The sequence below is a fragment of the Numenius arquata genome, chromosome Z (genome assembly GCF_964106895.1).
Source record: "Numenius arquata chromosome Z, bNumArq3.hap1.1, whole genome shotgun sequence".
In the NCBI taxonomy this organism is placed as follows: Eukaryota; Metazoa; Chordata; class Aves; order Charadriiformes; family Scolopacidae; genus Numenius; species Numenius arquata.
In genome coordinates, this window is record NC_133616.1 from 19,984,545 (window position 1) to 20,056,633 (window position 72,089).

Here is a 72,089-nt window from a genome sequence, read left to right on the forward strand (position 1 = left end):
GTTTCCCTAATTCTGACTTTTAAATCATGCAGAAAATTTTACTCTTTGTTCCCGTTTTCTGTGAAAGGCTTAACAGCACATTGCTGTAGCAAGATTGCATGTTAGGCGGATTCCATTCACAAAATAGATTTACAGCACATTAAATATCGATTTAGTAATTTCATCATAAATGAAAACTATAATGAAAATGCCTATATAAATACACAGTGCCACTTTTGTGATGTGCTACCCTTTCTTGTTTTTTGTTGATTTACACTCCAGTTCACAAGAGCATCATTAGTGCAAATTAATGAGATTTTACTGTACACTTATCCTGTAACGAGCTCTTAGATATATTTCAGCTGATCGAGGCCAGTGTAATGAGTTAGTTTTCGGCATCTGGTTTGGTGAGGGATTCCTCAAGCTCTTCTGCAGGGTTAGATTTCTTCTGGCTTGGGATAGCAGGTAGGACACGGCTTGGTTTCAGAGGCTCTCCTGATAGTCCAGGCAAGAGAGAGCAGAGCAAATGACTCTGAGAATGTCCCCTTTTTTGGGACCTGGAGGTTGGGGCTGGTGGGAGAATAACTGCACCAGTCCTTAGGGAATTTAAAGGCAGGGACTTAAACTTCTTACCACCCTGAGATGGGAGCTGAACTAGAGGAAAAAGAGAAAGAGAGAAAGAGTGCACAGAAAGTGAAAAGTATGACATTTTTACAAATGAGTTTGCTACTTTCTTTGAACTGTTGTTTGTTTGGTTTGTGTTGTGTGTTCATAAACCTGCATTTGAAAAATGTCATCAAAATATGAGTGAAAAATCACTGAAGCCTGGCAGGGCTAAGCTTCAACTGAAGAAAACAACTCCAGTGTTAATTGTGTTTAGTGATCAATAGACTTGGGAAGTTCAAAGGTGTACTTTTGATAATCAGAGAATCTATAGTTTGTCTGAAGGATACTTGGTCTCTTTGGGGAGATTTCCACAAGACATTTTTTCATCAAAAACCACAGGCTGACTGAAACAGAAATATTCCATGGGAATATATTATTTTTCATAAAACTTTTGTGGTAGGATGCGCTATTACCTAGGGTAAATTCTGATCACAATCTTAGGAATATGAAATGGAAGAACCTGGGACATTCCGTCTGGATTGCTCTAGACACAGTCAATCATGAAGATAGGACCATAGGTGCTCTGCATGTCACAGGCCACAAAAGTAGCCCATTACTCTGTAGCACACTAAGACCTGCACTGAAACAGAAGAGCCACAGCTGTTTTATGTCTTGTGTGTGTCAGCAGTCTTGTAAGAAACTGTGGATTTAGATCATCCTTAATCTCCACCTCACACTCAGCAGTGTAACATTGTTTGTGTTTTAAAGCTGACATAGTTCTATATCTTGTCTAAATTGAAATCCTTAAGCTCATTCATTCAGACAACTCACTATCTAATTCCCTGATTTTTTAAAAGGAGAATTCAAAAGCTTAATTGTAGACCTATTTTTCTCTGCCTTGAGATTTATTGTGAATTGCATTAACTTATTTTCATTTAATTCTCTGTTTTATTCACAAGCTCTTTGTATACAAATAGTTTGGGTTTTCAGTTTAACCATTTGAAGAGTTCCCTACTGGAGTTATCACCATCTCTGTTTTGGCTATGAAATGTTCCCTGCAGTTTTTCACATTGATTTTTACTTGGTTACATTCTCATTCCATCTGTGATGTCCTTCCGTCTGCATCTGTTGGGATGAAATCATGTTGGGGTGAAATCTTGTTGGCGGATGGTCACCAGTGGTGTCCCTCAGGGCTCAGTTTTGGGGCCAGTCTTGTTTAATATCTTTATTGATGATCTAGATAAGGGGATTGAGTGCACCCTCAGTAGGTTTGCAGATGACACCAAACTAGGTGGGAGTGTTGATCTGCTTGAGGGTCGGAAGGCTCTACAGAGGGATCTGGACAGGTTGGATCAATGGGCCAAGGCCAATGGGATGAGGTTTAATAAGGCCAAGTGCTGGGTCCTGCATTTTGGTCACAACAACCCCACACAATGCTACAGGCTTGGGGGAAAGTGGCTGGAAAGCTGCCCAGCAGAAAAGGACCCGAGAGTATTGGTGGACAGCCGGCTTAGCATGAGCCAGCAGTGTGCCCAGGGGGCCAAGAAGGCCAACGGCATCCTGGCCTGTATCAGGAACAGCGTGGCCAGCAGGGTAGGGAAGAGATCGTGCCTCTGTACTTGGCTCTGGTGAGGCCTCACCTCAAGTACTGTGTTCAGTTCTGGGCCCCTCACTACAGAAAGGACATTGAGCTGCTGGAGGAGCTCAATGGTGGCTCTCCAGAGGAGAGCCACCAAGCTGGTGAGGGGTCTAGAGAACAAGTCATATGAGGAGAGGCTGAGGAAACTGGGCATGTTTAGTTTGGAGAAGAGGAGGGTGAGGGGAGACCTCATTGCCCTCTACAACTACCTGAAAGGAGGGTGTAGAGAGGTGGGTGTTGGCCTCTTCTCCCAAGCAAATAATGACAGGACCAGAGGAAATGGTGTAAAATTGCAGCAGGGGAGGATTAGATTAGATATTAGGAAGAGTTACTTACTCTCTCAAGAGTGGTCAGGCACTGGAACAGCCTGCCCAGGGAGGTGGTGGAGTCGCCATCCCTGGAGGTATTTAAGAAGCGTGTAGACATGGCACTTCAGGCACTCTAGTGCCCGAGATTGTTGGTTTGTGTCTGTTTGTGGGCGTTTGTTGTTTTTTTTTTTTGTGTAGTTGGACTTGATGATCTCAAAGGTCCCGTCCAACCATGAAGATTCTGTGATTAATATATGAGAGGCTATAAACATTTTCCTCTAAGACGTTTTAGTTTGAGTTTCATCTTACTAGTCATGGCAGCCACCAGAATGTTATTTGTATTCTCTGTCTATTTTGCTGGCTTCAACCTTTGAAACTAACCACAAACACTTCCTAGTGGTCAGGTATCAAAAACCATTCTCCAAGCCAACCGCTTGCCCTTAGATTTGTATCATGCTTGTGTCCTGTTCTTTACATGCAGGAAGAATCCTGATTAAGCACTCTGCTTGAGAGGTGACTGTCTCAGCCTGTCATTATCATGAGTGAAACCTGAGTGAAAACCTGAGTGTCCATGTTTGCATTTTTCCTGGCAGCCCCTTTGATTATTCCCTTTTCATAATCTCTGACAGAAATCTTCCTGGTGCAGGGAATTTTGGGGAAATTCTACAGAAATGAGGTATGGAGAAGAGTATTCTCTCTTAACCCAACAAAAATCTTGTGTAATTCCAGAGGAACATCTGAAGTTGATCTAGATTTGGACTGTTTTAATAGAGGATAAACTGATAAATGAACTAATTTTTATTAGAAATAATAGACCACATAATCAACTGGTATGAACTGAGTAACTACTGCAGTCAATGCACCTGTGATAAGCTGGACATTACAAGTTAATTTTGCTCTTAAAAAAAATCCCCAAACCAAACTAAACATTCAGCACACTTGAAGAACTCATAGGTAGAATACTGGGTGGAGTTTCTTGAGGGATGTAGAGTAAAAAGACAAGAAAAGATGACTTAAGAAATTTCAAGTCAGTTAACCTAACAAAAAAAAATCCTAAATACCGAATATCCTGCCCACAGTTGGTGTTTCTTGGAAATGAATCTTTGAACCTATGAAGTCTGCCTTCTCACTGCTCACCAAGAAACACTCATGAAAAAAAAAATAACTGGGGCATTGGAGGAGTGGATACAGAAGTGAGAAATTATGTAGTTTAATAAGGAAGGATTATTAACTTTATGACAGATTTTCATAAAAAATAAGGTAGATCCATTACTATAACATGGACATACACCTGATGAAGAAAAGGCACTCAAGGTGTGATTTCCCAGAGAACAGGTTTACAATGCAAATTGATCTTGATAAATTGGAGGAATGGTAAGAAATTCAGATAATGAAACTCAGCAAAGGCAAATGCAAACCACTACGCTTAGGGAAAAGAAACAAACAAAGAAATCCCAAATCACCAAAAGTCCAAATGTCAGATGGGGAATAAGTGGCTTGGGGAGTAACAGTCCTGCAGGTAACTGGGGTCACAGACTGTGCCCGAGTCAGAAATATAATGAAGAAGTTCAAGCAGAAATCCTGCAGCTTCCATGCCTCGGCAAAGCAGAAGCACACCAGTCCTGTCATGCAAGCCCTGCTGTGTCTGTAGATTTATGTGGTATATAATTAATAAGTCAGAAATTTGCCCTGTTGAAAGCAAATGTTACCTCTCCAGAGTCTGCAGTGGGCACTGCAAGAGCTCTGCATCTATCTATTTTTTTACTCTATGCATTGTGCAAAGAGGCTGAAATTCTCCTTGCCATATTCCCCTGAACCATATATCATATACTCATTTCATCATTCACTATTTATTTATCAGGAGCAGTAATTCTCTAAGATTCATCAAGTTTCTATTTGGGGCAAAGAATCTTTATAGAGAGGATTTAAAAAATTGGTGGATATTTTTTTATCTTTTCATGCTAATTTCAGTATAATTCAAGTTGTGATGGCCTGAGCAGGCAGCGTTTACTAGAGCTGTCTGGGCTTTGGCAATGTAGTGTAGTTCATGGGTCATATGCAAGATTCATTCTTGTCCAGAGGATCAAGAAATCTCTTAGTTCTCCTTTCCATGAAAAAAATACCCCAAACCATTAATACTTTGCTTTAGTTCATATAGAATTTGTGTGAATCAGGCAGGAGGGCTAAATACAATGAATGAGCCTATTTGTTTTCTGGCACATGATAGAATGCTTTGAGTTCATTGAAATTTTGTTGCGTAAACCAAATGCATATTGAGAGGCTCACTTGTTTCCCTCTTTGGAACATAGGCATATATATGTTCATGCATTCAAAGCTTACACCTCTGTGAAGTATCTCCAGAACACTTTTACGTAGTAGATAAGCCCTTAATGATGGGTTTAAGTAGTGCAAAAGCAGTGTAATTTAACTTCACCCTCATGACTGGATGGCCGTCATAAACCCACGCTCATTCAAAGAAGTAAAAAACAGCACCCAACCAAACATTGATGCTTTCCATCTAGTCCTATGTACTGAAGTCAATTTAGGATATTCTTTAAGGATTCCAGGACTGGTACATAGATGCCTTTGAAATAATACCTATAATGACTGGTATATGTAGTGAAACTCGTGAACCTGGACGCAGCACTGGGCCCTGTGAAAGACACAACCCTTAAGGCTGGTTGGCAGAAGCTATACACAGTGAAAGCAATAGTAATTATTCATGTTCAGAGGGCAGAGTCAGAGGTACAATGGGAGCTACTAATTCAGGGACCCTTTTCCGCTCAGTAGTGACTCTCCAGTGGCTGCTATTACAAACTGCAGAGGCAAGAATAAGGCTGTCAGGGAGGCATTACCCCAGGAGTACGTACTCCAGCAGATGGGATGGCTCTCAGACTCTCTTCCTTTTGGAAGCAGTGAACCATGGTGTCCCTCTGCAGAAGGGATGGTGCTTTGTGGAATCCTTTGCTGTTAACTTGGGAGAAAAGAAACTTCAGCTCATGATGAGTAACAGCAAAACCAACTACTGATCCCCAGAAAATATTATTAAATGACCTACAGAAATAGATGTTTTTTTTTTCAACAAGTAATAACATCACTTTGGCTTCAGACCTTCTAAGCCACATGAAGAAGTGAGAGCAGCAGCGAGTTCTCTAGAAGTTCTGTGTTTGGAAAATTATTCTGGCATTGTGTGAGCTGTATGTGATGGTTTTAAGCCTATTTTCCAGGGGTCTTTGGGAGAGACGTGTGATGAGATAGAAAGGCTGTGCTGGGGATGGAGCAGCAGCATGGGGAGTAAGAGAGATGCCAGGCTGTGTTGAGGCTACTCAAGAAGCCACGTGAGGGACCTCGTTGGCCCTAGGAACCCCTGGAGAGTGCGAGTCTATAAACTGTGGTTTAAAGTCACTCAAGTACTCTTTTCCTAGGCTGCTATTTCATTCCTATTATCCTCTTTCTAACTTGTATTTTTAAATGTTTTTGCTTAGAGATTAAAGCATCTCTTCCTTTTTTTTTCATTGCCCTTCCTTTTTTTGGAAGATGTTTCTTCTTTCTGTTAATCTCTGAGTAGTTTCAGTTCTCTTTCTAATTTATGCTTATTTTATTGTTTTAGCTCCCTGGTTGCTTTTTTTTTCTCCCCACTGGCTTTGTTGCATGTTTTTAGCACACATCTTGTGTAACAAAAATACTAGAGAAACACAAGTGTTTATCTTCAAACTTCATTGCTGGAGCCATTTGCCTGGGTAAAGGCTGTGTCCAGAACAGTAATATTTTTAGGACTGGATGGAGAATGACTGAAATCTTGGCTCTGAAATATTTATTTGCAAAGCTCCAGGATGAAATGTGTCATTTGTGTTAACAAAGAAGAAACATAGTCTATTTTGCAAATAACTTTGCTTTTCTGTTATTGGCTTGAACTGATGTTCAAGCAGTAATGGCACCTGGATAAGTGTGCTGTGTTAGTTAATTAAACCATTATTATTAACTATGATAATTGTATCTTATTTGTAAAACAGGTTTTGGCATGAGACTAGAACTAAAATCCTGGCTGTTTGTATGAATTACTGCAAGAACACCAGTGATTATGAAATATTTTTTTTTAGGATTTTGCTTACAACTATGTTTTAACTAGAAAACACGGAGAACATCAGTAGAAAGCTTAAAAACAGAAGACTTGGAGCTGGAGTTTTGAAAGCAGTTAGATTATTTTCTTTCCTCTGAGCAGATAGAGAATACCATCTCAATATTCCACATATCTCTACTTTTCTTCTTCCTCTCTCATATAATGTGCAGCAGCAGTGCAGAATTTTGTATTTCCCCTACCCAGTCTGATGTTCCCTATAAAGCTACCTCTACTGTTTCGTTTTTAGTAATATCGTTATAGCTGCAGAATTGCTTCTGTAACTTAGATCATAAGAGGCAATGAATTTAAAATTTAGCTCTGAAATGTGAATGCTTTGGGACCTGGCTGATCTGCAGGATGACAAATAGTAAACTGCAAAACTTCATCCAAATTACACTGGGGGGTTTGCGCTTAGTGGAGCACCAGAAGGCGAGGGCAGTGCACTGCTGGGAGTAGGACTAGCGTTTTTATGTGAAGAACACCCCCGTTGCTGGCTGGATCCAGCCTGTGACACTCACTAAGTCTTGACACTCTGCTGGGGCTGTGGGAATGGGGTGAGGCTTTCCCTGCTCTTTGGGACCTTGATTTTTACTGCCTTGGGAACGAAGAGCTGGCTGAAAGTGCTGAGCAAAAAAAAAGGCTGCTGCTCTCTCAATCCCTTCATTTTAGCTCCTGTGTTACAGAAGCTACCCAAACCAGTTGCTGCTAGAATGAGAGAAGTGAATTATTCCCACCCTCATGCTTAAGACAGAGAGAGATAGAACATCTTTTCACCTATGCAATGCTCAGAAAATGACAAAGTTTTTGGAAACCTGATGATCTTGTTCTGATCCTCTTCCTTCTACTTTTTGCTAGCAAAAGGACACAAAAATCAGTGTCGTGATATTTTTCATGCTGTCTGCAGAAGAATCATTCCTTATTTTGGCTTTCATCTCACATATCCAAACCGTTGTCTGCCATGCAGTCATTAGGGTGTTGTCATCCATCTCTTTGCATCCTGTAAGTCATCATGTCCTGTTCCCTATGAAAAGCTACCAGTGTCATACAGGCATACGCAATCAAGAATGATATCGAGAGTGAAAAATCCCATGTCTGTGAGACTTCCAGTCACCTCTGCTCTTGATAACAAATTAGAACCAAATTCTCCTCTATGTTGATGTACATCACTTCTACCAGGCCAACTCTATGTAACTCATTGGAGAAAAGGGTTGTGATCAGTAGCACAAAGTCCAGCTGGAGGTGGGCCAGCCACTAGTGGAATACCCCAGAAGTTGATACTGGGGCTAATACTATTTAATGTTTTCATTAGTGACTTGTATGATGGGGCAGAGTGCACCTTCTACAAGTTTGCAAATGATGTAAAACTGGGAGGATTGGCTGATACAGCAGATGGGTGTGCTACCATTCAGACAGACCTTGACAGGCTGGAGAAATGGACAGACAGGACTCTTACAAAGGGAAATGTATAGTCCTGTGCCTGGGGAGGAATAAATCCCTGCACCAATACATGCTGAGGATCAAACAGCTGAAATGGAGCTTGTCGGAAAGGAACCTGGGGTCCCTGATAGACAACATGCTAAACATGAGCCAGCATGGCAGAGGCCAGCATGAGCCTTGTGGCGAAGACAGCCAACAGTATCTGGGGCTGCATTAAGAGGAGTGTTGCCAGCAGATCATGGGAGATGATCCTTCCCCTCTACTCACCGCTGGCGAGACACATCTGGAGTGCTGTGTCCAGTCCTGGGGGCCTCAGTACAAGAGAGACCTGGACATACTGGAGCAAGTCCAACAAAGGGCAATGATTAAGGGATTGGAGTGTCCAGCCTCAAAGGAGAGGCTAAAAGACCTGGGGTGGTTCAGCTTTGAGAAGAAAAGGCAGCTTAGGGGATCTTGTCAAAATGTATAAATGCCTGATTCGGGGGACTAATGAAGAAGGAGACAGAATCTTCTCAGTGGTGTCCTATGAAGGGAAAAGAGTCAACGAGCACAAATAAGTAAGAAGAGGGTGGTCAAACACTAGAACAGCTTGCCCAGGGAAGTTGTGTAGTCCGCATCCTTAGATGTATTTAAAACCTAAGTGGATGTGATCATGAGCAACCTGCTGTTGGTGACCTCTCTATGGGCAGGTGGGTTGGACTAGGCACTCTCCAATGGTGCCTTCCAACCTCAGCCATCCTACGATGCTGTGAAAAAGGAACGTGAAACCTTGCTTGGAAAAGAATCTATGTTGTCTAAAAGTTCTGGCATCAATGGAAATATTCTTCTGCTCTTCCTTTCTACCTGCTCCACCTAACATCAGAGAAAAAAGTTTTTCTTTCTTTAAGACATCATCGTTGCCTTCAGATGCCAGTGACAGAGGCACACAGTATGAGACTGTAACTGAGACTTGACTGTACTTACTTTTGTGAGCACAGTGGTTGGGTATAGGAGCTAGGCAGTTCCGTACAGGAGTAAGATTTTTTATTTTGGGTTGATCTATGGACATCTGTTGAAAATTTTTACCTGTGAAAGAAAAATATGTTACCATATGAAAATAATTGTAAATAATATGGTGCACTGTAGACCTCTGGCTTCTAGAAAAAAAGAAAACTTAGTCATTCTCAGAAATATATAACAACAAGAAACCACTGACTGAAAAAAGCTGTTACTTTGTTCTCTTTACATTCATGAAAAAGAGTGACTGATTTAATATAGCCTTCATGTACACCATTATCATATATCCTCTCATATAATATAGTAATTGGTTTTAAAACAAGCACAGTCCAGTAGCTAGGTCTATGTGAGAATATTTGGGCACTAAATTTGTGGAAATATTCAGCTAGATGGACTTGATTTCTGCATCAAAGTTTTAGTTTGCAAACTTTTCTAATAGGGTCTCAGCCTTTCTTATTACTAGAACACAAATGGAGTTCAACTGCTGGCTGGAAAATAAGTCTAGTGGAAGTCTATCAGCAGTGAAGATGAGCTTTGAGAGGGTTTTGCTGCAGATGAAAACCTAGCAGAATTGATATAAACTGATACTGAATCTTATTAAACTGTGTTTATGGAAATGTCATTTTTACCAAGAAGAATACATACTGGAAAATGAAAGGTTAATTGGCTAACTGTGGCATTTCACTCGCTAAGATTAAAGTTAACTTTGGTCTAGTACTATTAAAAAGGACGTGTTAGATGTTGTAATGCATTTCACTAAGCAAAGGACACGTCAAATATTATTAAAACAGTAGAAAAACTCAAGAACCAAATCAACACTTTCCCCAGATCCTTTTCCTGAGTTGATCTTATTCTGTGATGTTTGAGTCCCTCAAATTTTTCTTTTCTTTTTTTTTTTTTTTTTTTTTTTTTTATCCCCAGATCTGAGATGAGCTTTGTAAGGAGCCTTGAGTTGTCTTGCCAAACAGCTGCTCATTCAGCATGGCATTGCAACACAGCTCATTGCGAGCAAGCATACGCTCCATCGGCACGCAGAGATGAGGGGAGACACGGGCTGGATGTAGTAGAACATGTTAGGCAATAGGAAGAAATGGAATGATATAAATTGCCCTTTGTGGCTTTGTAGTTGGTACTTGAAAATACTGCGTGTTGCTGAGTTGTGCAAGATAAAGCTATAGGAAAATAGTGTAGAATGGTTTCCCAGGGGTGCACTGGAGTAGTTGTCAAGACTTCTGTAACTATGTTACTGACTAAATGGATTCTGTGTGAAAGGAGCTGAAATGGTGCTTATCAGACAAACCCCTATGTTACACGGCAGCTTTCAGCTCAGCATGGAGCTGATTCTGGTCCAAAGGCCACAGCAGTTGATAGAGATTGGCTCAATCTACTGGATCCCGTGTGTAAAGCTGACGCGTAGTGGGCTAAAGCATAAACTATCTCTTATGGATGAGCTGTGTCTAATAGACTTTGTTTTCCTTTTCCCATGTTTTACTCTTTATTTAGTCTTTCACACTTCCTCAGGGTGATCAAAAAGTGGGTGTAAAAGTTGGTAAATTTCTTCTATAGACTTTGGACCCACTGTGCACAAATAAATAAATAAATATATTGATTCCGAAATAGCAGAGAATCAAGCCTGCTGCTCCCATTAGCGCAAGTCAAGTTATACTGGCTTCAGTGATGCTTATGCTGAGAACTAATGGGTTATTATGGCTCTGATGATGGGAGGTTGTTTTTTTCTATCAAGAAATATGTTTATTTCCTAAATGGGGATATCTGGCAGCAATACAACAGTACAAAGCATAATCCTGTTTGCAAGGCTGATATGAATGCTTGGAAAAGAATCCATGTTGTCTAAAAGTTCTGGCATCAATGGAAATATTCTTCTGCTCTTCCTTTCTACCTGCTCCACCTAACATCAGAGAAAAAAGTTTTTCTTTTTTTAAGACATCATCGTTGCCATTCCCAAGAGTGTATTTAATGATGGCATTTATTTTTGAATGTAATGGAAAGGAGGTAATTTCATTACTGAAAAAAATGCAGGACTGTTGTGCATTTCATTTTATTTACTGACATTTGTTACAGGTTGTTCTTTTATTTTCCTTTGCATTTAGGTAGGTGAACCACATTGTGGTGTGTTTTGTGGAAAAGTTGTAAATGTTATGATGAATGTCCCAGTGTAAATCAGTCCTTCAGTTTGAGAAACAAACAGCCACACTGATCAGCTTTGCTCTTTCCTGGCTGAGAAGTACTTCCTTCCTATTGGGCTATCCCACATTGCTTATGCCAACACAAGCTCAATAATAGCCTGTTTTTTACATTACTTGTCTAAGCAAATACAAGGTACCAGGCTGCTGTAATAAAGTGTCGCCTTAGGCCTGGGAGGTCAGTCATCTCAAAGATGAGTGGGTGAGAGAAGGAGGCTAAAGCTGGTTAGAAGGTACTAAGACCAGCCTTACATTTGAGACAGGCTTCCTTTTACCCATATCACTTGGAATTTCTCTACTTACGCTATTTTCTCCGTGGAAAGTAGATGGCAGTACATTTTGCAAAATGAGATGATTGCAAAGCTCATAAATGCAAAATGCTTCATATTGTGAATGCCAATTCAGCACTGTAACTGGCAAGCACTCTTGCAATATTGACAGTATTTTTTGGTACAGTCTATCTTTGCTTTCCCCAGTGGAGGGCAAGGCAAAGTAGTTATTCTGAGAGAAACCAGTACATGATAGTAAGGTAAGTCTCATTGCTACTCACAGCAACCTCTCTGCTTTGTGTAAGTGCTAAGACTCAGCTAGAAAATTGACTCATCTTTCATTTCCAGGAGCACAGAAAACAGAACAAAAAAACCTCAAAAAATCCCCATTTATGTGCCAGCTGCTTTAGTAGCAGTAAGCACAAAAATTTAGCTCTGATTTTAATAAAGGCATGGTCATGCGAGACAATCAACACTGTGTGTCAACTGAGAAAATAATTTTCAGATTGACTTCCCCTAGATTATTGATAACATAATCCTGCCCTGGATATTCAGTGATTAGGAAATAACGCGTAGCCGGCCCAGCCATGACTTGAGAAATGGAGTATTAACACTTCAGTGTCCTTCAAAGACCAGATGGTTGGGTTTTTTTCCTCTCAGCAAGGCCTTCTGCAGAAAAACAAAACCAACAAGGAAATATCTTTCCTCCAAGAGAGCTGCCCGTACCGTGCTGCTGGGGGGGTTGGAGCCAGGCTTACTCTGCTTCTCATCCCCCTAAGTCCTGCAGGCACGATGCACTGGAGACCTGGAGGCCCTGGAGCTCATACAGTAAATGCAGTTCTAATTCACAGCACGTCAGGTGGCTTTAATTACAGGGGCAGATATTTAAACCACACACATGGGCTTGAAGAGGGATAAGCAGATCTTTTTCGTCGTGAAAAAATGTTAGAGAGTATCAGGGTTGTACAATTTACTCCTGTTAGACACTCTCTACATCCTTATAAGCTTTTAATTCACATGCTTCAGTGGAAGTCCCTTTCTGCCAGCTGCATGACTCTTTTTATTGTTGGAAAGTTTTGTTAAAGGGAGCTGGTACACAGAGAACTGGGCTTAAAGCAGATTCAGTCTGTTTTTTTTTTTTTTTTTTCTCTGAGGAAAATAGTAAATGGTCCTAAAATGCCTTATTCTTCCTTTGTACATTCAAAGACAGCTCCCATTGTAACAATTAGAAGATTTCCCATAATTGGTACGATTTTGCTCTCATTCATGTATGTAGACTAGTCTTGTACTGAGTCCCTGTGCAGATCATGGAGCACTGAGTGGATGCACAGGGTCCGTTCTGATTCAGCTGGTTGCAGCTTTTTGCTATAGGATGTTCCTAGAAAACCACCTGTCTTTCTGTCCAAAGCAAACAAGGATTTAGCCATACAGCATACTACAGTCTTAAGAAAATCTATAATCATATTTTAAATAACATGGTAGTTAGTTCAACATCAAATGTATTCATAGTCTAGCTAATTCCACCAAGAAATGTTTCCTCATAGTTGTCCTCAGGTTTGGATTATCCAGTTTGAGTTCACTCATCCTTCTACTGTCAACATGAATGATGTCAAAAAGCTCAGTCTCACTGTACCCTATTATATGTAGGTTGTAAAGAAGCCCTACAGGTTTTCTTGTCTTCCGCATGTCAGCTGAACTTTGCAGAGTTCAGTGTAGAAAGAGCTGTGCTGGAGCAATCCTTGCTAGCCACGTGGAGTTTGGGGTTTATACGGTTGAGTGAATATCTGAAGAGTGCACAGTAAAAGAGTAGTGACACCTATAGAACAGATCTATCAAGCATTCAGGAAGGTGTCCTGATGTTCAGGAAGTGGAACTTTTTTAATATCTCCTTTGTCCCCTGCAAAACTATTTCCAGACTTTATTTGGGCAACATAGAATGACCTGTCATTCTGAAATTGCTGTCTCTACTCTCATTATTAGAGATGTGAACAAAGATTTTCTATTTTATAGATCCCTTCGCTTAGGAGTCAGTACAGTTTGCACTATCATGCAAGCTCAGGAAGTGACCTGACCTAACTGAGGGGTCTTCTCAGACAGGGTTTCTGTTCACTCCTCTGTTTACTGGAGGATAACTGCTCATGTGTATTGGGGTGAGGGTAGATTAATTTATTGTGTAATGTTTATTCCTTGTAATGGTGTACTAGTAAGTTTGGGGATTGCTTTTTCTTGCTTCATTTTTAGTTGGATATTACAGTGGTTGGAAGGCATGTTAGATGTGTTTAATTTTGGTGTGGGAGTAATCCCAAAGGAGATGAAGTTGGAGACACTGATATGTGAAGTAAACTCCAGCTCACAGGCTGGCCAGCCAGCCAGATTCATTTAAATGTGGAAGTGAGTCAAACAAAGTACTAGATCCCAAATCAAACAAAGTACTAGATCCCAAATCCTGCCAAGCCCTGTTTCAAGTTTACTTCAGAATTCTGATGCTCTGCTTCATTACTGTCACATTACACTTTCCAAACCACAACATAAAAGCATTTGCTCCATCTCTGTAAATTTAGCAACCTGAATTCAGCTTTGGAGAGACCATAAGAAGAGCACATTAGACCAAAGAGCTAGCACTCGGAGTGGAAAGGGGTGGCACTACAGCCTGGAGTCAGAACGTGTCTCTAAGGGGAAAGTGTCATGGTGCAGAGCCGTCCAGCGTGGCACACAAGGACTTACCTGCCTGGGTCCAGAAGCAGCTCTCAGCACAGTTGGAGATTTGAGTGCAGTACTGTTCCCTTGCACATCTAGTTCCAGGACTAAACGTGGACACAAGACAGCAGGCATGGCAGTGGGTGTTAATGTGCAATTCACAAAGCACATACATAATCTGGAGCCACTTACCTTGATCAGGTACCTTATATGCTTCCTAACTACCTGCAGTTTTGCTTGCTTGTCAGACCTACTTAAATCTGTTATTTCCCACACCTAATCATCTTGCTTCAGCTGTCAGCTGATTTTCTGTCCATACGCTATCTGTGATTGCTACTACATACAGGGAGAAGAAACAAAAAAAGATATTAAAGAAATAAAAATGTCATGGCTCAGACTTACTTTTTCTGACTCATCTTGCTGCATCAGTAGAGATTATTGGATTTGTGAGACAGAGAAGAAACAAATTACCTGATGGAGAACTGGGAAGTGAGGGAAGGCGGGGAGGGCACAAAAGCACATGGTGCGATCTGTCAGAGTTTAAGCCATTTATCAGTTTGTCTGAAGGAGCCCTAGTACAGACTTTGTAGGGGAGTAGCTGGGTAGAGTCTGTGTTCCAGGGATCATCCAACAAAGCGTGGCAGGTGCTTCTGTGGTCCAGCAAGTTGTGTTCACTCCTACTCTTTTGAGATTTGTGTGTAAAATAGTGGGTGTTGGTGCTGGAGAAGCTTGATGTTGTGCTCTGGGAAGCAGTTAGGAGGGACTTGCCCACAGTGATTGGGGGGAGGCTCTGGGTTCTGATGGGCAGAAGTCCCTGACACTCTGGTTGCTTCTTTTCAGGCATGAGGTACTTTGTGTCCGTGCTCCTTCTTTTAAAGTCAGCAGTGGTCACACACTCGTCTGGAATGTCTTTGCTGTTTGTGTCCATAATGCAATCAAAAGTGGTGATGATGTCATCTACTTCTGAGGTCTCTTCTCTAGAATACCGGTCTCTGCTTCTCTCCTTTTGACTGGTTTTCTGATCATCTTTCTTCTTTTTGCAAGAGAAGATGTGGTTCAGCATGCTGAATCGTCCTTCTTTCTTTAGGAGTCTGTTGTTGTGGGAGGGAAACTGATGAACCGGCTCAGACCTACTGGAAGTACAAATTAAAATGTGATGTCATTATTGCCAATTGGTGAAAAATATACTGCCTGTGTGAGCCCATGAAATGGGGTACATACACTTTGGATACATTTGCAGGGGTGGTTCAGAGAGGGAGAAAATTAGGACTGAAAATGATCATTTCACTTTTTCTTGTGGGGTTCATTGCCTCGCACTTGTCACGATGTAGGCTCAGTGCAGCTATCAGGCAAAAAAACAAACAAACTTTTCTGGCCTCAGCGTCTAGCAGCTGCAGAATCATTATTTGTAATGGTGAGGCAAGATCCAATAATAACAAGAAGAATATACTGGGATCTTTATAACCAAGAGGTCTTTGTATTATGTCATATTTGGAAAATGGTATTTCTAGCAGCACAGTCATTGCTAACAGTACACTAGTTCAGCATTCCTTCCTGCCCTTACCCTTACCCTTCTCCTTCTCCTTCCCCACACCTTTCCTCTTCCTCTTCCTCTTCCTCTTCCTCTTCCTCTTCCTCTTCCTCTTCCTCTTCCTCTTCCTCTTCCTCTTCCTCTTCCTCTTCCCTTCCCTTTACTAAAGAGGCCTGGCACAGTTGCAGAAGATCTATCAAGATAATTACCTACAGTGGTGTTGCTGTAGTGGTTTTGATGAGATTTTGACTAATCAACATTTCAGACCTACTGTGACAGGCAGAGCACAGGAGGAGGTGGAGGAGGAGGAGGAGAAGGAAAAGGAGGAGGAGGAAGAGGAGAGGTAATCTTACTCATGTCTTACAGTTTCAAGCACAGGAGATAATACTAACTGCTGACTGGAAAGGAGGGGAAAGCACAAAGAAATGTGATGATAAGTGTCTTTGTAAGTGCATGCTCTTTTACCAAAGTTGAAGAATTGAAATGAATTAAATGACAGCTGCTGAAACATGAGAAATACAAAGAAAGAGGAAGGTCATAAACAATGGTAAAAGAATTACACTTTTAAATGGAAAAAAACTCAGAAGAGGCAATCAAGGTAAAGAACTAAAGAAGGCTAGGAAAACACTCCTAAACCCTCACTCTGAGAATGAAAACTCAAAATTTGTTTTATTACCTATCTGGCAAATCTGCTTTTGTGTTCAATCTGTCCCTCTGTCTGGTTACATGAACACACAGCTAGTGCTTAGAGATTTCAAAAAAGTGGAAGCCATATATCTGAGGGCTCAAATCATTCTCTAAGATAAATTTTCTATGTGAAGGTGACCAAGCAAGAGCTATACTCACATCTTCTTGGTTCAGAACCCTCTGCTGATTGGCAGACTAGCACTGTAACCGCAATGATGAGTCTTCAGTAGATGACTAATTCTAATGTTGCTATTTTGGTGGAAAACTTGAACTGAGTATTGCATATGAATTGAAGAGACATTGCCCAGGGCTTAAACCCTTCAGTAGCATACAAAAAGCAATACATTTGTTTTCTAGTCATTGTCAAAATGTAAGCAAGATGTTAACTTCTGCTTTACCTGCTCTCTTGAGACAGCAGCTTGATGCATGCTGTGTGCCCACAGTACATTGCATATGTCAGAGGAGTATTTTCATTGATGTCTCGAGGGCTGCTGTCTATCCCCAGCTCTAGCAGTGTCTGCACACAGTCAGCTTTCCCTGCTGCTGCAGCCCAGTGCAAAGGTGTCCTGCAGAAAAGGGGGAGTATCATTAAAATAGATGTACAAATTTACTATCAAAACTATTAATGACATAATGCGATGTGCTTCTATGCTACTTGTCCAGATTCACTCGTCCATTTTAAGGAATTCTCCAGGAACTTATCCCAAACTGACGTAGCGGCCAGTGGTGGTAATAAGGCCACAGACTGGCATCTGTCTATGTGCATCTATTTAGATTTAGATAAAGTAGATATGGGGCTGCAGAATGCCTATAAATGCTTTGTAATAGCATCCCTTCTGCTGATGAAGTTGCAGAGTGGCAGTTTTCAGAGCAGAATTTGAAAAAAATCTTTGTAGTGTCCACTGCATAGAGTCATAAAATTGTTTGGGCTGCATGGGACCTTAAAGATCATCTAGTTCCTCCAACTAGACCAGGTTGCTCAAAGTGCCATCCAGCCTGGCCTTGAACACTTCCAGGGGTGGGGCATCCAGACTTCTCTGGGCAACCTGTTCCAGGTTCTGGAACGGTTCTCACCACCCTCACAGTAAAGAATTTCTTCCTAATATCTCATCTAAATCTACTCTCTTTCAGTTCAAAATCATTACCCCTCATCCTGTCACTATAGTCCCTGATAAAGAGTTCCTCCCCATCTTTTCTGTAGGACCCTTTTAGGTACTGGAAGGGGCTATAAGGTCTCCCTGGAACCTTCTCTTTTCCAGGCTGAATAACCCCAACTCTCTCAGCCTGTCTTCATAGGAGAGATGCTCCAGCCCTCTGATCATCTTTGTGGCCCTCCTCTGGACTCGCTGCAACAGGTCCATGTCCTTCTTATGCTGGGGGCCCCCAGAGCTGGATACAGTACTCCAGGTGGGTTCTCACCAGTGTGGAGCAGAGCCGGAGAAAAAGGTACAAGGCAGAAAAAAGGAGAAGGAAGAAAAAGGGAGAAAAAGGAAAAAGAGAAATAGGGACAAGCTCTTCTCATATTTGCACCAAACACAATTAGCAATGGTTGTCTCAGGGCTCTGCATGAAGGCAATAGGAGAAGAAGCCTCCCCTAGATGAATGAGATGGACCGGACACATCTGCCAGACTGTCATTGCCCCTTTGCCAGTTTCTGTGTTCTTTGATGGGCACAGACTGGAGCTGATATAATTGTCTTGAATCTCTAGGAGAATCAAACTGATTCTGCTTGGCAGAAGATTTGTGTCTTGCTTTTGGAAACTTTTTTCCAGTTTCCAAATCGTAATATTTTGTTCTTGTGAAAATCTGAAAGCACAGAAAACACCATAAGAAAACTGTGCAAGAATAAAAAATAAAATTTACTTGTCTCTGCCTGTTTCTTTCCAAAGCCAGTGGTTTCAGATGGGTGCATTCGGAAACACAACAGAATGGAATTCTACTGTGTATTTATAGTGAACAGCTTATCTTTTCCTCTCTTCAAGTCTAATACCTTCTATGGAAATATCTGAGAACATGTAATAGGAGGTTGTGTCTTACTGAGCTCTTAAGTGTAGTTAAACTCCTCCCTTTGCCCTTCTTTCCGTAGAAACACTGCCTTCTCAACTACATTTTACTGATATTTAGAAACTCCTCCAGAACCCTGATGTTTTATTTCTGTTCCATTTTATTGCACTTTTCCATGAAGAATGCTATTATTTTAAGTACCTGAAGGCCTAAGCCAAAAAAACCTTGGCTTTTGCTCCACTGAGCAGGATAATCAATGTGAACAGTCAGTTGGTTCTGTTTGCATTAAATAAATTTACAAGCAAAGTTCCAAGGGAAGTAGTTGTGGGGTGAAAAGAGGAAAGAAGATGACTCTTCTGCACTTATTATATAGGGATTTAATCCTGGAAGGAATCAAATGCCTTGTCAGAATGGAAGGTGAATGTCCCCTGGTCCTATAGGAATACTGTGTTAGCACCTTAAATGCAAAAAGGGAACATTGCCATTTCTTAAATACAAACCAGCAGAATTCCATCTTCAAGTTGGAGGATCCTGTTCTATTGTTTTGACAAGAATGTTCACCTTTTGAACATCCTTGATTGAAAGAAGTTAAGTCAAGTGCTGACAAAGTCCTTTCACACATAATCTTATCATTTCCTACCAGAAACACAAAGTTAAATAACACTCCCGCTAGTCAGTTATTATACTAGATATTATACGTGTGAGCTGGACTGCTTTGCATTGTTTCTGAGCAAGCGTGTTTCTCTGTAAGTGCAGTTCATTAACTAGGCCATGGCCTGTGAAACAGGAAACATGATTATAGAATAAGCAGAGCTAGTCTCAGGTTAATAGAAAGGAAGCAGCAATTTCAGTTTCAGAGTTTCCATGGTTACCTGTCATCCACATCAAGGGCCTGCAGGTTGCACTCTGGGACCTTAGCCAGCTCACTGATAATATCACTGTAGCCTGCAGCAGCAGCAATGTGCATACATGTTTTGCCATTCTCATCATCGTAGTTTATTATTGATGGCCCCTGGTAGTGGTCCAGAATGATGGAACACAGAATCCTGTTGCCACTCTGGGAGGAAGTTCAGAGAAGAAAAGCATTTTACAATGGAGCCCACACCAAACTGCATTTTCTCTGCTAGAGAAGACTAAATACAATAACGGTATTTTGTTTTGTGTATACCAGACTCCCCAGGTATGAAAGCCAAAAATTTCCCATCTCCTGCTGGGAATTGGGTTTGCTTTATGAATTTCCTAGAACACTTTGAACACTGGAAAAAATAATAAATAATGTACCACTGCAAATATCTTCAGAAGTTACAGAGTGTAAATTACTCAACTGCTTTCTCAGAAATTACTTGGGGTCTTTGCTGTTTTGCTAAGCTAGAGTCCAGAAAGATATGAGCCTATATTTTCTTATAGAAATTTAAGGTTGGAAAGGACCTCAAAAGACCAACCCACTTCTGTAAGCCTGTCCAAGTCCACCTAGAAAAGCCATGTCAAATATTTACTCAAGTGGTTCTTGAAAGCTTTCTTAGCTAGTTTGCTCCAGTGCTTCAGTGTCTTAATAGAAAGTTGACATTGTTCTCTAACCTGCAAATGAAACTGAACTTTTTATATCCTAACTTAGTGGAAATAGAGAAAAAGAATTATTGGTATTTTATAACAACATAGAAACACAAGGCTGGAAAGGTCTTTCTAGACCATCAAATTAAATCCTTGCAATCACTTGCAGCTATGTTACCTCATCCCTTTTATAAACTTACTGTGTCCATTAAAAGCAATTAGATTTTTTTTGGTCCCCACTACTCCCAAAGGAATGCAATTCAAGAACTTGTTTACTTTATGATTAGTATCTCTAATTTCTATTCATATTGTGTCCCCTTGTTTCTGTGCCAACATTATTTAGATTAAGTACTTCTTTCCTCTAGCTGGCATTTGTTCTTCAGATGTGTTCATAGACAATCATCGTATTCCTTCTGTGCTGTTCACTGTCTGCTCTAATCAATCAAGGTCGTTTAAGTTTTCCTTATAAAATATGCTTTCTGTTTATCTCATCAACCCACTAACCCTTCTCCTTTCGTGTTTTAGTTGTGTATCCTTGGAGAGGGTTGATTGTATGGAGTCATACACAAACAATTTTGCCAGGTTCTTGTACAGTAACACTAGCTCTTTCCTATTTGTGTTAGAAATACCTCTTTTGGTATGTCAGAGAACAGCATTTGCCTTATTCACAGCTGTGTCCCATTAGAAGCTCCTAGTAATTTCAGAATAACCCTTTAGAACTCTGTACTTCTCTTCCATAGTTGCTTCCAAACATAGAGTTTCTGGTTTCTGGGAGGACCTTCTGTTACTAGCACTCAAGTGAATGGCTTAAACATTTTATCCTATTCAGTTTTGTTCCATTTGTATTACTCTGGACTTGAAGGCAATCCAGCTTCCCCTGTATGATATCCCCATTCTTCTCTGTTAATGTCTTCCATTTTTTTGTTATTGGCAGATTTCGTCAGAAAGCCCCTGTATTTTGTGCCAAGTTATCATGAAAGTATTAAAGAAGATTGTTTTCAAGCCTTATCCCTGAAAGTAATTTCCTTCCAGCCTCTATTCAACATTTACTCTTTACTTCTTGATTTTAAGATAGAACTTCTTTTGCTTCTCCATACTTTTGCCTGTTATGTTGTAAGATGTCTACTTATTCTAAATATATCTTTTAAAGATCATAGAATCATAGGATGCTTAGAGATGGAAGGGACCTTGAAGACTATCTAGGTCCAACCCCCCTGCATGATAATCATCCATTATATCTCAAGCCTCTTCTACATGCTTTTGTTATCTGCTCATAGGATACAGATTCCTGTACAGTTTGCACCATTGACAGGATACATTCAGGTCCCTGGAACCTGATGGTCCCAAAGCTCCTCAGTCCAGCTGAGAATTCCCTTACTTTACTAATATGCGTCCCTCTGAAATCAAGAATTTTTTTTTGTATGTATTTTGTTTACTCACCCGTTTAATTCAGAGTCTACTCATCATCATGCCATCCAAGTTTATTTTCTATGACCAGGTATTTTATATCATCATCATTAACCATGTTAAAATTGTTATTAATTTATAATTGTCTGAAAGTCTAATGAAAAAAGAGTGGTGATCTTCATATTCAGGAATACCGAGGTCCTGTGAATAATTGTTGTTTTTATTCTCTGATCCCTATGCCAAATGTCAGCGTCCTCCATACCAGCATAATTCTCAGTCACATTTTTGGTTACTAGCGTCGGAGAAATCTCTAGTCACATTCAGGGCTAACTGAATCTAGAAGTCTGTTATATACGTCTAGTACTACCACAATAAATATAAATCCATTACCATCATTCTCTAAGTCAGTTTTGATACAAAAACATTAACATGCAGTATCTTACTGTTCCTGTATTCAAGTTCTAGTGACACTACTATTCCTCTGATTTTATATTGTCTTGCTAAGTCCAAAAATCACATCCTGCACCTACAGTTTCACTCCCTCAGTGTTCTTGCACAACTCTAAGCATTTGCAAAAGAAGTTTCCCACTGTTCTTATTGGCATTTTATACATTTACAGACTGTTCTGTCTCCCACCAATCTTCCATTTTCTAGACTAAACAAACCATTTCAACCTCTTTTCATGGGTCAAATTTTTCAACCCACTTAGCATACTTGGTGCTTGCTTTTGGCCTCTTTCCAGTTTGTCTACAGCTTTCTTCAACCATGGCACACCAAATGACATAATTACCCAGTTAAGGCTTCTCTCCTGACATTGAAAATGACATTGCTCCTTCCTGTAGCCCACATGTATCACACTTGTGTTAATATGTCCCAGAATGGTGTTTGTTTGTTTTATATCAACACCATAATTTAAACTCCTACTCACTTTGTAATCCACTAATCTAGTAGTCTACTACTCTTCATTTTGTGCAAACAGCTTTAATTTTTTGCAGTTCTGTACACAGTGCTATTCTATTAATTTCAGTTCATTCCTACAATTTATCAAAATAATTTTGAATTTAATCCTGACACATGAACTGCTTGGTGTCCGTCTAATTTCGTTCTGGCTGTGCGCTCTCTACATGTTCTGTATTTCATCACCTCATTATGGAACAAATAAAAACATTCTTTTGATAAAACCCTGGCTGGACTGTCTGTGAGATGTTCACCTCCAAATATTATTAGAATTGTCCTCAGTGTAGCTGATAGAGAATAAATGATGTGTGATATAAGTCCCTGGATTGGCTTTGATTGCATTACTCCTTATTCTTTCCCACTGGGACATCCTATCTTTGGACTGAATTCTGGGTCCATTATAGCAGGTTGTGCTTATACAAATTGTGCCATTGATGTCACTCAGTGTGATTAAAATTGCATGTACTGCTCAAACGAGAAAGGGATAAAGAACTGGACTTTTTATGATCTGTCTACTCATTGCCTGCTTAACAGGCTTTCTGTGCCATGTGATAAACTTTATCTTGTTGGCACTTTTCCAGTATTTGTGTGTTTTACTACCTGGTATTAAACTGATTTACTGACATCCAAACATACTATATCCAGTAGCTTCTTATCTGAGGAAGCAATAATTGCTTTGAAGATGGCTATGAAATTTGTGTCCTGTTTAAACAATTCAGTCATGTTGTTAATTACATTTTCTAAATAATCAAAGTATATTTCCTAGTATTTTGAACTTTCTGCTGAAAGAGATCTTTGGCCAGCTGCCCTGTGGTTTTCCAGCTCTCTCTTCTTAGGAATGCCTTCTTATCTTTACATTCATCTTGGCTTTTTTAGGTTGCACACAAAATTCCCCTAAAACGCTTACACTGCCCTTGTGCTTAGATTGATAGCTTTGAGCTGAGGTCACCAAAAATGTAGTCTTCCTGTGGTAAATTTACCATGAACCACAGTACTATTGTTAGACCAGGATGTTCAGTGGTAAATTTACCATAGGAAAATTACATGTTTTTGTAACCTTACTGTATGTATCCCTGCATTTCATCTTCCCTTTTAGGATTCAAATTCTTTTCAGCAACATTTTCAGAGATTATTAATTATTTTTGCTATGTGTTTCTGTATAATTCTGCAGGGCTCCCCCCAAGTTTTCTTTACATTTTTGTGCCATCTCACACCTTTATCTGCTTCCACCCATTATTCATCCCCCTCAGTGAACTTTTATTTCTTACATCACTCATCTAAATTAAACTTACTTCAAGAATAAATGTCTTCAAGAATAAAGTCTCGATCCAGGAGCCCTTGCAAGGCAAACTCTCATTGTGCTTTATACAATTTTTTTGCTGAGATTTATGTCATCTCCAGAGAGCGGCAGATAACAACTCACGAGCAGGCTCATTAGTTCTCACTTTCACTTGAGTACAACTCTATTTACTTTAGGTTCGTTAATAAAAGGCCCAACTTCTGATAGTTGCATCTCTCAGTGCTTTCAAAGTAAGAAAATAATTCTTCAGGAAGTATCTACTGAATCAAGTACCATGAGCAGAATCCTGGAAGTTTGCAATGCTTTTCTGGTTTTGACACATTTTCCACCTATGTCTACTCAGTTTATTCTCATTGTTACTACAGCCATTGTTCTTATACTTCAGCCCTTTATACGTCCAAGTGCTATGTAGAACAATAATTTTACTTGGAAAGTTTATTGTCACTTATGTAATATTCTACCATAAGACTGCATTTTATTCTGCCAGGTCTTCAATCATACACAGTACAATGTTTTCCGTGTGCACTGCACTGTATATAGGGTTAATTTTTTCTCCTCATCAGAATATTCTAGTGAGCTAGGTATTTCAATACCAAAGAGAAGAATCATGTGCAGGCAGTCTGCTAAGGTGGCTTGTGGCTACCAGTAATGTAGAGGTGGAAGGGGAAGAGGGACAAGCTATGGACCACTTAACTGTTTTCAGGAAACCCTTACAAAGTATTTTTCTTCCAAGTGACTGCCTCTGGAGATTATGTGGTTAGGTTGTATTAATTCTCCTACATTTTCTGTCTCTTTGTATTAGTGTGCATTTAAAGCCTTCCTATATCTACAGCCAGATTTGCTGGATGGAAATTCCCCACTACCAGCTCTTGATGTTGCTTCTTGTCATCAGCATTGCACTTTAGGGCTGGCTGTGTTTCTGTTTCTTCTACATTCCTTCAGTTCTACACCTGTGAATCCAAAGCTTTGACTTTCTCTTTGATGTTCTTCTGCTCTGACCCTGAATGGTTTGACATTTTTATCATTATTTCACTCCTTTCTGCACCAACAAACAAATACTATTCCCATTGCACTACTCCGGGAGGTAACTTACTTTTATAAAGAAGCACCATTAATTACGATAGATTAAATAAAATTTGCATCAGTACTTCTGGCTTCCTCCTGGAAACTATCTTTGCGCATCATTGGGTGCTGGTTGAGTTATATGTTACAGAATGCTGGCTGGTCTCCTTCCTCTTATCCTTCACAAACTGGCTCACATATGATATTTTAATATGAAATTGACTGCAACACCAACAGGGCCATGTAACAAAAAAAAAACAAACAAAAAACCAAACAGTAAAGATCTTTTTTTCCTTTGCTAAAATAAAGAAACATGAGCTATTTCAAGAATTTGTTGAGCGGCCCATAGCAAAATTTGAACAAATAACTTGTCTGTGGACTTTTTTCCTTTATAACTCCAGTTGAAGTTGCTACTTTGGTAAATACATCTTTCATTCAAGGTAATCTTTTTCTCTTTTTTGATTCTGAAATTCAGTATTTACTGACAGCAAAAGCCATTTCACAGACTTTTCCCGCATAGATTTCTTGGATGGGGCTCGAGAAGTCTTGATCTTTGACCCAGGGCTTTGCTGGCAGAAGCCCTGTGCTCAGTTACTGATATACTGGCAAAACCTAAGTGTTCCTTCAGTACATTTTTTTCCCTTATGGGATTTGTTTCACTGAAGTGCAGTTTTCCTCATGTTCATATTCAGAGCACCATGGTAGTGTATTATGCCATTACCTTTACTGTAACATGAGTTCAGAATTTCATCCTAGAATCAGAACAAGAAAAATATGATATTGTTCAGAAACTGTTCACTCTCACAGTGATAAGACCTGATCATGCCAAGCAATGGTATGCAGAGAGGCCCCTGCTTATACTTATAACAACCAAGGTCAGCCAATTTCATTATTTGCCCCATTAGAAGATTGGAAACCAAAAAACGTAGAGGGGTCACATCAGTGGGGAGGAGTGGACAGGACGGGTGACCCAAACCTGACCAACTGGGGTATTCCATCCCATCTGCCTCATGCTCAGTATAAAAGCTGAGGGATCAAAGGGTCAACTCTTTCTTCAATGGCCGACGTCCGAAGAGGACTCTGTCTGTTCATCTGCCTTTGATCCTGATCCGTGTGTTCCTGACTCCAGAGTTGGAACCCCGTTCCCATCCATCGCTGAGTCCAATCTGGGACTTCCCCAGTGCCTATCGGTGACATGACTGTCATCCTGGGAGCTTGATAACGGTTTTGTATATATTGTATCTATTTCATTATTTTCTTTTTTATTTTAATATTAATTCTTCGTTAAAGTCACTTAGTTCATTCTAAACTTTTAAATCTCCTTATCTCTTCCTCTCCTCTCTTTTGTGGGGGGGAAGGGCCATCTGTCAGTCTGATTTTGGTAAATTCGGCCAAAAACACAACAAGATATTAAATCAGTATCAGAACCACACATCCCTATCTTGTTATAGGTGCAGTGTCTGCCATTTTAAACATGGAGAATGCCTAACTCAAGAGCAGAGACATAATGCTGCTCCTTCTAATCTGCAGCAAACATAGTGCAGTGAGAAATGTCCTTAAAGATGGCAACTTGGGTTGCTGAAGAGTTTTGCACACACAGGAGCTTTCTTCCATTGTTAAGGACTTCCAGTGTCCCCCCTCTGTACTCCAGACTAGGGAAAGCTGAGGAATGGAAGCATGTTCAGTCTACCTCCACTGCTGCCATGCCCTGGCTGCCAGATGGCCATGTTGGCAGTGTAGAACCAGTGCAAAAAGTCAGAGCACCCTGTGATTTCTCTGCCCTCTGGGGACAGAGGCAACTGGGCCCTGTGCTGAGGAAAGGAACAATCTGTAATACCATCTTCAGCTTCTCTCCTGCCAGGGAAACTTTGCCAGAAGTTGCCTGGATGCAGACCAGGCACTTCCCAGGGCGTGTTTCTGATGGCAAACCAATGTAAATTAAGAGCAACTCAACTGACGCCGCTGTAGTTACATTGGTGAGACTCAGCCAGCTCAGAGGGAAGCTCATTTGTCTTCTCCTAACCCCAGTGCTTCAGCCTCAGACACCCACTGAGACAGTGTCTCTTGCAGACACAGAGAGACCCAGCTTGACTTGACTTTGTGGTACTCTTGGAAGGAGAATGTGTTGTTGTTGTACAGGATACTTTGTACTGTGGTCCTCAGAGCACTGCTGCCTCTGGTACAACTAGGCGACATGGTGTTTTTAAAATATTTATCCTCTCAGCAGCCCTAGTGGGTGTTGTTGGAAAAAGCTACCAAATGACAAAGGCAGTCATGGAGGCGTAACTGTATGGCTATCATATGTCGCTACCTCTCCTACCCTCTCTTTGCTCAAACAAAAAACTGCATGAAATCTTGGCCAAGTCTCTCTGAGAATTTCTTTTCACTTGGAGCCTTCTATAATAAGTGTGTATGATTTACCGTGTAAATGACTATGGCTATGACTAAAATTTCTTGGCAACTTTCCCCTGCTAATACATTGTTGTGAGGACTGATTTCTCTGGATGGGCTGTTTACGTGCTTTGAAAAAGAGGTCATCTTCTATTCTGCAGTAGAATAAAGATTTATTTCTTACTACTATCAGAGAAATGGAAACATTTGTCTTCCAGTGCCTTTTTGTCAGGCATAGGAGACCAGGACATTTATAGATATGCAAAAAGTGTCGTGCATGTACATTACTCACATTCCGGCATCTGCTTGCGGAGTTACACATAGACTGTGTGCTGGGAAAAGGTCTGGCAATTATCCTGAACTTACCTACAGTTTTTGCCTGAGACAAATTCCTACTAAGCTCAGTGGGAGTTCTACAATTCATTTCCTTGGAAATTTGATTGGCGTGAATAATTACAATGTCAACGGCATGTTCATACTTGAATGACTTACTGTTTAACAGTCAATTATTTCAGGTAAGGGCAGTTTTTCTGGTGATCTGGTTGTGCTGTTGAGTTTATATATCAATACTGCTGTACCATGTACAAGTCACAAAAGGTGCTTTGGCCTATGAACTGACATAAATGAAAGTGGAGAAATAGATTACAGCTGTATAAAAAAACTAAGTAGCACTAGGGAACATCCCTGAGTATTGGAACTCAGTTGTCTGTACTTTAAAACCCTCCCTGACATGTTTTTGGCTTGGGTCAATTAACACTTTCCCCAACAGTTCCTGGACGTAGTTCAGGAGCTAGCATGGGCCACAAACCATAAGTGGTCTGCATACGACCATCCAGCTTTAGAGAATAAGAGAGTTTAGCAGTAGGAACACAGGCTCTCCTGTGATAGTTGGCCTCAGTGCCAGAGCCAAGACTCAAGCACATTTAATTTGCTATTGCAGACATTGTCACAAAAGTTTAGGGCACTTTTTGGAAAAACCTTCTGATGGTATTGGAGCAAATTTATTCCTCACTCAAAACTATTTGCAAACTCTCTTCCTCCTTGTTTTGCAACTTGACAGCTCTCTCTGAAGAGCCCTGCTGCTATGCAATGTTCCAGCCTCCATCAGCAACAGCTGTACCTTTGCTGGAATGACAATATTTACACAAGAAAGGGATTTTTTAAGGATATGCTTAAAATATGCAAATTGGATCTGTTTTTCATTTGTTTGGTAACAGTCAAAATTGTCTTTAAAGCTTAGTGACATAAAAAAAGAAATCAGTACTCTCCTTTTCTTGCTATCTCTAGAAAACTGCATGAAATAAGAAGAAAAGAAATACAATTTTTCAGTGAAAGAAATCTCCCTCAAACCAATGAGACTGAATTGTGCCTAGTGAATGCACCTTTTCTGGCTTAATCCAACAACACACACATCTGCCATGGAGAAACACCCACTACGTTTTAAGAAGTCTTTGGAAGTCTCTCTGAATCCTTCCACCCTAGGCAGCCCTCAGGAAAAACCCGGGATGCTGGGAGGAGAGAAGGAGCACGGTGATCGCTTGGGAGAGACCCTGGCCCTGAGCCACCGCTGCCTTCCCTGGCCCCTTCCTCTTCCACCACTCCCTGGGTGGCCAGCTGTGTCCCCAAGGTGCCCTGCAGCAGCCAAGACGTTCGTTCCTAGAGATCATGAAACCTAAGTGTGCTCTCACCTTCCAAATAATTATGGAGAGGCTGCCACGCTTGCTCAGCCAGATGCAAATGAGTAAGTGCCTATGCTTTGCTTTTACAATGTGTCTAAGTTATACAAGCATTTCGCTCTGCTTTCAGGAAACAAAGGAATGAAATAATTGCATTGTTGCTATGGAGCAAATATGCAGGCTCGTAATTTTTTAAAACTGCACTCTGAATCAACCTGTAAAAAAATCATAAGCGCAGCTCCACATGGCAGAGTATTATTTTTAATGGCTACTTTTTAGTTGACTTCTTTTTATCCCTAGAGGTTTGCATTTCTTCACTTTAGAAAAAAAATCTTTGATTGATTGTTTATTCTTTAAATAAAAGCTGGTATTTTTACATAATCATATGACTTCTGGAGCCAAAGTTTTAAGAAAGACGCAAAGAAACTTCTGGTAAAAATCATGACAACTGGCAAAGCAATGCAGAAAGGCTCCAGATCTTCCCAGGCTACTTCCAAGATACTGCTAATACTATTATGATACAGTGGTATGCAGTATGATAGTATATACTGTAAAGTATATGCTATATTTTACTAGTCAATGACACCATTATCTAGAACTGTTAGAATGACTTTACATTTTGCTCAAGTACCTGTTAACAGTTTTTTGTTACAGAGGTGTGTTTCCTTTTCATTACGGCAATTATTGCTGGCTGCAGTGAAAGGAGAGAAATACCTCCTGGGATGCTTCTAATATAGCCCTGTCTGTACCAGCTCTTAAAAATGTTGCATGCGTTAAAAAATGTGACATGGAATATTCTCACTTCAAACCAGAATGATCTGTGCTTTTGACACCAGCGTAACACATTTGCAGGGAAGCCGTGAACTCGAGCGGCAGGAGGTTTGAGCTTTGCAGTAGAGCAGACCTCGGTGTGGGCAAGGTCTGTCTAGTTACACAGCTGGCACTCCACAGCCACTGCTTGTCTGACGGGAGACCAAGTGCCAAACATGTGGTCTTTGAAATAGCCAGCGCGGAACAATTATTTCATATAAAACATGCCTGAGAATCTGGTTTCGAATGGCCGGCAATGGTTTTTACGTGGCCCCACTCTGTGTTTCAGCCCAGTGTGCACAAGCTGCCTCTTTCCTGCAACTTCTGAAACAAGTTTCTGTGCAGTGCCTGGTCTTCCCCTTGCTGGGTTTTTTAAAGATGAAATTAAACACAGGGCCCTATTCAGTCAAAACCAGCCCCTGCAGCTGGTAGTGCCTGAGCTCTGTGAGTCTCTTGTGCTCTGAAGATATTAATACAATTCTTAAAGGAAAAATAATCCCCTTTCCAGCAGCCACAGAACAGGTTATTAGACGTAATGATAATTCCCCCCAACAGAGCTGTTGTTCTGCTCTCTGTCATAGCAGAGAAAGTCATGCCTGTCCACAGTATCTATTTCTCCTGGGCTTAATAGGGCAGCAGAGAGCACTGGCTGGAAGTATTTTTTCTTGGCCAAGCTTGAGTAAGAGAAATATTAACAGATCTATTCCATGATCTGGTATTTCAGCTACCCCTTCTGGACCCAGAATATGAAGAAGCATGGAAGAAACAATTTATAAGGCTTCATAGTGGGAATCTCTCAAGAAGAAAAAAATGGGATATCGTCCTGCACGTCTCCTCTGATTTCTGTGAGACGGTTCTGTGATTTGCCTCCACCTGAGAGCAAGTGGGTTTTGTGCAGTTTTAATTTCCCCTTTTCTCAAAAGTTATTCTGCACATTTGTGAGAGAAAGGTAGAGGTAGGAGTTAATGGTGGAATCAAAAAATAAAATTTACAAAACACAGAAACAGGGAAAGATTAAGGTATGGGGGGAGCTCTGAGGGTCCTGATATGAAGGGATTCCCTTTTGCTTTTCTGTTTGAGGGACAGCTTTTTCCCAGAGCTATGATCCAGACCACTGCCTAGCCTACAGGAGCTTGCATGAGTTTCAGAGATTTCCCACTGGAAGCAGCCCACATTGGAGTAAACCTAGGAAAAATGCACGACGGGTTGGTTTAGAGTAGATACCTTTAGTCTCATAAGGCAAAATAGCAAGGAACGTAGCACAATTTCAGACCGGTGAGGATTAAAGAAGAGCAAAACTAATTTTGAAATCATACTAGTTGCAGAGGCCAAAATATACCTCTACTTCAGAAAAACAAAAGTTGACCCTATTGTACATGAACCACCTGTGGCAGGCTGTGGTTGAGGGAAGCATTATTCATTCTAGATGTCCTTATTCATTTACAAATATAGTATGTGGCTGTTCAGAGCTTTTAAATTTCTTTGTTGACACATTTTTCAAAACGAGTGAACTTAGACCAAAAGGTGAGGATGCAAATATTTAGTCGTAGGAAAATGTTACTGGATTTTTGTGCAAGTTCTATTTCTGCTTATCTGGTTTGCAGGTGTTTTGAACATTGATACCGGAACTTGCTATGGCAAGTGAGCAAGTGAAAACATATTTATAGAATTTCATCTGGGAAGTTTTCTGCAGCAAAGTTTAGGCATAACTTAGTAAATTGCACTGTATTTTAGACCACTTACTACCAATTGCATAATACAGAGTTAAATGCCACATTAAAACTGTGTGTTTTTCTTCTCTAATGATGGCCTGAGTAATTTTTAGCGATTTGATGGTTTTTTTTGTATAGGAGATAGGAGCACACATCTCAACAGGAAATGTGTTTGGCTCCTTGTCTTCCTTAATCTCCAGAGAAGTCGGGCCTCAACCCTTCAGCTAATTACTCCACAACTATAGCTGTTTAAATGTTTTAGCTAGTGTTTACATTATTTTATTCCCAAAGGCCTTTGCCAAGACTATTTAAGCTGCTCATTTCTGCGACCCTGATTTAGTGAAAAAGACTAAGCATACATGAAGTTCAACATGAAGCATACACATAGCCCCAGTGAGATAAATGATAACTTCGTTTAGGGCAACAGTGCTGAGCCTTTATTAAGTATGCCTTACTCTCCAAGGAAGACTTCTGATCCTTGAGCTAATGCTGGGCTGTTAGTGGGCATTCCCAGCACGCATTTTCCTCATTTCACAGCTGAAATAATTGCTTTTGGAGCATTCAGGACTCCACAGTAACCAGCTCAGCTCAAGCAACTGCCTGGTGAAAGGGCGGCGGTGGCTCACCTGAACTGCCCAGTGCAGAGCTGTTTTGAAGTCCTTGTCCACCAGGGTCAGGTCTGCTCCCTTGTGCAGCAGAGTCTGGGTGTGCTGGGGCCTGTTGTGGAAAGCAGCCCAGTGGAGTGAAGTCATTCCCTGAAAGCCACAAACCCAGAGAGCAATTAATCGTCACTCACAGGAGCACCCTTCAAGTCTCTGTAGATAAGCTAGACAGTTCTGAAACCATTTGGGACCTACAGACTCTTCCCTCTCCCTCTTGATTTGGAATAATTAGGAACAGCTTCTGAATTAGTGGACCCATAAAGGGGAGCCAAACAATTAGCTTTTTGAGGATATTACAGAAAATAGGTGCGAATACGAATGTTTTGTTCGTGCGTAACTATAGCCTGTTATAAATAATGCATGGTCTGGACCACGACAGCTGGGGGATGGATCCTCACTGCTCAGTTTGCATCCTGTGAGAAAAGCCTGTTTTAGCCTGGTGCTTTGACATGACACAGTGTGATGTTTATTTTAGGTCGTATCTTTGATCCAAAATAAATACTATAAGCTAGTATTCTGGCTGGCACTAATGAGCAAGCTAAGGAACTGGCCCAGTGATGTCAACAAAAAAGTCACAATATAAACATTTCATGTTTACTGTTTAGGGAGAAAACAAAACAAATGGTAACCTATTGACCTGCATTTTTATTCCATCTTAGCTGTGTTCAGTCAATCTTGGTAGATCAGAGAATTCATGGCCTGTATTTTCACTTTCATCAGCATTGTCCCACACACCTATATTTTACTCTACATTCATAATATTAAAGATTTTCTGTATAAAGTGTTCAATGTGTTTCTTAAAAATTGCTAGTGTTGTTCAGGTGTAGTAACATTTTACTTGGGGCAGCTATTGTTTACTGCCTCTCATCAGGGAAAATGCATTTCAAGGGTCTTGCTTAGTTTCCAAAATGACAAAAAGCAAAAAATGTAGAGGGGAAAAGAAATTAAAACTTGACATAGAACCCCATAAAGCCAATCAGCAACAACTCGGGTAAAGTAGAAGCTATAAAGCATTGATGCAGACAGTTTATCAGTACATTAAGTGGAAGTTGTTAGCAGGGATTTTCTAACTAAAAGCTTCAATGCCCTAACATTAATTTCTCTTACTCATCAGGTATCTTATAAGGCTTTTCAAGTCCCCAGATAGCTTAAGTATAGGTGATGACAAAACAGAGCAGTTGAACAAGAGCAGTTTTGTTTTTAGTTGGGGTTTGCAAAGCTTAATCATGGCGGTTTTGGTTTTGTAAAACCAAAAATGAGGGTAAAATCCTACTCTAACTGAAATTAATGGCAGCTCTACCATTGACGTCAGTGGACCAACATTTTGACACAAGGGACTTAGTACTGTTGAGGGACACTCATTATCTGTTAGTGCTGTGAAGTGAGGCTTCTGTGAAGTGATTTCCAACCTGGGAATTGGGTCTTCACCCCTAGTCCTGGAAAACAGGAAAAATCACTGAAAGAGGAGAAGCTACAGTGCACCAGGCCAGCTTTCTGTCATCCACTCTCAGTCTGTTGATATGGACAAAAAAAATCCTTGAAAAATCAACTTTTTCGCTGTTTCTACTGTGGTAACCAGCAGAGTCCCCTGTAACATAAGAGTGTAAGAGCTGTGGGCAGAGATCAAACGTCTCTCTAGTGCATGGACACAGCTCAGAGAGGTCAGTAGCAGATGCTTACGGAGAAATTATAAGAAACAAGGCTTGATAATATACAGTCACCTAACATTTGGTAATCAGGCTAAAGAGTTACTATGACATCGAGACCTCCACAGGGTAATGATGCATCTTCTGAAAAAGTAATTATTTTCATTTTTTTAAAATGTGAATCAGTTAATTTCTGTAGGTGTCCTCATAATTTTAGATTTCAAACCCAGTTACTAATAATTATCTTTTCATCTTCTCCATGCAATTTATGGTGCCATGACCTCATATTATAACATCCCTCTGACATAGTTGCTGAGCTCAAAGTCCTGTTGTAGTTAGTTTGTTCTAGTTGTTAGCCTGCCCAAGAAAGGAAGCCAGTCTGTAACTATTACCATCTTTGCAGTCCTTTTCTGTTCCTTTTCTTATATGTCCTTTTTCAGATTACTCTTGCAGCCAGCATTCAAGATGCGGGCGTACCAAGGGTTCAGAAAGAGCACCTTCCTGTTTTGTTCTCTATTTCTCTTCTAACAATTTGTACATTCCACGTGTCCTTTCGGAGCACCCAACTGAGCAAAGAGCACTGGGCTGGTGGTAGCAGCAGCTCACACGTGTGGGCCTGCAGCAGCCGGCAGTGGTTGCCTAGCCTGCACCCATCTGATTTGCGCATGGTGATACCACCCTTGAGTAGCTACCCGTTGGGTAGACTACAGTTTGTGAGAGCAAGCATAAGAGTGGTATCAGAACTGTCAGAGCTGAAGATCCAGCAGAATATAATATTAAAGGTGAGAGAGCCAAACAACTGCACATCTATGAAAAATTAGGAGCAATAGGGGACATAAAAGGAGAAAAAAAACCCAAGAAATGACTGTGGCAAATAGTGTATGACACTTGTTTTTGCCCAGATTCGAGGCTTTTTCAGGGAATGTTTCTTCACATTGTCATCTCACAGGCTTCATAAGTAAACCCACAGAAAGAAGCAGTTGTGGAAACTGTGAAACCTCCAGATGTATTTCTTACTGTTTCATCATTCATGCATTTATTGAGGTGTTTTTTTCAAGTGTTAGATGGGAAAACTGAAGTGTTTTACTTATGCTGAGAGAACAGCTCTATTAGCTGCAGTCATTTGTGAGGATCCACATTTTTCAGAAAACATGAATATTCAATATTCATGTACTGACTCATGTACAGTACTGACACTTGAACAAATATCTTCTGAATGCCAAAAAACATTGAGCTGGACTAAAAGTTCCAAATTGCATGTAGTGATGCATTATGGCAAAACATTATGGCTTGAAATTATGATCCATAGTTCCATCCAATTCATTAGCAACGTAATTCTACACCAAGACAAAGAATAGTCTGGTTGTGCAAACTGTCCAGCGAATAAGGAAGGCTCATGGGAAGAAGGAAAATTAACAGCCCTGTGGTGGTTCTGACACCATGGAGAAGAGACACATCCTTGAGCAACTGTTAGAGTGAAGAGAAACGTATGGAAAGGCATCGACAGTCTCTCTCGTGTCTTGGCTTCTCTATTTGGAGAATAACACATTTGGGAAGTTGACACTCTCCTGTGTACACTATACATGTATGTATATATATATGTGTGTAAGGCACAATTCTTTGAGGATCAGAGGATAGGATAAATTTTTGTAGCTCCATGTCTGTTCTGCGTAATACCAGCTTTCCAATATTTTTCCTGAGAACAGTTCTTATATTATGGCATGATTAACAAAGGTGAAGATTTAGTTCAATGTCTAACTTCAGAAGAATCAAAAGCAATGTCTTGATAAGTGAGTGGAGAGACTGATTCAAGGTACCTCACAGTTGGCAGTATACAGAGAAGGTTTATTAGCCTAAAGGTGTATCCCGTATGGTAGGAAAAATGAGATAATGCTTTGCAGAGTTCAGCAGAAGTGTTATAGAAATTTTTGACTAGTGCATAGTCTCATCACAAAATGGAGTATGGTGGACTCTTTCTGAACAGCATGTCTTGTATGCCCCCAGAGCCTGGGACTGTGATTTGTAGCACAAGCTCACTCACCTCATTGTCCTGATGATTAATTTCACTAAGATTTGACTGCTGCAGAAGCACATTCAGAAGCCTGCAGAAGCAATGACATAATCAATGTTCTGTACTCCTGACTAAACCTGAAAAAATGACATATCTTGAGAAACAAAACGTGCAATTTCAAGAAAAATCAGTATTGGTGATGGGCACAGGTCAGAATCTTAGATCTGAGCTTTGTCATACTTGAGAAGGAAATAGGACTTTATGGCTTTTTGGGACAAAAGAAGTTTAGTGCTGGGAATTAAAAGCAGACCTACTAGGAGGAAGTCTTGTGCTGATGGCCAGGCTAGAATTAAAGTGTGTGATACTATACATGCATGCAGCTTTTGGTAGCTTAGCAGTTCACTGTCACCCTGTTTTATAACATTTTAAACAAACAGAAATGCTCATCACTAGTTTCTAAAAGGATTTCTCACTCTTTTTAACTCTTGGAGTAATGTGTCGTTGTGCATGTGTTCGTATGTATGTGTGTACACACACAAACCAATAGTATTTTACAAGGCCTTTACAAGGCCTTTGCAGTGTAAGGATAGGGCCGTTCTTATGGTATAAAATATAGCAATGCTTTGGTTCACATTTTACAGAATATCAGACTACAAACACTCCCCTCTGGTGGAGGACATGGTTACATTAAAATACGTTACGTGAAACATTATTCAAATGCAATAATATTTTTAACACTGCATGGATTTTGCTTTTCTTTTCCTTTTGGTGAAGATGAAGATGTCTGAAATCTCTAGAGGTTTGGTGAAGATGGTTGCGTTTTATAGTAGGATGCTAAGTGTTTGGATCACGTAGATGGGTGGACCATGGAAATGAAAAGGACCATCCTGCCACAGGTTGTAACAAAACCCAATAGCGTAGATCCTAACATGGATGGTTCCTATGATTCTAGCAAAAAGAAAGAGATACCCTTAGTGGATCCCTAGATAAGATCATAATGCAAATCTGGAGGTGTGGATTTGCTAGAAACCTTCAAAAAATGGACATTTAAAAGACATGCTGTTTTGCACAGATAATGTACAGATAAACATATACGAGTGTGCATTTATTCCCATGCATAGGAGACTGAATGAAAATCATAGAATCATAGAATGGTTAGAGTTGGAAGGGACCTTAAAGATCATCTAGTTCCAATCCCCTGCCATGGGCAGGGACACCTCCACTAGAGCAGGTTGCTCAAAGCCCCATCCAGCCTGGCCTTGAACACTTTCAGGGATGGGGCATCCACTTCTTCCCTGGGCAACCTGTGCCAGTGCCTCACCACCCTCACAGTAAAGAATTTCTTTCTGGTATCTAATCTAAATCTCCCCTCTTCCAATTTAAAACCGTTACCCCTTGTCCTGTCACTACACTTCCTGACAAAGAGTCCCTCTCCAGCTCTCCTGTAGGCTCCCCTCAGATATTGGAAGGCTGCTGTGAGGTCTCCCCAGAGCCTTCTCTTCTCCAGGCTGAACAACCCCAGCTCTCTCAGTCTGTCAAAAATCTTTTGCTGCTTTTCATCAGGACAAACTTCATCAAGTTCAAGTATGTTTTCTGGTTTGAATTGTGTTCAGGTGTGTGGATCAGATCAAGTTGGGAATGTTGCATGACAAATTTGTTCTTCCCCCCCCCCCCCCTCCTCCACCCCCCCAAGTAATAAATAACTAAATACTGTAAATTATTTAAGAAAAAAAAAAGACATTTACACTTGCTTAGGGATGATTTATGCATTTCTGCAGGTGAAAAGCTTATCCGTTGGTAATGCCATCTTCAGGTGCCAGTCATCCAGACTTTTTTTTTTTTTCTAACTAGAATATCCCTCAAGGGTGAAGACTGTGCAGATCCCAGTGCTTTGCCAGGACTTCAAATCCATGGGATAAAAGTACTTGTAGAAAAGGGATTTTACACCTCCTTTTCTGAATCATACAACCAATGGCATAACGGAGTCATACTATAGGAATTCTGAAAAGGATGACATTTTAGGATTGCTGTGATTAGTTTGATAAAAATTTGTAAAAGGGAAGAGAAATTTTGTGGTCATCTGGCATAATGACTCAGAATCTCAGAAATTTTGGATCTGAAAACAGATCTGGGTAAAAATGGACGAGTGAGCAGAAAGAAAGTGAGATAACCGCAATATGTTTGTAAACCCCATTTATCACATACTTTTATAATTCGATACATGGCTCTGTAGTTTAACTGCAGATATAATCAAAGAAACCAGTGTATGTGAAGGAAATCTCATTCTTTGAGTGTAAATCTGTCAACAAAAAACTTTGGCTCACCTATATCCTTAGGCAATTTCGGCAACATAAGTGGTACCACTGAAATATGTAGATATTCAACCATGCAGCTTAGATTTCTCTGATATCTACTTTTAAAGGCATAGACCAGGAAGTTCATGGATTCTCTTTCCACTTTTCCTCTTAAGCTCTATGGAACACACTGAAGCATATAAATCAATTATGAAATCAATACATAAATTGGCTGATCGCTGTCTCTGTCTTTCCGTGCACATGGGGTTGTAGCAGTGGGCTGTCAGCTTTCAGACTTGGCTGAAAAAGTATTTCATTGCTGACCACTGCATCTAACCTTTAAGCAATGACATGGGATTCAAGACAGTGCCAATGACTGTGATGGAAAAGCCTCCCCCTCAGTGCTCCAGTCATGTCTTCTGGACATGGGGCAAACCCAGTAAGAAGACAGAGGAAAAGGAATTGAGCAACTGGTAAAGTCCTGTGCAGAGCAAAGGTCTGCCCGTATCCATAGAGAATGTGAAAAATGTTCAGGGAACACTTCTGTTGTGCCAGTAAAGTAGATTAGTGCTCCCTTTCAAGTAGCAGCATGTGCAGTGTTGTACAAACATTGTCTTCTTTCTGTGGAGGCTTTGTTTAATGATAGTGACCTGTACTTTCGTAGAAACCTCAAACTATTCTCTCCAAGTGATGCATGAAAAGCAATGATAACATGGAAAATGAATAAAGCTGTTAAAACAGGCTGGAAGGCAAGATCAGCAGAAACATGCAGAGGGCTGGTCTGGTCTGATATGGCAACAGCAGCAGAACCATAGACTCAGTGACTAAGTCACATGAACATTTTGCATCTACTGAATGTTTTACCCACCTTTAATGTCTTCCTATCCCTCCAGACATGATTTACTTAGGAGTGTTTTTTGAGTTAATTTATTCAGACGTACAATCAAAATTTGTCAATCCTCCTTGTTATCACAGGCAGGAATGAGACAAAAAGGATCTTAAGATTTCCTGTGAAGACACTCTGTAGTTGTTACTCCACCTTCAGCAAAAGCAGTTAAAAATGAGCCAGGCCACCAAACCCCAGCTTCCCCTTTATAGTAGGGGCTCTCAGAGAGGTTGTCGTGTGGAAAACTTTTCTCACATTTGCCTTGCTACTCAGAGGAGAAGCCCAGAGAAGGAACTGCTTGTAATATTTCTTGTGGGGAGGTGGCAGAAAAGTAACTGGTCAGGGGAAACCCAGGATTTCAACCTCAGTTTTTTTTCGCCTCCAGCTGTTGTGATCTTAAACCTGGCTTCTCACCTTACTTGGGGATATATCTCTGTCGCACAAGTGTTGCACAATGCTTTTCCTCCTCTCTGCCTCCTTTATAATAACCATTAAACAAAGGAGCAAGTCACAAGTGTATCTGTCACAGGGAACATTCCTGACTTGGAAGGGGTTGGATAGCTTGTGCTGGTGACTGCCTGTTGAGATTCACCCAGCAAACGCTGTAGGAGCCTGGGACATACCTCACATCAGGCTCTGCGGTGGCAGCGTGTAGCGGCAGCCTCCCATTTTTGTCAGGTATGTTCTGCTTAGCACCATTTCTGAGCAGGCTGACACAGCCTTCCAGCCAGCCCTAGAAAAGAAATTAGAGCGTGTCAAAGAGGAAAGTGAAATGCATCAGGCCAGACCTTTGCTTGGTGGTTCTGGCGTCTGTGTGTGAGTGTAGCTGTTTCTGCCAGCCGGGGAACTGGTCTTTTGCTTCCCAAAAATATAGGTCTCTCAGCATGGAGAGCAGTTCCCCTTCGGAGTTCAAGCCTCAGACTAGCTCGGTCATTCCTTTCTGTGATAAAGTGTTTTCTTTACACTGCGTTTTGGTTTTTCTGCAGCTGTGTCAAGTACTGACTGAGTAAACAGTCATTAAAAACCTGCTAATTCCTGTATCACTAGCAAGTGCTACACATATTCCTCCATGTGGATTTAATTATGCTAGGTTAAACCGAGAACATGAGCAGTTAATCTCATTTCCTTTATAAGATTTTAGCGGGGGTGGCAAATCAATAGTAAAAAGCCTTAGAGTGTGGTTTTATAAACATTGTTGCAGAAGTTTGAATTAGTGGCAATGTTAGACTGAAACCAGCACCAGAACAGCTGTGATGAATCAGTTCTTGGACTAAAACTTTCTATTGATCACCTCAACAAAAAAGCAAGCAAACAATCAGGTTGTGACTGTATAAATCTTTCAGCATATACTTAAGTCCCAGGGAAATCAAGCATGTGTTTAAGTGTTGCTCAAACACTTAAGTGTTGCTCTGCAGGCAATCGATAAAGACCATTCCCTCCTGTATGAGCTCTGTCAGATTGGCATTACCAGCATTTATTGGAAAAAGGTATGGAGCGATGGCATCAAAACATCCCTGTTGCAGCTCCTGGTGGAGTTACAAGACCACCAAATTCTGCATGTGATTGTGACTGTGGAGCTCTGCTGAATTCAGTTCTTTGGACAGACATCACAGCCAAATGCACTCTAGACCTCTGATAATATCCATCACAGAAACAGAAATGGAAACTTCTGGGTGGTTTAAATCTTTTCCAGTCAATTTTTTTTTTTCCAAAGAATATTTTTTCCCCTCTGGGAAAAGAGGAAGGAAAAAAGGAGCATAACACCAATTATGGGATTTTTAAAAAATATCTGGCAGAGGAAATGTTTATTCTCAAGTAAGCAGGGCATGCTCCTTGCACTGAATGAGACTGCCAGTTTTTCTATTTTCTACACTTATTTTCTGCATAGCTGAGCAGAAGCATTGTTTTTGTCCTGAATTTGCAGGATGAAACTAGATGCAAGGGATGTGATTTAATTAGGTTGCCACTGTATCTGTTTAAGTGAACTGGCGGTCATCCAGCCATAACTCATACTAAGCAGCATGGGTGAACATTCCTTCCTCCTTTCTGTCCAACTGAGAACAGAAGCCCTTGGTCAACCTGTCTGCCCAACTAGCTTGGTTCCCATCCTCTCTCTGAATCCTGAATTCCTGCCAGTGAGGAGTAGAAGATGAAGGAGAAGAGGACCATCCTTGTGTGCTTCAGACAGAGCACCGCATCTCCTTTGCCAAACTTCTGCTGGGGATGAAGATGGGATGCCCCTACTATCGCTTGCACCTGGGTAGATTGCTTATGATTGGATTGGATTCCTGCAGCACCTTGAACTTAAGTTGTTAACATGGCCATCCACGGTCCAGCACTATTGTGAAAAAAACCAATGCCCTGGCTCATGTGGTGTGCAGGAAAACATGCTTGCTGACCGTCAGAATTTGAGATAGAATTGTCCTCTTTGGAGCATAGAAATCTGATACCAACAGTGGGAGGGGAGATAAGAGCAAGAGGGGACTTTCCAGTGGACAGAAACAAGTGGCTTTCCACATGGAGGACCTGGGTCTAGTGAGATCCCCATACCATGCACTGATTTTACAACCCAAAAGAGAAAGGACACTCTAACAGGACTCCTGATCCTTTTCTAATTATCATCACTTCCAGCTTTGCATTATAGCAAAGTTAACAAATTCACTGTTGACTAGAACAAAATGTTTTGTATTTTTTTTCTTTCTATATTATGAACAGAAATCTTATTTGGTCTGCACATTTACTTCCTTCACTTCATCTATCTTTCCATCCTTCTCCCCCAAGTCTTGGTACCAGATAAGTTGCCAGAGATAAACTGGTACGTCCACAAGCATCTTGAGTGTTAATATTGGCTCCCATCTTCAACAGAAGCTTCACTGTATCAACCTGGCGTCCTGACACAGCATGCATCAAAGGTGTGCAACCTGGAGAAGAAAGCCAAATGTTCTTTTACAATTTTTATTTTGTCAAAGGCATAAGATAGAGAAATTTTCTTATTTGCTAATGTTAGCACTGGCAAATTAACAAATCCTTTCTCTGGTATCTGTCCAACAGTTGTACTCGGCTTTTTGCAGACAGGAAGGAACTGTTATACCAGTTACCGACCACTGATTTTAAAAAGAGCATGACTTCATTAGCAAAAGCTTTGCCTCATTAACTCTACTTCTGGACATAAATGTGTTTTTCTGTTGACCAGCTCCCAGTATGAACTGTTGGCTTTGTACACCATTTTGGAGGCTGATATTCTTCAGAGTGACTAGTAGCCAGATGGTGCTTGGCTAATTTTCTCAAACCCCAGCTTCATTCTGTCTCTGTGTATTCATCAAATGATTTATGAAATCAAGCCTTGTCCCATTCAAGGGTGTATGAGTGTGATTTGGTGTTTTATGTAGCCAACAACTTATTTTAAACACTGGATTTGTTCTGGAATATTTTCTTTTCTGTTGTCATGAGAACTTATTTTATATTCTGAAAACAATTTCTCTGCTGGAAAAACCCTGAAATCTACATTGAAACCTAATACTCAAACTTAATCATGAAATATTATAATTGCTTCCTCTTCCTTCCACTCTGTTAACTGCTGAATAACAGCAAGAGATTTTTTCCTGCAGAATATGACAAAGCAATTTAAAATGACTAAGCTGGGAATAAACATGAATGTTAGAAGGTGTTACACTACTAGAAACTACAGAGAAAACTAAAGAATAATTATTCCTACTGGATTCGATGAGATTGCCAAGCAAATGCGCGCTAATCAATCTGAGGTTATACAGAGTCTGCCATATGTGCAGGACATGAGCCATATGTTTTGTCTTGCAAGACTGGTCTCTAGTTACATTTCTATGTACAACCTAGTAAACAATCTTATTCTGGAGACGAAATACTTCGGTTTGCTGATCAGTCTATCTCCACCCACTGCCCATTAAAGATCGGGACTAAGAGTATTTTAGCTCGATCGAGCATTTTCCCTCTGACCAATAGATGTTTTAAAGATAACAGTTAGGATGTCTCGTTTAAAGTGTGGGAACAATTGGTAACTTGGTAAAAGCTGGTAAAGATTAGAATAGACAGTGTTCATATGGACACTTTAAAAGAAACTGCAATAAAAAAATAGTTTTGAATAAGCAAAGTCTTCCTGGAGAGAAGCTTCCAGAGATCTCTTGCTCTAGATGGGAAATAGACATGTACAAAACCCAGCCAATGGACTGGATTACGATTATTTTGTAATAACATTAAATAGTAACCTGAGCACAAAATGAGAAGGAGCGGAGTCTCACCAATGAAACAGATTATTTAGATCATTGGACATTGTACAACCAACCCTTTGGCAAACAATTACATGACAAAATCATTCAAACTGTGTCCCTACACATACTTTTTAAGTGCAAAAGACTGGAACCCTCTACTCTAGACATGTGCAGAATATAAGCATTTGGCTACGAGAAAAAATATTCTTTTTCCTTCCCTGAAGTGACAACAATTTCTCAGCATCTCCCTAAATAAGATAAAATAGATTCAAGATAATAGCAAAACAACTTATTTGTGTCCATATAAAAATCTTACAATTGCAGGGGGGAAGAAATATCTAAACATGAGCATTTCCAGTGGATGTTCCAAAGAATAACTCAAATTTCCCATATTCTGCTACTAAATATAATTTGCTGAACACAAAAATCAGGATAAAAAATGGAAAATTTAATTACAAGCTGAAGCAACTAATCCCCTGAAAACAAGCTCAGCCTTCATTTACCTTCGCTGTCACAGCACTCCAGGATGGAAGGATCTTCTCGAATCACTGCAGTTAGTGTGTTCACATCACCATTAGCTGCTGCTTGGTAAACCACAGTCAAGTCAATCTCTTCTGCTGCATCACCTGCAGGGGAGGAGTATGTCCGTGAGTAAGCAGAGAGCAAGTACAAATGATTAATGGTGAAAATAATGACAGTTATTTCACTGAGTTTTTATGCCTATATAACTTGAGGTGGAATATAGTGTATCTAACAGCACTGTGGTTTCTGTTAGTCATCTGAAACTTGCTTTTCATAATAACTTCTTCCAAAAAACTATCAGACATAGACACTGAGAAGACATAAGAAAACTTCTGGAGAGTTTTCGCCTCCTGTAAGAAGTCATACTAACATTAATGTAACATGACTTGAGAAACAACGAAGTAATAACTGAACTAGCTCATCATACTGCTGGCTACACTTTTATGAGACAGGATGAAATCAGGACACGGGTATTTGCAGTTTCAGTGTTATCCTTGCACCATCCAGAAGACTGAGGCTTTTCACTTCCTTTCCCTGCGGGTCCAGGGTAATTCTCTTCTCAGAAGAATGAACTTCTGGCAACAATGGTTTGTGTTAGTAATTCCTGCAAAAAGGAAAGGCAGACTATTGCTTGGAACCCAGGAGAGGTTTATTTTGTTTGGCAATTACAGTATGAAGTATTATTTAAAGCACATGCCTTGCAGACCTGTTCCTGAACACGCCTCAGATTTTTGTTTCTACAGAAATTAATCCAATGATTTTCTCTTTGCTTCTTTGCTTGTAGCTTCCTTCCAGACTGGTCATTCCATGTTCCACATGCCCACACCTCCTTTGGCTTCAAGTGGACTATTAACCTATCAACTCCAGGACTCAAAAGAGTTGATTTTTTTTTGGTGCAGGGTCAAATCTGATGTAATGGTAAAATCCTCTCTATATATATTGTTGGTCAGCCACTGCCTCATGTTTAATTTTGCAAATGGTTTCTGATCTCTATTAACTCAAGAAGTTCAGCTGTAGTGAGCTGTGCAGTTCGCTGTGGCTGAGGGTCAGAGCATAACTTTTGTTCAGCTACTGCACTACCTTGTTAGCAGGAGAAAGTAAAACTGACACCTAAATCACACTAGTGAGTTGATCAAAGAAAAGACAGATTAAGTGACTAGTGACTTATCCTTACTGTTGTGTATTCTGGAGATAGGATAATTATATCAGCTGTGCAGAAAAAGAGGACATGGTTTCAAGACAATTTGAAAAATTAGTAAAAAGTCTTTTTGATAATCAAATAATACATTATTATTATTAACACTTTGTCATAAACTAAATTTCAAGTGTTGTTATATGTATTTTTGAGTCATAAAAGATCTTTAAAGATAATTTTAAAGTCTTAGCCACACTATTCATATTGTGATCAGATATTGTAGCAGCTGAACCCACATGAGCTCCATGCTGGGGTTTACAGCCCAGCGCAATTCCCCACATGTGAGCCTCTCTCCCAGGGATGCAATCATCACTCTTGACTTCAAAACTTGGCTGCCATGGAAACACAATCAGCTCTTGCCCTGGGAAAGGTTAGTCTGTCAAAACTGGAGCTCTGGTTGTGTGCTTGGGAAAACTAGAAAGCTGAAGTTAAATCTGCCTTCACCAGTGCACAGCTTCTCTTTCCATCACTACTCAACTGAAGAGAATAACAATTTCTTTTCTTTCTTCTAGCTGGTCTTTTAAATTAGACATGTGATAAAATTTCTAAATTAAAAATGTTGATTTTTATTCTGTTGTGGAGTCTAATGCTGATGGAACTGTTCATTTGGCTCAGAAGCTTTGACCTGCGTGCTCGGGAGATCAGGAGAGGCTAAGAGCCATTGCCTCTGGAGAGTCATCATCAGTGACTAGTATATGAGAAAAGAAGTGGCTTTACCACAGAGCCCATTAATCAGATTTTCTTATCATGCCAGATCTGCCGACTGCTCTTGCAGTTGGTAAACTCAGCAAGGACATGTTAATAGCAAGCTCAGGTCTGGGCCAGTCCCTTACTCAAAGAGGGGTGTAGCATGGGCTGGTCGGAAGGCGAGGAGACAAGGCAGAGCTTCATTGCGTGTGTTACTCCTTTTTTGCCAGTCTCTGGAGATAGACAGGATGTACCAGCCATGAGCACTGACACAGCTCCTCTCACAGCTGCGTGTGGTGGTTATTGTATGGGAATGGTACAGCAGAGATGCTGTTGGCATTGGGAAAGAAACCATTAGAGGTACTGAGCAGACAGTGGATCAAAGGGGCCCTCACCTCCTTTTATGCATTACACATGTAAATTTTGTACTTTTTGCTGCTTAGCCTTGTAAGTACTGTTAAATTTTCCTGCTATGAGTCAGCAGCAGAGCAGTCCAGCCACAAAAGGAAACGCTCCGTCTCCAGAGCAGGGCAGCTGCTTACCGGAGTGCAGGGTGGCAGGAAGATGAGGACATGGATGCACACCTGCATGTGGGTCCCTGACTCCCTCTGCCCTTTTCCATCTAACTAAAACTAAAACATTTTCTCTCCTGTGCTTTCGCTTGTGTTGGGCTGAATCTGTTTTTTCCAGAGAAATTATCCTCCTGTATGAGGAGAGGAAGCAAAACTCTGAATGAATGGATGAATGGATGAATGAACAAAGAAGTTTTCCTGATGTGTGCTCTTGCAGAACACAGGCTCCAGTCCTGTTAAGGGATGGTGGCATGAAGCCACATCCAAGATTCATGCTTCCCCACCCATGAGTCTTAGCTGTCAAAACAAGGAGAGGCAGGTGGACCAGGCTGTCACCCTGCTGGTGAGGTAGAATGGGCCAGGAGAAACCGATGAGCACTCATATTGTGCATCTGACACTAACTCAACTTCCGTAGGGTGACACAATTTCAAGTGGGGTGTCTTTTAACATGACCTGTGTGGCTTTGGGCTGGGGTGAAGAGGAAGACAGAAGCATTGTCTTCTGATGCTTCACATGACAGGGAGCAGGGAATGCCAGGAGAGCTTGGATGTCATTTATATTTGATGCACTTGGCTCCAGGTGACACAACATCTCTTGCTTCACCTTCCTCCAGCTTACCCTGTCCAGGAATAAGGGGCATGGGTGCAAAGCTTGTAGGCCATTTCTTTCTGCAGACACCTTCCTGGGCAGAAGAGGAATGGTTTGGAGAGTGGGTGTTTTGCAGAGGGTGACAGTGAGGTACTGAACGCCTGTGTCCCTGTCTGTGAGCTTACCCTGCTGGGGAGCTCGGCTGTGGCTGGGGCACCACCATCACTTGAGATAAAGTGATTGTGGACAGCCAAGTGCCTGACCCTCCATCTTCAAAGGCGGTAGCATTACTTTATTTATTATCTAGCAGTTCTGTAAATGCCAGTGAGCACTGTGCGATTTCAGATGATACATTTCACATTTTATTTTGGAAAATTGCTGTGCTACTGGTTAAAGGAAGCTGTCAGCTTCAGGATGGCAGAAGGTCCAACTAAGAACCCACATATGGACCAAGGGGAGGGAGAAGCTGCAGGCTGGCACAATGGTGGTCTAGAAAGGACTGGAATACTCTTATTGAGCAAAGACAAAATGACATACAAGGTTGTGACTCCTTTTGTAGCTAAAACCCTCAGAAAGAATCAAAACTAAAAGCCAATCTGCCTGAAATAAGCTGCAGTGTTTTAAAAGCACATAATTTCTTTAAGACAAAGTAATCGTCTTTTGGTTGAAAAAGAGGGTATATAAAAAAACATGCATAATGATCAGAGGACTCAGAGCAATGAAATTCCACAGCTTGTGACAATAACTCTGCTCTGACTCTCCTATGAAGAATGCATGCTTTACATGATTTGCAATGTCGACTTATGTGTTACAAAGTGAATGTTAGAAGTACGTAAGTGCATGCTTTCTCCTGCATTGGATTTTTAAGGTCTAAATAAATTTGCTGCAGCTTAGTGTACGTGATCTTGACCATGACTGATTTAGACCTTGCTAAAACACTAAGTTTCCAAAACTGAAGGCTGGATAATGGGATAATTTATGTTCATTGTGAAGAAGAAATATTTATGTATATAATTTACTCCCCTCTTTCCTATAAACCCTCTTGTCTCCACCAGTAGCCAAATGCCTAATGGGATTTCCCACAGTTTGTCAGCAGGACACAATACCAGGCAGTTTATTTGATTTCAGCATGTCAGTGTCAACGGTTAGCGGGAGGTGGATGAGTGCAGTTTTTGGAAATCGTAACTTGCTCTCTGATGTTATGGATTTATTGATTGCTGTTATAGTAATAATCGCTGTTATCTGTGAAGGTACCAATCCAGGCCTCTGCCTAGCTTCTCTGTTTAAATGTTAAACATTTGAAGCCAGGTACAGCAAACATTTAAATGCAACCAAGCAGTATTAGGAGGAGAGGTGTTGCTGATGTTGTTGTCATCCTTAAGTCCCACGTGCTGTTACTATTGATAAGTATTACAAGATATTAATAAGCAGTACCAAAGGAAGTGTTGCAAAGAGGCAGTATGATTTTTAAGCCTGGAATGCTGTTTTTCTTATCTGTAGCTGGGATAGTTTTCTGATGTGTGGGCTGGAGAAAGGGTTTGCAGGGAGGGTTGGATTATTTTATTGGACTAACAGATACTGATCTGGTGTCTTTGATAAATAGTCTGTATTCTTCCATTGTTAACAAATTGCTCCAATGAAAGATACTCCCCTTCTCCTTGGAAAAAAAATTCCGCCTGGTTAAATCAGTAATGTACCAAGGTATTAACATGCTATTTAGATAAAATCCACCATACATTGTAAATTTTGAGTAGGGCTTTCTTTGCACGATAACCAATGGGTTCAGTGTCCCATTACTGTGTGTTGTCTGCTCCAGCTCCCCATCTGCCTCCCACGCAGCTAGCAGGGAAAGCAAACAGTAAGTCACTAATCATCTAATGAGCCAGCATCCCTGCAGTGGTGGTGGAGGGGAGATGATGGATTTATCTGGAGGGGACCCTCTTGCTGGGGAGATGCTGTGCGTGGAGTATGACGTGGGGCTGGAGATGATGCTGGACAGGAATAAGGATGGGTCAGTGTGGAGAGTGGCCTGACAGGAGGAAGGGGCTGCAGATTAGGAGCAAGGGAAGGTACCAGGCAGATGTTTCTTCCCAGCTCTCTCCTTTCTATCCAGATAAGGTGGTTTGGGTCAGCAGTCTCCTGCACTGCTGTCTGCCTCCTTATCCTTCTGGAGACTTGACTTCTCCTTCCCCAGCCCTGGTCATATTCCAGCCTCATTCCTAGCATCACTTCCATCGGCCCCCTGGCAGCCATACCTATGGTGTTGAGTGTGCACGATTTCCACTGTCCCTCCGCAGCCTGAGCACTGCTGGGTTGGCATGTGGCACAGAGCATACTCGTAATGCCTGCAGAAGGGGAGCTTGAGAACAGCTAATTGGAGCTGCAGAAACCCCCAGTCAGCTCCACATCTCTGCCCTGTTGGGGAAAATGCTCCTTATGTCATTCAGACATGACCTAGGAGCGCCTGTTTCTGTTCCTGCAGTACAGATCCCTCTTCTCCCCTTGCATTTCCCCTCCCCTTTTACCCTTGCTGGTAGTATTCTTTGTCTCTTGTCACTCAGTTTTGCTTGATGGCTTTCCACTCTTCCCCGTCTGCTCTGGGTGGGGTTCCAGCTGGGCTGGGGTAGACCAGGGCTTGCTTCAGGCTTTGAGGGCTACTGTGGCTGGGAGGCAGTCCTAAGTCCACTCCTTTACATGGACTGAATTCACTTTGGGTTCAACAAAGAAGTGCAGGCAAGCACGAAAGTACAACCTGTGGGACCTGCCTGCCCAAAAGGCACCGCGTCTGTCTTCCTCCTGCCCTTTATCTTTTTGCTGCAGCCAGTACCCTCTTGGTGGGACCAGCACGGCCATGTCAACTTGGCCACTTTGCAGGTGTGCACTGGAGACTGTGGCCACTGCACAGAAATTATTTGGCAAGCTGACTTCAAGAGAAATTTGTTGCAACACGGATAATCAAACAATGACAGCTTCCTGCTTTGCGAACATAAAGGGAATGCCACTACATTTCTCATAGTGCATTAAGCAGTGAGACGTAAAAGCTTGTATTGGCAAATAAAGACACGAAATTCAACCATTTAACTTAAAAACAGACAACAAAGAGACATTTCCATTTCCATAGCAACCTTACCATGTAGAAAATATTCATGTTGGGGCTTTTAAAGATATCTTAAATTCACAATTATGGCTATACTTACCTATACAGCCAAGATTTGCTGAAGCAAAGTCAATCACTTGTCAGCATCTAGTCATTTTAATGTATACAAACTAGTAGACTTATGAAAATCAGCTTTTCTTAAATTTTTACTCCATTTTAAACTGCTTTGTTTGCTAATATTGCAATTGTTTTTGTATATATAAATATCCACGAGAGGACCAATATATACTATAAACAACAAACATATACATACATCTCTCAATCTAAGTGTAAGAGCAATCAGATGCTGTCACTATTCTGTTGGAAAAATTTATTTTAAAAAATCACTGTAGCAATAGGCAGAAATATCTGTGTCTAAAACTGATCAAAGAAATTCCTTCATGTGTAACCAAACCAAATCTCTATGAGACCTGATCTTTTCCAAAAATTATTGTTATTCATTCTGTCAAGTAATCTCAGTACATTTGCAGAGGAGGCATGGAAGGACTAGAGGATTTTGAAATTAGTAACAGGTGACTTACCTTTATGCTGATCAAACACTGATGAAGAACTGAAATCCATTGTGATCTATCTCATTATTTACAACCAGACCACACAAATGCCATCTCCAGGGTTTTCAGGGAAGAATCCCATATATTACAATAAACAATGCAACGATAGCTGTCGCCAGTCTTCTTGTCAGAGAATTAAACTCGCTTTACGGCTGCAGGTTGTTGTCAAGGCAAGGACATTATCACTAGCCCGATGGGAACAGTATATTCTGTTTGCTATGGACCCTCTTAAAACAACATCCCTGGAAGCTTAACTGAGCTCCTCTTAGCTTCGGCGAGTGAAGCTGCCTCGGAGCAGCTCCGAGAGATGCTGCAGCTCACCCAGCCTCAGCAGCCGAGCGCTGCCCATCGACAAACAAGCCTCGGAGGGTGAGTGGGACTTGGCTGGCGGACGGAGCATGTGCAGAGCTGCCAGCGCAGGTCGGGTGCGGACATCCTCACCGTGCGGGCATCCTCACTGTGTGGGCATCCTCGCCGTGCCAGCCCGGTGGCATGGGCTGCACTCACCGACATCCCTGCGGGCCGGCTGCCCTTACCACGGTGTCGTCAGCACGTGTCTGAGGATGGTTTGTGAAATGATGCTTTCAGAGATTGCCTCTTTCCTGAGGTAACTCCTGCCTGGAGAACACAAGTTAGCAAGCCCTTTCTACCTTACTTCAGTACTACCCAGTTACAGTTAGTTAAAGTACCATGCTTAATGAAGGGGTGATAACTGAGAGCACATTACCATGGCTGACGCGGACAGTGACAGCTCCAACAGCATAGTGCAACAGGTATAATAGTTCACAGTGCACCTTCCAAACCCAGTGTCTGCCGAACCAACAGTGGACCCACATCTTCAGGCTATTTTTTTAACTGGGCCTCTGCCTCCCTAAGTCGGGAGCTCAGACTCTGTATCATAAAGGGAAGGGGACCCTGGTGAGCTTTGCTTTTTGCTGGGTTGTTTCCATGGAAGAAATAACAACAAATGGGCTGACTTGGAATTTACTTGGAGCAGTAGATCACCAGCAGCATCTAGGGGCTGGTGGATGGGAGGGATATAAGAAGTTTAATTAGCACTGGTGCACTGAAAGACACATCACTACTGCTGAATAAGGCAAACTAATGTATGAAAATTAGGAAAGGTAAGACACTTTTGGCCCAAAAGTACGGACAGGACCTACACTAAAATTACGCCTAACTTTGGTCAGCCTAAGAAGCCCTTAGACTTTATTCACTGCATTTATTCTATTCCGGTGTCTTGACTAATTCCTGTGACTACAATAGGTGCTGGAGACATAACATACATGTGGACACTGTAGCAGTTGTATCTGGAGCTGATTCACATCCCTAGCATCTGCTTCTGAACCTAAATCCAAACTATGTGTTTGGAAAAAGCATGGTCCAGGAAGCAGTACAGCCTCAACAGCTTGAAACAAAAGACCAGAGCTGAAATTCTCCACAATGTGGCAGTGTGATATGCTCAAGGATCCTTAACTGTTGAGAGGCATGTGGTGGGACTGTGGAGCCAGAAATTGGCTCTGTTTCTTTTCTCTGCTGCTGACTGGTTTGTGCTTTGGCTCATCTCAGGCCTTTTTTATGTTGAGGAGGGATCCACCGTGTGGCAAGTGCTGACTGTGCAAGCTGGGAGCAGAGCATTAGTTACGGAGACAGTCAGCTCCTTGCTGGCATCTCCTTGCCAGGAGGGTGTCTCTGGCCGTGACACTGGCAGGTGACAGTCCAGTTTTTCCAGTCTGACACCGTGGCTCTGCTCAAAGAGCTGCCACAGCTGCTGACTTGGTGGAGGAGGCACTGGAGCTGGAGATGTGCCTGTGGTCAGGCACTTTGAACTGCAAATTTTCACCCTTGGTGATCTTCAAAAGGCCCCAAAAGTGGCCTTTGCTTCCTGCATGTGACAAGGAGCCCCTTGTCTCCTCCGTACAAAGGATTTCTGACCCTGGGCACTGCTGCAGTGCAGGTTATGCAGTTAGCTGACTGCTCCACTGTCCTCTACTGAATCAGATAAATTAGATACTCACTGTTTTACCTGCCCATTTACCATTACTGGGGGCTTTGTCCTTCCATTCTGTTCCTGAGATGGAGGCAATGGGCTTTGGAGGTTACTGGTCCAGTCTCACTCTTGCAGTGCGTTAGGCTGGGAATGAGAGGCATTGCAGGTACGAAGCCAGGGAATTTGGGGGAGAAACAACTGGCAGCTGATTCCTTGTGGGTCCCACGTGGGGCACAGTATTCCTGGTGGTGCTGTGTACATTTGCCAGGGGCTCAGCTTGCCTTCAGCTATGGGAAAGCCAGCCACCTCCTCTGAGGCAGGTGTCCACAGCCCGCAGGGGTATAGTGTGCTCGAGAGATGGCAACTCCTGCCCTCTACATCCATCAGAAGCAAGGCCAATGCTTTAGCAAAACACCTTTCCCCGTGTAGACATGAGCACCAGATGAACACAGTTCTGTGTCTCAGCTATGGTAGACATATCACAGCTCAGAGGCTGCCAGAAAAGCTGAGATCTAGGAGTTGGGCTTGAGTGGCTGAGTTGTCTGTAAGTATCTTTTTACTGTTTCTTTAGAAGACTTGAAGAAAATGTCTCCAAATTCCTCAGGGCCTCCTGTGCTCAATGGCTATGAAAGCAACTCGAGCTAAGGACAGCAAAGCCACAAAAGAAGTAGAGTCTGGTCTAGGCAGCAGATAAAGATGATAGCTTTAATCTTGTTAATTTACATTATTCTTTAATTTAAGCAAAGTGTTCCTGATTTTTTATGCTGTCAGTGGTACTTGAGTTTTTTTTTGGGAGTGGATATTTTTTTTTTAGTGGAAGAAAGCCCTGGTAGATAGAAGTGATTAAAAGAGAGTAGCAGAAACACAGAGCTTTTTTTATGTGTGTGCTTGCCTGCACTTGCCTGTGCGTCAGCATTTGGCTGTTTGTAGGGCAGTTAACTCTTCTTCTCCTTCTAACTGTTGTTCATTAGGTGAATGCAAAAGCTGTGGTGAGACCACAGAGAATGGTCAAAACATCTATTCAAATGCTATGTAAATATTATTTACTGGGGGTGCAGAACAGGGCTGAGGACTGGAAGCTGAGAGATCATCAATGCTTACAGGTGACAGCACCTGCTCTGTGCCACACTGCCATCGTGAACACAGACTCAGCTCGCATACCTGCTCTTCTGCTGCTCCTGCAGAGGACATTGGCAGGTGGGCAAGGGTTCCACATCCATTTTCACCCTGAGAGAGTCAGTGCTTTGGAGGAAGGATGATCTCTTGCCTTTGAAAAGCCCCTGCTGCATCTGTCAGGAGCACTGCCAGCAGCCAGCGCCGCAGAGACAGCAGCTCCAGGGGTGAAGTGTTTCCCTCCTTTCTTCACGGGTCTATTGCAAGCCTGAATGTTTACACCCTCAGTATTGCTCGGCAAGCATTAATCTAGTGAATGGAAGTAAAAATGAATGAAGGGATATCATCAACCTTCACTTTCCATTTTTAATGAAATCCAGTAATAATACCTTGATTATAAAGTATGTCACGTACTATACTATACATAAACTCCCTCCTGATTGGATTTGGAGCTCCACCCTCAATGTTGGGAGTGTTTGCACCAAGCTCAGGCGTGTGTGGAGAACTCAGACCTCTAGCTAGGATTCAGCTGTGCTCTCTGGTGGGGGACTGATCTGGGGTCCACCCAAAAGAGCAAAATCTCTGGTAAAACATCAACAGATAAACAGTGACTAGAGAAAGGAGAATACAGTCACAGCTACATCTTAGAGGTTCCCACATGAAATGTAAGACACAGTGAGGACCTGTTCTGCTCTACTCCCTGCTTTATAATGCCAAATACAGAATCACAGAATCACAGAATATTTTTTGGTTGGATGGGACCTTTGAGATCACCGAGTCCAACCAAAAAAAAACAAACAAAAAAACCACCCAACAAAAAAAACCACCCAACAAAAAAAAAACCACACCCAAAAAATCCCAGAACACCAACACCAAAACCAAACCAAACCAAACGCCCACAACCACACCCCACCCACAAACAGACACGAACCAACAATCTCGGGCATTAGGGCATGCCCTGAAGTGCCATGTCTGCACGCTTCTTAAATACCTCCAGGGATGGCAACTCCACCACCTCCCTGGGCAGGCTGTTCCAGTGCCTGACCACTCTCTCAGTAAAGTAATTCTTCCTAATATCTAATCTAATCCTCCCCTGCCACAACTTCAGACCATTTCCTCTGGTCCTGCCATTATTCACTTGGGAGAAGAGGCCAACACCCACCTCTCTACACCCTCCTTTCAGGTAGTTGTAGAGGGCAATGAGGTCCCCCCTCAGCCTCCTCTTCTCCAAACTAAACGCCCAGTTCCCTCAGCCTCTCCTCATATGACTTGTTCTCTAGACCCCTCACCAGCCTGGTGGCTCTCCTCTGGACACGCTCCAGCAACTCAATGTCCTTCCTGTAGTTGGGGGCCCAGAACTGAACACAGTACTTGAGGTGAGGCCTCACCAGAGCCGAGTACAGAGGCACCATCACTTCCCTGCTCCTGCTGGCCACGCTATTCCTGATACAGGGCAGGATGCCGTTGGCTTTCTTGGCCACCTGGGCAAACATACAATACATCCTCTGCTAAGTCAATAAACTTTTTGCCCTTCACTTCACTGGGATCAGGGTGTCTCCAATGGTACAATTTGTTGGGATATCACCAGCATCCTATAAGACAAATATAGTAACAAGCCAATCATGCTTGAGAGTCCACTTTGTAGTTCAAGTAGGGCTGTTAAACAGCAACTAGCTTTAGGGGTATTGTTTTCCCAAAAGATAATATGTTTGTAATTAACTAAAGCAAATTTAAAATTTTTCTCAGACTGATTTTCGTGCCCACTTCAGAAGGAGTGGGGAGTCTCCCACTGAGTTTATCATCCTTACTGTGCTGTCGTGCTCTCTTGTTACCCTCCAAAGACTTTGTCATGATATTTTCAGGTCTAAAACTGCATTCGGTACCTCTGGCATGGTGTAAGGCTGGTTTGAAGAACCTGGTGGAGTGGGCAAGCTGGATGCGCATGTGGAAGAGCAGATGGTGTGGGTGTGGAGACCTGCTGAATCAGGAGAGTCAAGGTGCGGGTGTCTGTCCTTGGGTACATATCCCTGTTTGCGACACCAGGGAGCTGGTCAGGGCATGTCTCATTCATGGTATTACACTGGTAAAGGGAAATTAATGTGCAAACCCTCGCTTTTTTTAATTTTATTTTTTTTTAAATTCTGTTATTGTTTTTTCTACAAGATAACATAATAATAAAAAAAAAAAGTGTCTGTTCCAGGTCAGATCAAAAGTTCACCTAGCCTGGTAAGCACAGTTATAGCACCCACCAGCAGCTGTCTGGTGAACTGCAGGACAAATGTGTAGTGACATTTCCTCTAAGCACACCCCTAATCTGCAGCCTTTTTCAGATCATGGCCTGGAGGGTGAAGAGTTCCTAAGGCTGTCCTGCGATTACTGAAGAGTTCCAGTAGATGGTGGGGTGGGATCAACACTTGACTCTTTGAACCAGCAGAAGCAGCTCTGAAGTGGAGACACTTGCATTGTTTTTCTACTAAATCCTTTTAAGAGGAGGAAGAGAAGTTCATTTGTGGGAAACCGGTAATCTCTGACGTTATGCAGTGCATTAAGAATGCCTGCAAATTAATGAAGCCCCATTTCAGATGTCAAGTAACAGTGCGGAGTATGACTAATCATCTATGAATGGTAAGCTTTGAGAGCCTTGCTGTAAACATTTGTGATAGTAAATTTGCATTGGTAAAATACAGGAAAAGCTTAACATGCATTTTTACCTCATTGACTCCCAAATGCTCTAACTTAAGCAAGAAAAGTCAGTCATTTAAAGGTAGATAGCAAATGACAGGGGCCCTGAAAACAGTATCAAGAAGAGTGGATCAAAAGGACAAAAAAGACTGACGGGTGTTATCTCTGGATAGTTAAAAAGTGAAGTGTGAAAGTCACCTCTTGGGGCACTGAACCAGGAGAAGGTGGCTGCCTCTTCCCCAGTGGATGAGGATATATACATTGGGAATACCAGTCTTGCTGTACCACTGACTTGCTGGGACAGATAGGTCAACTCATCTTTGTACTGGATTTCGAGTAATAATACTTGATGGATATGTGAATGCCTTTTCAAGGCTATTTACATCATTCTGCTTTTGTGTGTTTGCTGTACCACTTTTCCTACGAGGCACACAAAACCAGGCTAGTGAGAGTGTCAGCTGCTCTGGGAGCGCTACCTGCCATAGCAGTTGTGTCCAGATTCTGCAATGGGACACGTGGGTGGCTCTGGCAGTGTAACTAATCCAAACAGACACAATTAAACATAAATCAGGCAATTTGAATGAGAAATCAATTCTTAAAGGAACCACTTAAAAAAGAAACTAGTTTACCCCTACTTCTGAGTACTTTTGTATTAGATGAAAGGCAAATATAAAGCACTGAGTCTAATTAGCTTTGGTTGTAGAAATAACAGGAATCTATTTATTGTGTTAAAAGATTATTATATCACACAAATCTCCTCCATTCCTCATTACAGTATACTGATACCAGCCTGCGATACTTCACATTTTTTGTGCAGCCATGGAATCACATACTTTCTTTCTAGTCCTGTTTCTTTGGATCTCTTTCTCTGCCTTTTAATGCAGAAATCAGAGGACAGTAACAAGATTAAATCCCACACCCATATCTTTATGTCATGTTCTTTCTAGCTATTTCACTTTCTTATAATAGTGAGTGTTTCTGTGCCAGAGTAAGTGCACGTCTTTGGGATGCCAGCCTCTTCTGTCTGACCTGTGAAAACCCAGAAATTGCCTACAGCCCTTACTCTGACATCTCACCACCTGGCTGGGGAGGTAGCATGCTTCAGGGAAGCTGACTGGCACAGTGAGGAAGTTGTCAAGGCATGGCTACAGTCAATGACAAATCAGATTTATACAGAAGAAAACTAAAGTGATTGCTGGAAAACATAATAACATGAACAAAAGCTTTTTGACAGGGCCACGTTCCAATGGCAGGTGTCATTGCAAAGGTGAGCATCAGATTTTACACAGTGTCAGGAGAATAACTTTTTCCTTCCTCCATTCATGTCTTGTTATTGTCTTATGCAATTTTTCTATTTACAACTACAACCTGGAACCAGTTTACTTTTTCGGCTGCTGATCGTTTTCCTACTGTATGTTAATGCCAGCACCTGCAAAGTTAAGTACAATGCAATGACACATGCCAGATTGTTACTTGTGCAGCCTTAGGAATATCCAGGGTAGTCCAGGTGTAAACAAGTAAATAACAGGTAAATAATGCAGCTGCATAATATTCCCAGCAGTGTGCCCAGGTGGCCAAGAAAGTCAACAGCATCTTAGCCTGTATCAGGAACAGCGTGGTAAGTAGGACTTGGGAGGTCATTGTCCCCCTGTACTTGGCACTGGTGAGGCCCCACCTCGAGTGCTGTGTCCAGTTTTGGGCCCCTTACCACAAAAAAGACATAGAGGTGCTGGAGCGGGTCCAGAGAAGGGCAATGAAGCTGGTGAGGGGTCTGGAGAATAAGTCTTATGAGGAAAGGCTGAGGGAGCTTGGGTTGTTCAGCCTGGAGAAAAGGAGGTTGAGGGGACACCTTATCGCTCTCTACAACTACCTGAAAGGAGGGTGTAGAGAGGTGGGGGTCGGTCTCTTCTCCCAAGTCACAGGCGACAGGACAAGAGGAAATGGCCTCAAGTTGTGCCAGGGGAGGTTCAGATTGGATATTAAGAAAAATTTTTATACTGAAAGGGTTATTAAGCATTGGAATGGGCTCCCCAGGGAAGTCGTTGAGGCACCATCCCTGGAGGTATTTAAAAGACAGGTTGACATAGTGCTTTTTTTTTTTTTTTTTCCCCAGAGTTAGGTTGATGGTTGGACTAGATGATCTTAAAGGTCCCTTCCAACCTAGACAGTTCTATGATTCTATGATTCTATCAAAAGCTGCTCCTCTGACTCTCTTCAGTGTGGTTACCGTGAGGTGTGTAGTATGGCGTGAATGAACTGATGATTTCTGTCTCTTTGGGTTTGGGGTAATTGAAGGTATGTGCCCATCAAAGTCTTGCACCCCCAGATATGAGAAAAAAAAGTCAACAAAGATGCGTGTAGCATGCAAACTGCAAATTGTGGCACAAAGAGTTTAGTCCCACATTCTGTGCATACCTAGGACTCCTATTGATATCTCATCCCAGATTATGAGCTTTACTTCAGGTTTGCAAGGTGACAAGTGCATTAGTAGTAATGGAGCATACAGGTCTGTGGTTTGGTATTATTATACTTACAAATAAGCGCCAATTTAACTGTGTGCCAATGAAACTCAAACAAAAATGCAAACATTTAACTGGTATCTCAATCTATGTAGTGCACTTTCTGTCAGAATTTGAAGTTAAGCAGGTGAGTAGGTCAAGCACCAGAGGTAGGTTCAAAAGAAAGCCAAGAACACAGGGCAAAACGTTATCCTTCTGAAGACTTAATGCTGCTGAAGGCGCATCAAATCTGCAACCCAGCAGACTCTGGATGGCAGTAGCACTTATTGTTGCTTTGATGTAGCTAGGATAGTTCCCAGACTTAGAAGACCTATTTATAGATGCCCCCTCCACTTGCACAATAACTACTGTCATTATTGTGAAATTATGGTGCTACAAGAAGGGCCAAGCAAGCACTGTGCTCCCATGGTGTCATGCAGGGCTGAAACCCAACCTGAAGCTCTTTTGAGGTTCCATGATTTTCTAGTCTACCTAGACAAGTCATAAAAAGGTTAGGAGAAGTCACTGAGGTGAAGTACACTGTGGAGGTCCCTTGGAAGGCTGGAGCAGGGTCACACACCCAGCTAGCAGTCCTGGGACTAGCAAAGGGCTTCCAAATGGCCATGGCAGGCTAGTGCTGGGTCACTCAATACCCTGGCTGTGGGAGCAAGGGTGGCCTTACTGGTAAAATACTCAATTGGGAGAGTCCTGTGTTCTGCTGCAGTCTGCTCTCATAGGCTCTGCTGTTTCAGCTTACTGGAAATAATATTGTAACAATATTCATCGGTTATTCATAGAAAACAAAAGATTTGTACACAGAACTGATGTGGTTTCCAATGCTTGAGTGAGTGTTTGCAGGAGGGCTGTTGTCAAGTTTGCTCATTTCTTACTGTGATCTCTAGAACCAGTGTGCAACAGAAATGTAGAAAACATATTTTGCTGATGACAAGTGGCTTTTATATGAAGTAATTTTTGAACTTCAGAGGACCTTTCCTGAGATTACAAAACCATCCAAGTGGGTCAAAGTGTGGCCTTAAACTATGTGAATACTTTAACTGGCAAGAGAAACTGGAAGCTCTTTGGGACTACTTGAAAACTCTGTGTTTATTCTGCATATGACGGACAGGCATGAACTCGCTTCATTTGTGCTCTGAAACAAAGACAAGCCTGGTTTGTTAGTTCAAGCCCAACATCGTACTAATATAGTCACACATTTTTCAGCTTGGAGTGTCTGTTGTCAAAAGAAGCGTGTCCAGCAGGTCAAGGGAGGTGATTCTGCACCTCTGCTCTGCTCTCATGGGGCCCTACCTGGAATACTGCATCCAGCTCTGGAGCCCCCAACATAATAAGGACATGGACGTGTTGGAGTGAGTCCAGAGGAGGGGCACAAAGTTGATCAGAGGGCTCTCTCCTATGAAGACAGGCTGAGAAAACTAGAGTTGTTGATCCTGGAGAAGGCTCCAGGGAGACCTTATAGCAGCCTTCCAGTACCTAAAGACCAGGCTGGATGGGGCTTTGAGCAACCTGGAGTGGGAGGTGTCTCTGCCCATGGCAGGGCGGTTGGAACTTGGCGATCTTTAAGGTCCCTTCCAACTCAAACCATGCTATGATTCTATGATTCTGTGTGCAGGAGTAGGAACACAAGAGCAGATGAGAGGAGATGGTGAGGGTACTTCAGGCAAACACAATGAGATGGGACGCAGCGCCCACACAAGGTGCTGCCTGGCCCAGGGTGCAGCACAGTGCTCTGCGTGGTTTGGAGTTTTCGGTGTCACAATAGGTGACAGAAGAAACCCCATGGCTTCCTCCCTGTCCTGCGGAGCTCACACTAGGTGTGCCTCCCCAAAGGTGAAACAAGCACAGACCTTCCTGGCAAAAGGGGAAATTGCCCCACTTGAAATTTTTTTCAGAGAGAGGGAAATGTTTTTCAGTCCGGTTAGGCAGGCTTAAAGTAAAAGAAAAAATCCTGGAAAGAGTGAAAACAGGTATTAGCTAAGCAAAATGTGAACATACACAGCTTCTTTGGAGATGTAGCTGGTAGGGAAAAGTCTCTGCCTTGTCTCAGCGGGCTGAGAAGACAGCTTTCATGGCAGAATCTGTCAGGGATGGCAATTATATGTTTTCAGGCCCAGCCTGTCCTGGGCTAGCTGGTGGCTGCAGGCTCACAGGCAGCCAGCTGGTGTCAGGGATGGTCCGTGCCATGTGGCCGTGCAGCTGCTTGAAGGCAAGGGCAGCCCCTCAGCCAGCCTGGGCTCCCAGCAAGCTCCTGTGCCTCCGGGCTTGCCCGCATCCTTAGCATCAGCCTGGGGCTGTGCTGAAGCGTCATTTTTGCACGAAGAGGCTGTTGAATCACAGGTGTTTGTATGCCTGCACAAACTTTTTACCTAGCCGAGCTGCCCACAGCACGTTCAGGACAGCAGGGGAGCATACAGAGGAAAGCGAGTGTTGCCCACGTCCTCACTAATTGTTTTTCTTGACTATCAGACTGCGTCTCTCTTGTTTTGGATGCCTGCTCACTCCTGCTGCGCTCACTGCTGACCTGTGGGTGGGATACGGGGACAAGAGCGAGCCCCCAGCCTGCCCGTGGGCTCCAGACCGGGTGCTGCCCTCGCCACCACCAAGCACCCACGGGGTCCAGCCTGGTGTCACCCAGCCAGCTCCGGGCAGCAGCAGAACGGCAATGGCTAGAGGGAAGCGCACAAAGGTAGTGATGGCTGTTTTCTCACTAACCTGGGCACTAAAAATAGACAATTTACAGGCCCATCCCTTCATCCCTCATGGACACTCTGCAAAGCACCTTGAACAACCTTGAAAAAAACATGTGAGAGGCTAAAAACGGTTTTGTGATTTTTGCTGTGTGACTGACTAAGGGCAGAAGTGTTTTAAAGTTCTTTGAGCATGTTTCTGTTCTTTAATTATTTTGAAATTATAGCACTTTCCCATGCTGTATAGCTTCTTCTTTCCTATCTGGAGCCACTTTGGCAGTCTGTAATTCCTAAGCTATTTGTTTTAACACTATCAGGAGTGGGTAGGGCTGCACAGAAGTAAGTATAACAAGTACCTTCATTTTTAGAAAAAGTGAGTCTTACGGAATAGGCCAAGATATTTTTAAGTAAGTATGCAAAAAGGCATGCTTGATTTGTTTGTGTTAACATTCAAGTTGGCTTAATAGTAAAGAAAGTCCTTTGCAATTTTTTTTTTCTATTTCAGAATTGGTTTGCTGTGGCTTGTGAGGTTGGTTATAATCCACAACTTTCTTGCCAGCTGCATGAACATGAAATTGTCATGTCCACAAATCCTGAAAATGTCATGAGTCTCTATGGATGAATGATAAATTTTAGCTGGACTTTATTATTCTGATATTTTAAAATATCAGTCATTATCTAACTTCCTGAGTTTTCTTACGTTTTTTTTTTTTCCAAAAGTGATGAGTACACATAAATCTTTTAGGACAACTCTGACCGTGCAGGGATTTAAATTTATGCAAGCAATTTATGCAATTACAATTTCCAGGAAGCATTTAGCATGTAAATTTTGTTATACGTAATGCCCTTAGATGACCAAACAAGATGAACAACAAATAATTTTCAGTCATTTGACTATTGAGATTTGCAAAATCATACACACACACAGACACACACATTGTAATTGCACACAAACACAAAGTAGAACCTTTACCAATCCTTAACTGGATGCTAAGACAGATTATAGAAGTTCACCAAAAAAGACATTGCAGCGGACCCAGACGCAGGGAAGAAAAAAAACCAACAAAACCAAACCGTGTGAAAGAAAGCCAGATGACAGACAACCTTTTACTGAACTTGCTTAATCCAGGAGATTTGCTGGTGGATGGTGGAGAGGGGGCAAGGAGACTGTCCCTGCTCCTCCTATGTGGCACATGCTTCATGTCACATAGAAGGGGAGCAGCTGTGCAGCCTCTCCAATCCACCCCATGGCTGTAGTGATCTCTGCCTAATCCATGGCCAATTTATAACTCACCCCAGGCAGGGCTGTGTGAAACCACCTCATCAAAACTCTACAGCTGGGAACAGTTGTCTAAAATGAAGACCAAGAACACAGAGATGCATCCTTGGGTCAATTAATAAAACCGCTGAGAGACTGTGTACCTGCCTGGAAGGACGCCTTGTCAGAGCAGGGTTTTCATGAGGTCTGATCCATACTACATGATGACAAAGGCACTGGGGGTCTTTATCTTCAAAGATACTACAGGATCTACAATATTTGTGACACCAGTAGGCCATCTGCTCTAGTGTCTTCTCCAGCAACAGTAGGCAGCAGGTGCTTACAAGTGTGGGAACTGAGCAGATACAGAAAAATCTTTCTCTGGTATGCCCTTCTAGTTTCCTGTAATCAGTGCTTTAGAGACTGCCTGTGCTGGAACTTGTGTCCAGATCATCACAGATAACGGTACTCAGTGTGTTATTGGACTTGCACGTGCTTTTGGCTTCTACATCATCCTAAATTGCATGGTTAAATTTCTTTTTGACCAGTAATCTTGTACTTTCAGAAACAGTGATTGTTGTTCTCTCCAGTATTCCTTATTTTATAGATCTCTATTAGCAATGCTCAGGGACCTACATTCTTCTGAGGTTCTGGGTCTGGCTCCTTTTACATAGATGTTGCTTAAACCAGCAACTAGTGAAGATGTTTTGAGTTTGGTGGATGTCTGCAGGAGTGAAGAACAGCACAATGGTGATTTCTTCCAGTAGAAAGAAATGCATTTTCTCTGTCAGATTTTTACAGCTGAGAACCATGAAATGAGACAAACCGAAGTAAATTATGAAAAGACCTTCCTGAAATAAATACCTGTGTAGCAGAGGGAATGGGATACAGATATTTCTATGAGCATTTTCTCAGGACGACATTGTCTATGTAGAGCTGAGCCAGAGCAGGTACGGAAGCTGCTTAAACGTGGGGGATAGGTTTATCTAAGAGGGTCTGCTGCTGAATCAGGGTTCTGCCAGTGATGAATTTAGGCCAGTAAATTCCTGAAGCAAATGAAAAATAGCAGCCAGAGGTTACGGTACAAAATACCTGCCATTAGTATCTGTCATGATGCCAGAAAGGCTTCTGAAGTGTCTTAGAGCAGGTTTGCTTTTCTTCTAGCAGGAGGGTACTCAAGAGAAGAGAGAAGATAAAGTTCGTTCTTAGACTGTAAAGAGGCTAGAAAGCTTAGCATACTTAAATTGCTTAGCAAACACTGGCAAACTCTAGCTTACAGTAAGGCCATTTCTGTACAATCTGCTGCCACAGTTTTCTTTGTGCAGAGAAGATGGTATTTCACAGAGTTGTTATCGGAGGTGGAGCAAATATACCCCCAGGAGTCACTGGGCCACACGCTGTGTAGTAGAAAATGTAGGTTCAGAATGCCAAAACAAGTAGAGCCAAAGTGTCCAGAAGTGAAGAGGACAGGGTACAGCAGTTATTTCAGCCCTCCTCAGGCTTTGATTCTTCTAGTTGCACAAAAGATGCAACTAATTTGGTGTTTCAGTCAATATTTTTCTTTCCTGGGTGCTAAGCATCTCATAAACACAACAGCCAGCCTACATATATATATACAATTGATGTTTGTCTAATACATTATATGCTTATTTGAAATGCTACTGAGGGTGCATAAGATGGTGTGGTTGCCTGAAAACTGTTGTGAAGTCGCCTGTTCCTTTTTAGGTAATGCTACTTTTGAAAAGCTTTTGGAAGTAAAAAGTAGTATTTTATTATTTGAGTACAATTAAAAACGCAGATTTTCTTTGGATCCATGTTTTTACTCATCCCATTAAATGTTGGTTGCCTGGACATTTTAATCAGGATTATAGTGTCTAAAGAGATTAGTTAGATAACACTTCTTGTTAATTAGGGTGGCCTGTCCACTAGACTTTTTCTGAAGGGCATGTGGGTGCATGAAGCAGAATGCTTTGGAGGACAAGTGACTGTGTGAGACCAAGGTCAGAGGTAGGATACTGCAGAGTATATGACAGTGCAAACAGGAGTGTTAATATGGAAGTGCTTTTAAAACTAGTCGATTAAAAAGGCACTAATACCAAAAAAATCAACCCCATAACACATCAGACATACTTTTATAGGAGTAATCATGTCTACTCAACTGCTATTCAAATATATCTATTGAATCTGAAGAGATGTTGGGCATAGAGTGCAGTGAAAAAATTCCAACAAACAGAAAATTGCAATGAGAAAGCTAATTTTAAAGAAACTATTAGAAAATAGCTAACTAATTTCTTGCTCTGAATACTTTTGACTTGGAGATGTTTGCATTCTGCCGGGCACCATAATTGTTTGAGAGAGTTTCAATTGGACGCACTCGAGACCCACTTACATTTTCTGTTTACTTAAGTCCAGAATTTTTTGCACTTCCCAAGAACACAGAACACAAAGAGATCCTGATCCTTTACTTAGAAGGAAGAACAGCAATTCAAGACTGTGGGATGAAACCCAGCATAGTAAAATCTAGGCTGAATATCTGGATATATGTCATGGTAGTAAGATAAATTAGATTGTAAAAGAGTCTGATGAAAGCCTGAGAGCCATTTAAACTAGAAAGAACAAAGCTGCCTGACATATATTGTGGAGAACAACCCTATGCTCATGGGGAGAGACAAGATGATATCATAGGTCTTTTCCATCATTTATTTTCTAATGTCTATAATCTGTGATAAAGCATACTTCTGTGGAGAGGGGCCAATATTTTTAAGCCTAGGAACTAACATTTGGATCTGATTTAAAGAAGTATACGTAATCAGTCACAGGGAACCTTTCCAAAACTCTAAGATCTGATGCAAGAGGAGCTGAGAAGTTACTGTGTTGAATCAACAGGGGCTGCCTAGGAGCCTACATCTATATAAAAGTTAGTCTTGCAGTGTTCTGTTTGCAGTTGGCTCCTATGAATTACCATACCAAAAATCATAATAATTAGAAATAACAGGGTATTGGATTTGTGATACTTATAACTGAATCCAAAGCCTCCAAACAAACCTACATGTGGATCTTGCAAAGCGTGATGTGGTTTCAGTATATATGGAAAAAAGATTTTGTAACACTGGAATGTTATCCTTTCCACAGTTACAAGACAGGACATCCACCTTTTTCTAGTGTTGTAAGAATTAACACCAAGAGCTTACGGTGAAAGATATGGCTCTGGCTACTACTGCATGACCAATGTCATTGTACTGTTAGCTGCTGGCCTGAATATTCAACAGACATGAGAATGAGAAATGGACATGAGTCCATTTCCTCTTGTCCAATCGCTTGTTACTTGGGAGAAGAGACTGACTGCCACCTCGCTACAACCTCCTTTTGGGTAGTTGTAGAGAGCGATAACGTCTCCCCTCAGCCTCCTTTTCTCCCGACTAAACAACCCCGGTTCCCTCAGCTGCTCTTCATGAGCAGCTCTAGACCCTTCACTAGCTTTGCTGCTCTTCTTTGGAGGTGCTCCAACATCAAAATGTCTTTTGTGTAGTGAGGGGCCCAAAACTGAACACAGTATTCGAGGTGCAGCCTCACCAGTGCCACGTATAGGAGGATGATCACTTCCCTAGTCCTGCTGGCCACACTATCTCTGATACAAGCCAGGATGCTATTGGCCTTCCTGGCCACCTGGACACACTGCTGGCTCATATTCAGCTGATAGTTGACCAACACCCCCAGGTGTTTTCCACCGGGCAGCTCTCCCTGCTCTTCCCCAAGCCTGTAGCGCTGCATGGGGTTGTTGTGACCCAAGTGCAGGACCCAGCACTTGGCCTTGTTGAACCTCATACCATTGGCCTCAGCCCATTGACCCAGTCTGTCCAGGTCCATCTGTAGAGCCTTTCTACCCTCAAGCAGATCAACACTCCTGCACAACTTGGTGTCATCTGCAAACTTACTGAGGGTGCTCTCAATCCCCTTATCAAAATTGTTGATAAAGATATTAAAGAGAACTGGCCCCAATACTGAACCCTGGGGGACACCACCTGTGACCAGCTGCCAACTGGATTTAACTCCATTCACCACAATTCTCTGGGCCAGGCCCTCCAGACAGATTTTCACTGAGAGAAGCATGCAGCCATCAAAGTGTTTCTCCAGCAGCCCATTTCTCCAGGAGAATGGTGTGGGAAATGGTGTCAAAGGCTTTACTAAAGTCCAGATAGAAAACATTCACAGCCTTTCCTTTGTCCACTAATTGGGCCACTGTGTCATAGAAAGTGATCAGGTTTGTTAAGCAGGACTTGCCTTTCATAAACCCGTGCTGACTGGGCCTGATCACTTGGTTGTCCTGTGTGTGCCATGTGATGGCACCCAAGATGATCTGGTCCATAACCTTCCCTAGCACTGAGGTCAGACTGAGAGGCCTGTAATTCCCTGGATCCTCCTTGCGGCCCTTCTTGTACATGAGCAACACTTTGCTAGCCTCCAGTTAACTGGGACCTCCCCAGTTTGCCAGGGCTACTGATAAATGATGGAAAGTAGCTTGGTGAGCACTTTCACCGCCCCTCTCAGTGCTCTTGGGTGGATCCCATCCAGCCCCATAGACTTGTGAGTGTCCAAGTGGTGTAACAGCTCGCTAACCATTTCCCCTTGGATTATGGGAGGTTCATTCTGCTCCCTATCCCTGTCTTCCAGCTCAGCGGGCTGGGTACTCCAAGAACAACTGGTCTTATTATTAAAGACCGAGGCAAAGAAGGCATTCAGTACCTCAGCCTTTTCCTCATCCTTTGTCACTATGTTCCACCCCACATCCAATAAAGGATGGAGATTCTTCTTAGCCTTCCATTTGCTGTTAATGTATTTATAGAAACATTTTTTTATTTTCTTTTTTACATCAGTAGCCAGATTAAGTTCTAGTTGGGCTTTGGCTCTTCTAATTTTCTCCCTGCATAGCCTCTCAAAATCTTTGTAGCCTTCCTGACCCTTCTTCCATAGGCCATAAACTTTCCTTTCCTTCCTGAGTTCCAGCCAAATCTCTTAGTTTAGCCAGGCTGGTCTTCATCACTTGTCTTATGGGACATGGGGATGACCAGCTCCTTCATCTTAAAGATTTCCTTCACGAAGAATGTCCAGCCTTCTTGGACTCTTTTGCCCTTCAGAGCTGCCTCCCAAGGGACTCTGACAACCAATCTCCTAAACAGACCAAAGTCTGCCCTCTGGAAGTCCAAGGTGGCAGTTCTTACTTCTCCAAGAATTGAAAACTCTATCATTTCATGATCACTGTGCCCAAAACAGCCTCTAACCTTCACATCACCCACAAGTCCTTCTGCGTTAGTGAACAACAGGTCTAGCAGGGCACCTTTCCTTTATCATCAGCTGTGTCAGGAAGTTATCTTCCACACAATGCTGGAACCTTCTAGACTGTTTTCTCTCTGTTGTATTGAATTTCCAGGAAGTTGAAGTCCCCCATGAGAACAAGTGCTAGTGCCTGGGAGAAGCTCAAGACAATCAAAATACTCCCTAACAAACAGGGCCTCTCCTTCCTGGCCTCTCCTTTCTGAAGAGTTTATAGTCATCCATTGCAGCACTCCAGTTGTGCATATCATCCCACCATGTTTCTGTGATGGCAACTATATCATAGTTATTCTGCTGCATGATGACTTCAAGCTCCTCCTGTTTGCTGCCCATGTTGTGTGCATGGGTGTAAATGCACATCAGTTGTGCTATTGATCCCGTCACCTTGGGGGGAGAAGCCCTAATTCCTACTTGACCATTCCCAGTCACTTCTGTGATTTCTAGCCCATCGATATCCCTTGTGTCTTTGCTATCACATGGCACTCCATCCCCTACTTCCACTGGGATGGCAGACAGAAGGACCTCGCTAGAACACCATCTCACAAACATTGACGTACAGCCCCCAGGCCTGTCTCTAGCAGTCTAGTTTATCCCTTTCCCCCTTCAAATCTAGTTTAAAGCCCTTTCAATGAGCCCTGACAGTTGCTGTGCAAAAATCTCTTCCGTCCTTTGAGACAGGCATACCCTGTCTGTTGCCCGCAGGCCTGGTGTTGTGTAAACCTACCTGTGATCAAAAAGGCCACAGTATGAGAAGAACATAATTGAAGAAAGGTATGTTTGTCTTACCTAAAACTAATCGATTCTGTAAAATCTATTTGAGGTAGGACAAAGAACTGATGATTAAACATACCCTCAGCTAGTCACAGAAACGAAAACTTCCAGGCTATGTATTTACAGTGGAATGAGAGGGTACAGTGGCATGGTGGAGTCTTCCAAAGCATTCAGCCCACATTCAGCCAGCCAAGCAAGCCCAAAGTTCACCCAAGTCCCTGCCTATTGCTTTCTATTTGTTGGCTTCAGCTCTTCAGAAACATCTACCCAACATGCAATAGAAAACTGGGAAACTCAGATGCAGTTTTGGCCATTTGAATTTGGAGCTCCCTCTTCTCCCACTCGTATCAGTATGAGTTGTACATCTATTTAAGGGGCAGTTATACAATATGTTTTTTCAAGTCTCACTCGTGGCGCATGGGTAATGCATATCTTACTTTATTTCTGAAATATCAGCTCTGGACCCCTGAGGAGACAGTATGAATGACCAGCAGTGTTGCCAGACATGGCATTCACTGAGGGTCGTGGCACCCATCATCTGTTCTGGATAAATCCTCTGCTGTTTGACTCAATGGCATGAGTCACATGTTACTTTCTGAAACAGGCTAACCATTCTCATCCTTATCTGGGTATTTCCTTTGGGGTCATAATACTTTATTTTCAACATTGTGAGCTACAAGTGCAAAGTTAGCATTTCACTGTCTACACACATTTATTTACCTTGCTAAAAATAAGTTAGACAGAAATGAGTGAGTCTCATCACTTCCCAGTTATTTAGTCTTGATTTTACATCTTCACTATGAACACGTGAGATACCTTAAAAATTAGTTGTTGCTTTGTTCTTACTTTTCTAGTAAAAGAGTAGCTCCAGAATCAAATGCATTCTTATATTAATGGGATTTACAGGTTTTTTTTCCTAGTCAATCTGTCACAGCATAGCCAGCTACAAAATGCATGCATTTCAGTTGATTATTGCATTTAGCAGTTGCCGTATTTTAGAGTGGACAACCCCTAAATTCCCCAGCTGATAGAGAATGTAGATAAGTTAATGACACCAGACTCAGGGGACACTCGACAAACAAAATTGCAGATGTGAAGCCTGGACTGAGTTGCGTGTGTTTCTTGGAAGCCTTTCAGAAGGTTGATTACGTGCCATGCCTTGTGCTGTAGGCTTTAAGAGGTGCTTGGGATGGTGGCCTCGGTTTTTTCAGCTTTTGTCTGAGGAAGGTGAGGAATATTTTAGCTTAATTTAACCTCGGATAGGGAGGGGAAATACTTTTCATGTGTTTGCTGATGTGGTTTGGGCCATGTTTCTGGAATCTGGATCACACAAAGTCAAGGGCAATTTCAAGATGTCACAATACATCAGCAAAAGTAATTAGAGAAAGAATGTGAGCTGGCACTTGCATTAATGCTGCCTAGTAATTAATAGCATAGCTACAATCTTGCTGGCTCCTGTAACAATCTGCAGGTTTGAGCCAGAGCTCCTGCTTTCCTTTCTGCCTGCCTGACCTTCAGTAACTATGCCATCCCACCCTTCTGAGCAGTTGCGGAGGAGACTGTTTTGGCTGGAATTAGACAGCCCCAGATGGTACTCTAATGCTCAACACCTGTTACAACTCCTTCAGCTCTTGTTATCTCTGCCACAGCTTTTATGCATACCTTTTCGCAGTTTGCTCAGTGGAGCAGGGAGAGGAAGGGAGGAGTGTGGGAGGGAGGGAGGGAAGGAAGGAGGGAGTCTCCTTCTTGGGCTCCAGGCGGATGCAGGGATGTGGTGTTTGCTCGGTGCTTCACCCACACACCAGCTGCAGCACAGTGAGCGGGAGCCCGCTGCAAGCCATGGGGTGGTAACTCTGTTCACTGAGTCATTTCTCTTGTGTGCTCACCTAGGAGAGACTGAATACTCGCATCTAGCACAAACACATTACCTGGCTACCATGGCTCTTCCATTACTGAAGGAGTTTTCATGGAGGTTTTTCCTTCCTCCTTCTATGACTGCAGATATTGAAGGCATTGTGAGCCACCATTTCTGAAAGACTGTTTATGAAACAACCCTGTGTTTACATTAATTTTAATAAAAAGACCTCATCTGTACAGCCCCCTCTTTAAACATCTTCTGATACCTACCTGGTGGGTCTTCCTGGCTGAGTGTATTTTCTTCCAATGGCTGCTGAGGACACGCCTGATGTTACTAAGGCTCAGAGAAGGAGATTGGAGTCGTAGCCCAGCTGCTTTCTGAGGTAGTCACAGAAAGAAAAATCAGCTTACTGGACCAGACTTGTAATTAAAATGTTCTAAAAAATCAGGCTCCCCAGCTGCTAGTTCCTGTAGGGGAAATATAGATCCATAGCTGGAACTAATAATTAGCAAGATGTGAGTCTGGTCCTCCTGACAGACCTGGTTTAGTGACTTGTGAAGGTCACCAGATTGATTTTATTTCAAGGGAATATATATTTATCATTCCTTGTGACCAGCAGAGTAGGGCAGATCCCCAGATGCTGCAAACCAGCATAGCATCACTGACACCATTTTACCCAAAATGAAAAGCTGGGCTAACCCTAAGCACCCCAGGTTTAGCACACAGCAGTTTGTGGGTGAAATGTGCCCATGACCTCTGGACCTAACAGCAGTCTGAAAAGGAACAGGCTGTCTGCAGGCAGCTATGACTGCCTCCTGTGCAAATGAGCGAAAGGGCAGCCATCCTGCCAAACAAATCCACATTACTAAATAGCAATGATTAAAAAACAAAGGGGCACAGGGTCAGGAGAGTGCGACATGTTTGCAGGGCATCTGCTAAATTTTCAGTACATGTTGTCTGATCCCTTGCTAGCTGGTTCAAATTTTTGATTGCTGTAGACAGCTCAAGCAAGTTTTAATCAATAAAGTAAGAAATTTGGCCCAAGAACTTCAGTTCCATCAGAAAGTAGTCATTGTCTGGTTTTATGATTCCCAGTACATGAGACGGTGTTTGAAATGGTAGAGTATCTTACACAGCCAGAACAATACTTTAGTATCAAGAAACACTAAAATAACAAGTTTCAAGATCTGCTCAGGGTAAGTCTCTTTAGACCAGAGAGTTTGTTATTTTTGATCATTTTACAAACCCTTTATGGGAAAAATATTTTCCGTCCATACATTACAGCTCCAAATAAAATATTCTGCACAGACTAGACTGTTAAACAATATAGTTTAGTAAAGTGTATGCGTATATAAAATAGGAAAGCCATGAAAGGATTATCAGGTGGTATTCTTCCAAAGCCTCTATTTTATTTACCTCAAAAATTATTGCATTGTGCCATTTTAAGACAGCCATGTTGAATTTAATGAAGGTTACTTATTGGTGAGTGTTGATGGTGTATGTTGCTATGCAGACACACAAATG

General features: G+C 41.9%; 1 protein-coding gene across 1 annotated transcript; it reads right to left on the minus strand.

Moving 5' to 3' along the window:
* Window positions 1-364: 364 nt before the first annotated feature.
* On the minus strand, window positions 365-50,369 carry ANKRD55 (ankyrin repeat domain 55). Its single transcript, XM_074166706.1, has 11 exons — window positions 50,330-50,369; window positions 43,590-43,712; window positions 41,633-41,763; window positions 39,466-39,575; window positions 35,693-35,753; window positions 31,970-32,098; window positions 19,350-19,534; window positions 16,872-17,039; window positions 14,727-15,388; window positions 9,053-9,154; window positions 365-633 (listed from the first exon to the last, which is right to left on the minus strand). The coding sequence occupies exons 1-11, from the start codon at window positions 50,367-50,369 to the stop codon at window positions 365-367; spliced, it is 1,980 nt and encodes a 659-aa protein (XP_074022807.1).
* Between the last annotated feature and the right edge of the window lie 21,720 nt (window positions 50,370-72,089).

Excerpts from the sequence above, each read along its gene's own strand:
- ANKRD55 (XM_074166706.1), bottom strand. The coding sequence starts at position 50,369 with ATGGATTTCAGTTCTTCATCAGTGTTTGATCAGCATAAAG. Across the intron at positions 41,764-43,589 it reads GGAGTGCTGTGACAGCGAAG|GTTGCACACCTTTGATGCAT; the intron begins GTAAATGAAGGC and ends TTTCTTCTCCAG. Across the intron at positions 19,535-31,969 it reads CTCTGCACTGGGCAGTTCAG|AGTGGCAACAGGATTCTGTG; the intron begins GTGAGCCACCGC and ends ACTTCCTCCCAG.